Here is a 72,089-nt window from a genome sequence, read left to right as displayed (position 1 = left end):
GCCTCCACTTGTTGCTCCCCTTGGGAGCCTTGGGCTTGAGCGGAGGCATGCGCCCGCCGGAGATCTCCACCCGCTGGATGCTGCGGAGGTGCATGCCGAGCGCCAAGTGCTTGGCGCGGAAGGAGTTGGGGTTCACCGATGCGCCGACCTTGGGGTTGGTGTGGCCGATGTTCTCGGCATGCGTGAGAACGCAGTTGAAGTCGGTCGCCGAGCCTCCTAGTGCGTAAGGGGCACCCGTAGACACCCTTGGCGACGTCGAGGTAGGAGACATATCGGCCGACCTGCAGCCTCCGCAAAGACTGGCGAGTCTTGACGTCATGGTGCTCGTCGTCGTCGCCGACGTCGCCGCTGCATACCGATCCATATCAAACGGGAATTTATTAGTGAATGAGTTGCAAACATGCATGATAACAAAGTTAGGAAAACAGAGGCAGCCTCGGTTAGAGTGGACACGATTATATGTCTACAGGACGGTGTAAGCGAACCAAAGCTCATGCACAATGATTTGTACACGTAAAATGGTTCGCCGAACCCTCCTCGTAAAAATCTGTGCCCACCGATTCATCATAGGCAAAGAAACAGATTCCGGATCTGAACTTGAACACATTCCAGATTATTTGCAAAATTAAACGGTTGATATCTTTTGATTCGTGCATAAAATAACCGATTGAGATCCTATGATTACTTGCATAAATTAACCGATTGAGATCCCATTATTACTTGCATAAATTAACCGAACGGCCGAAACCCAAATCTTGAACGAAATCAAGGAGGGATCAAAGCAAAATGGAATAAAATCGGCGTAAATATTAGCCCAATACTCATCCATCCACAGATCCATCTACACCAGCACAAATAGGGTTCAAAAAGGAATGGGGAACAAAAAAGGAAGCAAACCGTAGTTACCTCGTTCCATGGGTCCTCTATGGAGGTGTCGTAGCGGTTCGGGGCGGGACGTACGGCACCGGCTCGTAGGGGTCCCATCCCGGTGGGATCTGACCGCGATCGGCGGCAGCAGCTCCTCCGATGCACCGGCGGAGGCGGCGGCGACGTCCGTTGAGGGGACGGCGTCGAAGAGGGAGGCGTCGCGCTTGGAGCCGACGGCGCCGTGGACGATGGGATTGGCATTCTCCTTGTCCATCTCGCACAGAGGAGAGGGAGAGGGAGAGGGTTTTTTGCTTTGGAGAAGATGATGGGACGTGAGAGAGGCGGCGTTGCGTAGGCGAGTGAGAGTGACAGAGATAGTGGGAGGAGGCGTCTATAAAGGCAAGTGGTGGTTAATGCGACCCGCGTCCTACGCGTCCACCGCTGCACGTCTCGCACGTCTTGGACTTCTCGCAATGCGCCACGCGTCCACGATTGCACGTCTTCGACTTCGCACCGCGACCGGCGTCTACGCGTCAAATATTGCACGTCTTTCATTTCTCGCACCGCAACACGCGTCCTCGAGTCTAACCTGAAAATTTAGATATACTCGCTATAACCTCGAGCATTATACTAGCATTTTTTGTGTGCTCGGTTTCCCCTTGAGTGCTAGTACTGGCTAGTGCAATATGATCAGTTTTACCCTCAAGTAGCTGGTCAACAGACAGTCAACAAATGGGATTAACTAGTTAAATGAGTCATTTAATGTGCAAAAAATTCCGAAAAATAGTGGCACATACTCATGGAGTCTTTACCACAAATTTCCAGTTCTCAAAACATAGATAAGTCGTAGATAAATCAAGTTTTACCACAAATTGCCACTTCTCAAAGGCCTTCTCAAATCACCTAGTAGCTATGAAGGTGCATGGTTTTCCACAATAAGCCCTTCCCAAAACAGCTTTCCCCAAAACATACTTTGTCTAAATGAGGCCACAATTCTCACACTCATGTATATTTGTATTGCAAATAGTTTGAGATAGGCCAAGATGGGTTTTATTCTACAAAACACGCATTTTTCATTTTTTAAATCTCATATTTGAATCCCTTAGTCTGTTTATTACATAGGTGCCCTTGGTTTCTTGAGACTACCTGCCTTTGCCCTCTCCCTCCACAAATTCTCTCACACGTGCAACATTGCCCCGATTGGTCTAGCCCATGTCACGCGGATCGTGCCCGCCGACCGTTGATCGTATGATCTAACGGCAGGATAACCCCTCTCTCTCTCTCGGCGGTTACCTTCCACTCTCTAAGTTTGCTAAATGGCGGTTTTCTGTATTTATTTTCACGCGCTAAAAATTATAAACTCTTTTAGGCATTACTTTTCACGCAAAAAATGATAAACCATCACCGATTTGTTGTAGCCATAAATTTTCACGCAAAAAATGATAAACCGTCACCGATTTATTGTAGCCATTAATTTTCACGAAAATCCCAAATGATAAACCATCACCGATTTGTTGTAGCCATTAATTTTCACGCAAAAAATGATAAACCATCACCGATTTGTTGTATCCATTACTTTTCACGCAAAAAATGATAGACCATCACCGATTTCTTGTAGCCATTACTATTCACGGTAAAAATGATAAACGAACCAATCTATCTATCTCTGTATTTGAAGTTTGGAAGGGTTCACCATCTAGTTATGTTAACTTTCGAGGTTTTGATCTGAAAACAAATAGGTATTATAAAGGGAAATAAAAGTTCAAAAAATGTAAAAACGAAACAATCTACCTATCTTTGTATAGAAGATCGTCTGTATGATTTTTGAGGTCATTTAGAGAAGGTAGAAAAATCCCTTTTGAGAAGGTCGAAAAACCTAACTTGTTACAAAAGCTGGTTTCAAAGAGACCTAACCAAATTTGGCATACATTATGCCATATCTATAACAACAAGGAATATCTAAAAGGGATATTTTCACAAATTTTGATATTTATTGCGATAATTTTGCAATACATTATGCTTTTTTTGGAGGTTTTGACATGAAAATCAATTGTATATTATAAAGGGAAATAAAAAGTTCAAAAAATATAAAAACGAAACAATCTATCTATCTATGTATAGAAGATCAGCTGTATGAAATTTGAGGTCATTTAGAGGAGGTAGAATAAATCACCTTGTTAGAAAAGCTGGTTTCAGTGAGACGAAACGGCATGCGTTTAAGCAAAGTGATTTTTTCGAACATCTCCGATTGATCGCTACTTTGCCATACATTATGCCATACGTGTTACTACAAGGAACCCTATCTAAAAAGTGGCAAAAAGTTTGCCCAACCGTATAGCTCTATCAAAAAGAACCTCACCATGGCGCTAGTATAATTTTGGGCTTACTTACAAACTTTCGTTACCTAACCTTCAACACGAAACTTGTTTCAAATCACTTTTGGCGTACAAGAAACAAATCCCTCCTTGATTCGAGCACCACAGCCTCCAAACTTTGCCGATGCCGATATCGGCATGGTCAGAACGGCTATGCTCGACGCCACTGCTAGGTCACCGTCGGGATGCACCCTCAATCCCGTCCCCTCATTCGATCACTGACACACCAGAGATACCACCGAGGCCAATGCCGAACGTACATGCTGATGCCAATGCCGAACATGCATCCACGCCGATGTGGGCACGGCCACGCCGCCCCGCTATGTTGGACGCCACAGACCACCGCGAGGTCTTTCCCTTCGCCACCACACTCTTCTAGCACCCATCTATACACGCCAGAAAGGAGAGACACTAGTTTTCTCTACATTGCTCGCGTTCGTGTCGGACACGGTCAGTCAAAGTTTTGAGGTAGTCGTCGATGTCGTTGACCATTTCTTCTCTTCTTTGCATGGTTAAACGCGTCTAGTTCATATCTATCTAATGCGTCTGGTCTCGCCTCATGCAGTTCTTTGTGGACGTCGATCTCATCTCGGCACTCCACAGGCCACCTCCTCCGTGCCATCGCTGTAGAGCTCCGTTTAAAAATCTAATCCTACCCGTGTATTGCCCCTTGTATCAGCGCCATGGCCCCACTTGTCATTTGATATAGCGAAGCCCCACTCGTTCGCGTTTTGGTCAGGGATACAGCGATGCTTACGGTCAAACAAAGATGGATGGTCTAACGTGTCTTTGCAGGCTCTACGTGGCCCCACTAGTCAGAAGATAACGGTCAACCGTCGGGCAACCGGGCGTTACATCACGTGTGATGGTTTCAGACAAACGCTTGGGTAAAACTGAGGAAAAACTAAGGAGCTGGGGAAAACTGAGCACAACTAAGGACCCGAGGGCACGAAAATAAAAATCCCTTGAAATTTTGAGTAGTGTTGCGGGGGTAAAAACCAACAACACTTTTTCATTCATACCAAGCATCACACATTACAAATCTAACACACCGTTGGTTTGAAGAACCATTCATTCGCTCTACGATACAAGGGGAATCCTGATACAACTCACACCTACGAAAGTGCTTTAATGATACTACTCTTCAGGGAGGGATTCTTCGTCTTCACGGGTAATGTGCTTGGCGAAAGGCGAGGGCGTTGTCCAACTCCTTGCGGGTCTGGTACAGCATGAAGTCCAGGTGTGCTACATAGTGGTTCATCTCCGGGTGCGGGGGCATGGTTATTGGTCTTCCCATGGGATCATGTCTTGGGTAGTAAGTGAAGCGGGTATTCTTGAGCTTGTTCATATTCTGTCCACACAGATGGGCAATTCCTTCTTGCATGGCTCCGACTAGTCCTTCCTTCCAAGTGTTTCCCGTTACAGAAAAACCATATGGTTTCCCATATTGGGGCTCCACGATTTCTTCGTAGATCTGCTGAAACTTCCCACCGAGGTGGTCCTCCCAACAGATTTTTGAGGGGTGTTCCGAAGAACTCGGGATACGGGCATCCTAGATATTCCACTAGTTGTTTCAAATCCTTTTCGAACATCAGTTCTCCTCCGTGACCAAGCTGATAGCACTCCCATTTGTACTCCATCTATGAACAAAGAGGAGGAGTAAGTTAGAGAAGTAGTCTAGTGTGCAAAATTTTAGGTATAATGGCAAGGAAAAGTAGGGCATGAATTTCTCATTTTGAAAAAGATCTCAAGGATAAGAGTGAGAATAAGTTTTTCGCAATTATTCACTTATTTGGTTTTGAAACTAAGTTTTGCAGACGTCCATTCTAACTAGGGTCTCCTAAGGTCAAACAATGGCTCTGATACCAACTTGTCAACACCCGGATTTTTAAGTCCAGATGCCTGTTATGCCATACATCGCAATCCCAGGAATATTGTTGTTGCGAGACATAACAGTTGAATATCATAAGTCATCATTCATTACATACCATAGTCGTCTTACAAATTGAGATCACATGATCCAATATTACACAAATAGTTGATATATTGATCAACGGACATAAAGTTCATAGTTTCATAGCGGAAGCGTAAGTAGAAGGGACTCTCTAGTCCACAGGCCAACGTCTGACGTCAGAAGATTCCCTAGTTGTCGTAGGCGTCCTGCTGGTCGTCAGCTTGATAGTTATGCTCCTCTTCATAGTCTGGCCATTTGAATAGCCAGGGACACAGCCGTGAGTACTTTAAAGTACTCGCAAACTAATACTAATGTAAGTGCTAACAATTCTAGTAAGGGGTGTGATACGTCTCCAATGTATCGATAATTTCTTATGTTCCATGCCACTTTATTGATGATACCTACATGTTTTATGCATACTTTATGTCATATTTATGCATTTTCCGGCACTAACCTATTAACAAGATGCCGAAGAGCCGATTCTTTGTTCATTGTTTTTGGTTTCAGAAATCCTAGTAAGGAAATATTCTCGGAATTGGACGAAATCAACGCCCAGGGGCCTATTTTCACACGAAGCTTCCAGAAGACCGAAGGAGTCACGAAGTGGGGCGACGAGGCGGCCAGATGCTAGGGCGGCGCGGCCCAGGCCCTGGCCGCGCCGGCCTAGTGTGTGGGCCCCTCGCGTCGCCCCTTGACCTATCTCCTCCGCCTACTTAAAGCCTTCATCGCGAAACCCCCAGTACCGAGAGCCACGATACGGAAAACCTTCCAGAGAGGCCGCCGCCGCCAATCCCATCTCGGGGGATTCAGGAGATCGCCTCCGGCACCCTGCCAGAGAGGGGAATCATCTCCCGGAGGACTCTTCACCGCCATGGTCGCCTCCGGAGTGATGAGTGAGTAGTTCACCCCTGGACTATGGGTCCATAGCAGTAGCTAGATGGTCGTCTTCTCCTAATTGTGCTTCATTGTTGGATCTTGTGAGCTGCCTAACATGATCAAGATCATCTATCTGTAATGCTACATGTTGCGTTTGTTGGGATCCGATGAATAAGTGAATGCTATGTTATGTTGATTATCAATCTATTATCTATGTGTTGTTTATGATCTTGCATGCTCTCCGTTGCTAGTAGAGGCTCTGGCCAAGTTGATACTTGTAACTCCAAGAGGGAGTATTTATGCTCGATAGTGGGTTCATGTCTCCATTAAATCTGGGGGAGTGACAGAAACCTCTAAGGTTGTGGATGTGTTGTTGCCACTAGGGATAAAACATCGATGCTATGTCTAAGGATGTAGTTGTTGATTACATTACGCACCATACTTAATGCAATTGTCTGTTGTTTGCAACTTAATACTGGAAGGGGTTCGGATGATAACCTGAAGGTGGACTTTTTAGGCATAGATGCATGCTGGATAGCGGTCTATGTACTTTGTCGTAATGCCCAATTAAATCTCATAATACTCATCATAACATGTATGTGCATGGTCATGCCCTCTTTATTTGTCAATTGCCCAACTATAATTTGTTCACCCAACATGCTTATTCTTATTGGAGAGACGCCTCTAGTGAACTGTGGACCCCGGTCCATTCTTTTAATCGAATACAATCTTCTGCAATACTTGTTCTACTGTTTTCTGCAAACAATCATCATCCACACTATACATCTAATCCTTTGTTACAGCAAGCCGGTGAGATTGACAACCTCACTGTCACGTTGGGGCAAAGTAATTTGGTTGTGTTGTGCAGGTTCCACGTTGGCGCCGGAATCCCTGGTGTTGCGCCGCACTACACTCCGCCGCCATCAACCTTCAACGTGCTTCTTGGCTCCTACTGGTTCGATAAACCTTGGTTTCTTACTGAGGGAAAACTTGCCGCTGTACGCATCACACCTTCCTCTTGGGGTTCCCAACGGATGCGTGCTGTACGCGTATCAGGGTGCTAAGCTCTAGTTTATTTTGCATAAAGCCAATTTTAGTTCATAAACATTTTAGTAAACCAACTCCTCATGTGCTAACTAACTCAAGTGGGAACATTAGTGTCATTCCCACAACTCTGTTGTGATTCAAAGTCAAAGTCACCCTTTCAAATTCAAATTCACAAGTCACCATTCATATTTTTAGAAAAGTTCTGATGACGGAACAGTATGGCCTTCCCAACTGTCCATGACCGTGGACGCGGCTATTCGAATAGGTTAAACTCTGCAGAGGTTGTACACTTGTGCCACAACAATTGCCATAGTTCGTCAGGGGTAACTGGCCCCGATTTATCGTACGCAGTACGCGAACTACCAATCCTAACCTTTCATTTACATACTCTAGTATAGGCACCTCTCCCCATGAGCTTGGCCTCCCGGTGAAAGCAAACCGCCAACCCGGGAACTGCACAGGGCTTGGGTAGGACATTCACCTCAATTCACGTCAATTCACTTTCGATGGAGGCAGCCTCGGCATAACCCCTATGACGCTTGTTCTGAGGGAACCCATACTAAAATACATAAGTTTCCAGCTAAGCCTTACCCAGATTCAGGTATTGTGGGGGTACTTGTAAAATTGGAATGGTATCGCATCCGAACCCAACCATCAGTTTTGGTAAAATTCACCAAGTCATACACAAGTCATATTCACCTTCAAAATCTTTCAATAGAATGACTCATCATTCCAAGGTTTTCAAAGTCATTTCACACACACATGTTCCCATCTAGAATAGTCATTTTTAACTTAGCACTAGCATCTAAGTATGAGGGGTACTAAGTAATTTGCTTTGCTTCTAGGCTAACCTTGATACTCATGTATTAATCCAATACTAACCAAGTGAATCATGAATCAAAAAGTACTTTGATAAAACAAAAGTAATAAAGCTTGTAAGGTAAAACTTGGAAAATAGGATCATGAACATAAAGTAAATGGGTAATGCCTTGCTCATGGTGAGCTTTGCACTTTGCAAGAGTATTATCTTGCCTTGGTTGGGGAATTGGTCAAAGTGGTCTTCTTCTCCTTGGAAGTAGACCTCCTCCTCCTCGGGATACTCCTTGGTACTAGTGTCTAAAATACGAATACGAGGTATACCATCATCATACCACACTTAAATACTAAACTAAGCACACACATGAATCACACAACTTAAGCTAGCATCACTCACTACTTATTAAGTTGGTGGATGTGTTTTTCTTATTTAAGAAAAATAATTTCCTCTCATACTAACTTAGGTGTTACTTTTAATTACTTAGAGAAATAATTTCCTCTCATTATCTTATTAAGATTTAATTTCTCTCATGAATAAAATATGACCTAGGTTGACCAAAGTCAACCTCTTCATAATTATCATTTAAGGAAATGATTTAAATGAGGTGAAGCACCTCATACAATTTAATCCTAACATGGTAAAGATCTAATATCATCAAACAATTCACATGAGACTTAAATGACCAGAGGCTCTATCTCATTTGAAAAGTTCATGACAAGATTTAAATGAGAGAAACACTCCCATGTTATTTTTAAATAGTTTTGGACAATATCTTTGACTATAAATAGCCATATAGTCCTTTAATTAAACTAGGCCATGATCATTCAAAGTAAGCATGGCATATTTCTGCATAAACAATTAGTACAAGTGAAATGTGATTTATAGGAGTTGGAATTAACTCAAAAGCATTTTTGGTTGATTTTTAATAATTATTCTAAGGCAGAAAAGTCCCTGCCTTGTTTATTTTCCTATTTTAATTCTGTAATAGATCTAGGTTTAAATCCAGTGGCATTGTGTAGATAAAATCCGAAGCTTTCCAAATATATAAAATTTGTAAAATTTGGCCATGTAGATTTGTCCCTATTAAATTTTAGAGTTGACACGAGATTGCATGATTTCTCTATTTTGAATTTTGAGTTTGAAACGTGGGCTGGCGGGAAAATGAGGTGGGCTGCACAGCGGGGGAGAGAATGGGCCGGCCCAGCTAACGTTTTAAACGCAGTGGGCCGTCTGATGAGGTAGGGCCCAGGCGTCAGCGAGTGAGAACACCGAAACGGTATGGGCTAACCTCGTCCGCGCGATCAGAGGAAGATCTGACGGTTGTGCTTCGTCGTCACCGTCGGGGGGAGGAGCTTGCTGGAGCGGCAGAGGTAGGGGGTCGGCGGCATTCCCAGGCTCCGGTGATCGACGGCGATGGGCTGCGGCGACGTTGTCGTGGAAGGGGAAGCTGATGGCGCAGACAGCGTCTCCAATGGTGGTCGCAATCGGCGGCGGTGATCTCAGCTCCGCCGCAGGCTCCGGCGGTGAATTGGAGACCTCCGGTGGATGATTGAGTGAGAGAGGGGGTCGAGGAGGCTCAGTGGTGAGAGGGGAATGCGAGGGTGTGGCGAATTCGTCCAGGGGGAGCCAGCTTTTATAGAGGCCAGGGGTGCTGCGAGGGTGCGGGCAAGGTCGTCGACGACGTCGTCGTTCCAGGGCGACGAAGGGGCAAGCGAGGGGCGCAGGGTGTTGGCGACATCAAGGCGATGCTGACGCGCTTCATGGCGAGGCCAGAGGTGGTGTAGTCGTGTCGTCCTCTTTGGCGCATCCTGGCAGTACGGTGGCGATTGATCGTCGTCCGTGACGACGGCTACAGGGCGAGCGCGTCCACATGGCGTTGTCTGGGAGGTAGAAGGGACCGTGGCGACGCGATTGGTGCCGGGGGAGAGTGAGGGGAGGCGCGAGGCGACGGGGCATGGCGGCGTCCTGTCGCGCCCAGGGACGTCGTCGTGCGCGTCCTGGTGAGCCACTGGGTGTCTCTGGGCGTGTCTGGGCGCGCCAGTCCTGGCCAGTGTCGTTGTCCTCTTGGTCAATGGCGTGTAGGGTCGTGGTCAGAGAGGTGAGGGCGAGCTCCAAGACAAGGTGGCATGGCCTGGATGGGAGAGGAGAGTGGAAGGGCATGGGGAGTGACATGAGGGCCGGCATGGTATTAGTTGTGGTCATGGTGACCAAGAGTGATGAAGATGGCGGTGGAGTCGATGGAGATGGCTTCCGGGGGCACTTCCCCGTCCCGGCGGCGTGCCGGAACAGAGACTTCTGTCCCCCGAAACTTGTCTTCGCGATGGCGGTGGCTACGGAACTCTTCGTGGAATATCGTCGATTATTTTAGGGTTTTCACATATGGGAGCATATATAGGCGAAGGGGCGATGTCGGTGGAGTCCCGAGGTGGGGTCCCCACCAGGTGGCGCGGCCAAGGGATGGCCCGCGCCCCCCTATGGTGTGGGCTCCTCGTGGCCCCCCTTCATCTCTCCTTCGGACTCCGTGAAGCCCCTGGAAAAATAAGAACATGGCCTTTTGTTTCGTCCAATTCCGATAATATTTCCTGTGTAAGATTTCTGAAACCAAAAACAGCAGAAAACAGGAACTGGCGCTTCGGCATCTTGTTAATAGGTTAGTTCCGGAAAATGCATCAAAATGATATAAAGTATGAATAAAACATGTAGGTATTGTCATAAAACTAGCATGGAACATAAGAAATTATAGATACGTTGGAGACGTATCAAGCATCCCCAAGCTTAGTTCCTACTCGCCCTCGAGTAGGTAAACGATAACAAGGATAATTTCTGAAGTGACATGCTACTATCATAATATTGATCAATACTATTGTAAAGCATATGAGATGAATGAAGTGATTCAAAGCAATGGTAAAGATAATGACTAAACAACTGAATCATATAACAAAGACTTTTCATAAATAGTACTTTTAAGACAAGCATCAATAAGTCTTGCATAGGAGTTAACTCATAAAGCAATAGATTCTTAATAGAAGGTTTTGAAGCAATACAAAGGAAGATATAAGTTTCAACAGTTGCTTTCAGCTTCAACATGTATATCTCATGGATAATTGTCAACACAGAGTAATATGATGAGTGCAAATAAGCAAGTATGTAGGAATCAATGCACACAGTTGACACAAGTGTTTGCTTCTAAGATAGAAAGAAGTAGGTAATCTGACTCAACATAAAGTAAAGGAAAGGCCCTTCGCAGAGGGAAGCAGGGATTACTATTTTTGTGCTAGAGCTTTTATTTTGAAATCATAGAAACAATTTTGTCAATGGTAGTAATAATTCATATGTGTTATGCATAAGACATCCTATAAGTTGCAAGCCTCATGCATCAAATACCAATAGTGCTCGCACCTTGTCCTAATTAGCTTGGATTTCCATGGATTATCATTGCATTACATATGTTTCAACCAAGTGTCACAAAGGGGTACCTCTATGCCACCTGTACAAAGGTCCAAGGAGATAGATCGCATTTGATTTCTCGTTTTTGATAAATCTCAACTCGAGGACATCCATACCGGGACAACATAGAAAACAGATAATGGACTCCTCTTTAATGCATAAGCATTCAACAACAGATAATATTCTCATAAGAGATTGAGGATTAATGTCCAAACTGAAACTTCCACCATGATACATGGCTTTGGTTAGCGGCCCAATGTTCTTCTCTAACAATATGCATATTCAAACCATTTAATCATGACAAATCACCCTTACTTCAGATAAGACGAACATGCATAGCAACTCACATGATATTCAACAAAAGTGTGATAGTTGATGGAGTCCCCAGAAACATGGTTACCTCTCAACAAGCAACTTATAAGAAATAAGATACATAAGCTACATATTCTTTACCACAATAGTTTTTAAGGCTATTTTCCCATGAGCTATATATTGCAAAGACAAGGAATGAAATTTTAAAGGTAGCACACAAGCAATTTACTTGGAATGGCAGAGAAATACCACATAGTAGGTAGTTATGGTGGACACAAATGGCATAGGTTTTGGCTCAAGGTTTTGGATGCACGAGAAGCATTCCCTCTCAGTACAATGCTTTGGCTAGCAAGGTTGTTTGAAGCAAACACAAGTATGAACCGGTACAACAAAACTTACATAAGAACATATTGCAAGCATTATAAGACTCTACACTGTCTTCCTTGTTGTTCAAACACTTTTACCAGAAAATATCTAGACTTTTAGAGAGACCAATCATGCAAACCAAATTTCAACAAGCTCTACGGTAGTTCTCCACTAATAGGTTCAAACTACATGATGCAAGAGCTTAAACATGATCTATTTGAGAGCTCAAAACAATTGCCAAGTATCAAATTATTCAAGACCATATACCAATTACCACATGAAGCATTTTCTGTTTCCAACCAAATAGCAATAAATGCAGCAGCTTTTAACTTTCGCCATGAACATTAAAAGTAAAACTAAGAACACAAGTGTTCATATGAAAAAGCGGAGCGTGTCTCTCTCCCACACAAGGATTGCTAGGATCCAATTTATTCAGAGAATGAAAATAACAAAACAAAAATAAAACACACAGACGCTCCAAGTAAAGCACATAAGATGTGGCAGAATAAAAATATAGTTTCACTAGAGGTGATCTGATAAGTTGTTGATGACGGAGGGGATGCCTTGGGCATCCCCAAGCTTAGATGCTTGAGTATTCTTGAAATATGCAGGGATGAACCACGGGGGCATCCCCAAGCTTAGACTTTTCACTCTTCTTGATCACATTATATCATCCTCCTTTCTTGACCCTTGAAAACTTCCTTCACACCAAACTCAAAACAATCTCATTAGAGGGTTAGTGCATAATCAAAAATTCACATGTTCAGAGATGACACAATCATTCCTAACACTTCTGGACATTACCCAAAGCTACTGAAAGTTAATGGAGCAAAGAAATCCATTCAAACACAATAAAAGAGGCAATGTGAAATAAAAGGCAGAATCTGTCAAAACAGAACAGTCCGTAAAGACGAATTTTTTAGAGGCACTTAACATGCTCAGATGTAGAAGCTCAAATTTAATGAAAGTTGCGTACATATCTGAGGATCACTCATGAATTTTCGCAGATTTTTCTGAGTTTCCTACAGAGAGACCTACTCAAATTCGTGACAGCTAGAAATCTATTTCTGCGCAGAAATCCAAATCTAGTATCAACTCTCTATCAAAGACTTTACTTGGCACAACAATGCAATAAAATAAAGATAAGGAGAGGTTGCTACAGTAGTAACAACTTCCAAGACACAACAAAACAGTAGCAAAATAAAAACATGGTTTATCTCCCAAGAAGTGCTTTCTTTATAGCCATTAAGATGGGCTCGGTAATTTTAATGATGCTCTCTCAAGAATAAGAGTTGAAGCAAAAGAGACCATCAAAAGCAAATAAGAAACACTTTTAAGTCTAACCCACTTCCTATGAAAAGGAATCTTGCAAATAAACAAGTCATGCAAGCATAATGCAACAAGCATAGAAAGGCAACACATGCGCAACTTCAAGATTCTCAACATAAAGAGGGGAAACTTAATATTATTAAGATGCATATAACCATGTTCCCCTCTCTCATAATAACTTTCAGTAGCATCGTTAATGAAATCCACAATATAACCATCACTTAAAACATTCTTATCATGGTTCATATGCATAAAAGTATCATTAATTTTGGCATAAGAAGAACTCTTCTCATTAATAGTAATTGGAGCAGGATCATTATCAAGAATTTGAACATGGTAAACAAGTTGCATACTAAGGGAATTGTTTTTGGCAATCCCATCATAACTATGACAAGTTTCATAAGGATAATTATAATCTATGTCATAGCATTCTTTATAATAATTGTCAAAGATTAGAGGCATAGTGTCATCATAAGAAATAGAATAGTTATCTTCCACAGTGTGTTCATCTGTAATCATACCATCATTGTTACTAGAAGGAGATGTATCAAACATATAGTCATCAGTAGCAAAAGGATTTTCAAACACCTCATCCCCAAGCTTAGAGCTTTCTATATCATTATGGGAAGAAGCATGGATAGTACTAATACTATTGCAATTATTAACATCATCATTTTCATAATTAGTTTCCCAGAGATTTTCAATATTAAAAGTAGTGTGCTCTTCTAAATCATGATCACTAATGTAGGTAAAGGGCATAGGAAGATCATTTTATTCAGATTCGTTATCATAATAATCATTAGGAGCAACATACTTACGGTTACCTATCGTTATCTCATACACGCGGGGATATGCCGTTACCTCTTTCTTTTTATTCCCCCCTCTTCTTCTTCTTTTTCTTCGTTTCCTTCTTCTTCTTCTTCTTCTTCTTCTTCTTCTTCTTTTCCTTCTCCTCGTTCCCTTCTTTAGGAGGAAGAGGCTTGATGGGAGGCTTCTCCACATAACCTGATTTATTTCCAGAAACAATAGAAGAAACTTGGGAGGGTTCCTCCTTTTCATTAATAAGTTCAAAACACACAGCGGTCCTATCATATTTTGGCAAAGTGTCATCTTCTAAAATATTTTGTATGTAAGTATTTGTATGGCAATTATCAATGCAATAAGAAAGACACCCATGCAGGACACTATTAATATCAAGAGCACTCATATCCACCAAAGAAGTTTTTCTCAATAACTCTTCACACTCCAAAAATAATGTAAGTTCATCATGCTGATTAGGAGTGATTTCATCATCACAATACAAATTTGTAGCACTCATGAGGTTCGAATTATCATTGGTGGAACATTGAAAATTAAAATGACCCACTTTATGGCAAAGTTCACAAATAAAAGGATAGAGGGCACAATTTTTTTCACCAAGATCATCTAGAGCCCAAGACCACTTTCTAGTTTTTTCATTCCTGTGATGGATATAATATTCTTCTTCAATTTTATTCTTTTCACAAGGTCTATGAACTCCACAAAAATTAATATGCTTATAGGAAATATCATTCTCAGGAGTTTGAGCATGTTCATTGCAATCATTAACAACAATTTCATTTTCCATGCAAGTGTCTTTAAAAGGTTCATGATACATGTACCAATTTTCTTTAGGAACACTAATATGAGAAGCAAAGGCTCTATAGCAATTGACCATAATTTGAGGATCAAGACCATATTTAGCACTAAGCTCTTGAAAATCAGCGGTTTGAGCGAAAGACTTAATGCATTCATATTCATAGTTTAGACCTGATTTTTTACCTTTGTCGTTCTCCCAATCTTCAGTATTCTCCTGAATCTGATCAAGAAGGTCCCATTTAAACTCTTCTTTGTTGCGCGTGAATGATCCAGAACAAGTAGTATCCAACAAGGTTTTATCTTGAAAAGAAAGTCTTGCATAGAAATTATCAATGATGATATTACCAGGAAGCTCATGAATGGAGCATTTGAGCGTTAAAGACTTCAATCTTCCCCATGCTTGGGCAATACTCTCTCCATCATGAGGCCAGAAATTATATATGCGGTTTCGGTCTTTGTGAATTTCACTTGGAGGATAGAATTTAGAATAAAATAGAGGCATAATATCCTTCCAATCAAGAGAATGCCTATTCTTCAGCAATTTATACCAATGCGCCGCTTTACCAGACAACGACATAGAGAATAGTTTCTTCCTAACTTCATCCATAGAAATACCTGCACACTTGAATAACCCGCATAATTCATGTAAAAACAGTAAATGATCTCCAGGATGGACAGTTCCATCCCTTTCATAGCGGTTATCCTTAATACGTTTAATAATTTTCATAGGTATTTATATGGAATACTTTCAACAGGTGGATTTGGAATATCACAAGCATCATTCGAATTACCACATATTGGAGACAAAGCATTATCAAGGCAAAATACTTCATCCAAAGTTGAGGAGCAAAAAGGATTTTTCGATAAACTAGCTTCCCCAAGCTTGGGTTTTTCCATAGCATTAAAAATAATGGTGTCCAAAGAATTTGTACTAATAACATTACTACCACTATTATGCAGACAAACTTTCATAGGTGCTTTAATTTTCTCTTCAAACACCTCATGTCCTAACTCAAGATAGATACTATAAAGATCTCTATTTTTTGTTGTTGTTTTCCATTAAGCCTAACTAGTGAAATAAAAACAAGAAACAAAAAGATGCAATTGCAGGATCTAAAGGAAATAGCTTCGAGCACTCACACACCGGCAACAGTGCTAGGAAATAGCTTAGTAGTCGGAGGATGCGAATACCTTTTACCTTACCTCCCCGGCAACGGCGGGCGCCAGAAAATAGCTTGATGTCTACACACGCTTCTATTCCTGTAGACACTGTTGGGCCTCCAAGAGCAGAGGTTTGTATAACAGCAACAAGTTTCCCTTAAGTGAATCACCCAAGGTTTATCGAACTCAGGGAGGTAGAGGTCAAAGATATCCCTCTCAAGCAACCCTGCAATTAAGATACAAGAAGTCTCTTGTGTCCCCAACACACCTAATACACTTGTCAGATGTATAGGTGCACTAGTTCGGCGAAGAGATAGTGAAATACAAGTAATATGGATGATTGTAAGTAGTAATTGCAATCTGAAATAAAAATGGCAGCAAGCAAACATGTAGCAGAACTTGTTGGAAACGGTGTTTCAATGCTTAGAAACAAGGCCTAGGGATCATACTTTCACTAGTGGACACTCTCAACAATGATCACATAACTGAATAAATAAATGCTACTCTTAAACACTCTCTTGTTGGATAACAAACACCATTCATTGTGTAGGGCTACAAAGCACACCTCAAGCCGGAGTAAACAAGCTCCACAACTTCATAAAGGAATCACACACGATGCGCACACTGTCACCATCACACCGTGGAGAGTGAATCCGGAGTTCATATTAAAGTAACCTCTAGAGTGCATAATAGACCATTGCAATTTAGACCGAGTACTAACATAGCATACACACTGTCAACAATAGCTATGAAAGGGGGAATAGATCACATCAATACTATCATAGTAATAGTTAACTTCATAATCTACAAGAGATTACAATCATAACCTACGCCAAGTACTACATGATGCACACACTGTCAACTTTACATCATGGTGGAGGAATAAACTACTTTAATAACATCACTAGAGTAGCACATAGATTAATAGTGATACAAAGCTCATGATCACATAAAGATCACACCATGGGAGAGAGAGATGAACCACATAGCTACCGGTAGAGCCCTCAGCCTCGGGGGAGAACTACTCCCTCCTCATCATGGGAGACAGCAACGGCGATGAAGATGGCGGTGGAGTCGATGGAGATGGCTTCCGGGGGCACTTCCCCGTCCCGGCGGCGTGCCGGAACAGAGACTTCTGTCCCCCGAAACTTGTCTTCGTGATGGCGGCGGCTACGGAACTCTTCGTGGAATATCGTCGATTGTTTTAAGGTTTTCACATCTGGGAGCATATATAGGCGAAGGGGCGATGTCGGTGGAGTCCCGAGGTAGGGTCCCCACCAGGTGGCGTGGCCAAGGGGTGGCCCGCGCCCCCCTATGGTGTGGGCTCCTCGTGGCCCCCCTTCGTCTCTCCTTCGGACTCTGTGAAACCCCTGGAAAATAAGAACGTGGCCTTTTGTTTCGTCCAATTCCGAGAATACTTCATGTGTAAGATTTCTGAAACCAAAAACAGCAGAAAACAGGAACTGGCGCTTCGGCATCTTGTTAATAGGTTAGTTCCGGAAAATGCATCAAAATGATATAAAGTATGAATAAAACATGTAGGTATTGTCATAAAACTAGCATGGAACATAAAAAATTATAGATACGTTGGAGACGTATCAACGCGTTAGGTACCCGATAAAACATAACTGGAATTCGACATCTGGTAAGACCTTAAGCGGCACATGTCGAATTACGCCAGTATCCAGAGATCATGTCAAGGGACGTGATCTTGAAGTAGGTTTTTGCGGGATTGCCACAAGAGTAGTTAACTGGTACCTGATCCGTCAGGTGAACCAGCCCCAATTACTGTTATCCCTATACAATATATGATCGATGTATGAAGGTTATTTACTGACTCAGAGAAATGATATGATAATTGTAAAGATGGAGATTTTCCCTGATTCTTCGATTCAAGCAAAATCTCGGGGGCTACTGACATAGGCATCCCCAATGGGCCTGCCGAAGATGGTATCCAGGGTTTACTGAAGCCACGACCCGAAGTTTATGAAGCCCGGAAGCCCTATTAAGAGATAGTTTGGAAAGATAGTTGTATTAGGAATATTCGATTTATAATTAATATTGGACGAACTCAGAGAGTCTCCCGGACTTTGTAAACTTGTACACTACGAAACCCTCGGCTCCACGTCCTATATAAAGGGGAGTCGAGGGACGGAGAGAGGATCGATTTCATTGTCAACATAACCCTAGTTTCCTAGCAGTCGAGTACTTTTCCGGCTGAACCCTCGAGATCTACTTGCCCTCTACTTCTAACTAAATCCTAGTCTACAATCCGTAGGCATTGACAAGTTGATACCTTGTCACCCGTCCCTTCGCTAAAGTCGGCCCTTTTTAGAGATTTCAATTAAAACCAGTTGACTGTTAATTAGACACTCCCGAAAAAAACACGTTTCATTAAGCCAACAAGGTTAACGGGCCTATTCAAACTAAAATAGCCCGCTCGCAAAATTTTCCAACATTTCGATTCCCCCCGCTACTGCTGGAAAGGAAAAAAAAAAATCTGTACCCCCCCCACTAGGGTTCCTTCCTCGCCGCGGCAAATAATTTTGGAGAGCCCCCGCCGAGACCAGGCGGCGCCACATTTTGCCTCCCCACTTTCTCCCTGCTCACCGGTGCCGCCGCCGGCGAGGGAGATGGCGCCGCCCATCGGGTCACGGCAGCTCACGGTGCTCAGGGAGTTCCGCCCCCACGGGCTCGCCGCCGAGGAGGCCGACGGCGGGGGCCCCGAGGCGCGCCCGCTGCAGGACTACGACTACTTCCTCTTCGACCCCTCTCTCGCTGCGTCCCCCCGTCCCGCCCCTGAAGACGAGGCCGCGTCCTCCTCCCGCGCCGACGGCGACCACGAGCTCTTCATCCGCGGCAATCAGTACCCCCCCCCCCCCCCCCCCCCCGCGTCCCGTGACCGCACTCTGGTGGAAACATTAACTTTAGAGATTCGAAGTCCCACTTGCTACTTTTGCTGCACAATCTGTCTAACTAGTCGTAGTTCCATGGCTCTTTTTTTACCTTCGAAATGTTTCTATTATGGCTTCTCCAAAGACAGCAAATCAACTTTTCCTTTAAAATCTAGGGAGCTCTGGCATTCACTAAAGGAGGAGATGTCACTCGTGTCTCCGAGAATTTGAACCTAGATAGACGCAGAGGTTAAAGAGCCTCGACATCAGTACACCAATTTCCTGTTCCCAACACGATATCAGTTCTACCCACATAGTACAAGGCTGCTATGAGCTTACGTGCATAATGGTAAATTTCGTTGAAAAGTAAAGGCGAAAAAAACCCAGTCAATCCCTTCCATACCAAAGGAATATCGTTTGCATATTTCGCAGTGAATTATACGAAAATCCAACAATGTTTTATGGAACTCTGTTGTTATTTAAGTCTATGCTAAACTTACTTGAACTTCGTTGTAGTTTTGGTCTTACATTTTGTATGTGCTGTATTTTTTAATAACCAATAGATCCTTCTTATGCCTGTCATGTCTTGTAGGATTATATGGAGTACCGGTTCTCGAGTTCACAAGCGATACACTTCTCCGAATACAGTCATAATGGTACTCCAATTTTTCTGTTTTCCTTCTTAGCAAATTACAATCTTCCTAGGACTTTTGCATATCGTTTATATATGTATATTTCTTTGAGTTAGAAAAGTGCTGAATTGAAAGACTGACACCCAAACTCTCTATTAGATGTGGTTCTCGTGAACAGTCCACTCCAATGTACTTCACCTCAGTTTCTTTTAGTTACCAGCGCACTTAATATTGACCCCTGTTAGGTTTCACGGTGTATGCACACACACGAGTGATGCTGAAGCTCTTGATTTATTTCTCTATGTAATAGCTTATCTTACAAGTGATGAGTACATGTCCTTATATAGGACTCAGGAACCGTCTATCCTAGGAACCGTCTATCCTAGAGATGGAGTTCAAATTTGATTTGAACTCTACTACCTTAGCTACTAAGCAACGGCTGAGTTCAAGTTTGTTTTGAACTCTACTACCTTAGCTACTAAGCAACGGCTGAGTTCAAGTTTGTTTTGAACTCTACTACCTTAGCTACTACTACTCTACTTGCAACATGATTAAAACAACAATTCTCCCCCTAATCTAGTTGCGGTAGAGGTTGATGACGCCAATTTTTTTCTCGCAGATTTTGAAACTGAACGCGACCAAGTGCCTTGGTCAGAATATCTGCGAGTTGGTCTTCTGTGCCGATGTACTCGATCGTGATGAGTTCCATCCTCAATGCGATCCCCGATGTAGTGGTACCGCGTGTCGATGTGCTTGCTACGGTCATGGTACACTGGATTCTTGCATAGTTGGATCGCAGACTTATTGTCCACGAGCAGATTAGCGACGAGAGGAGCAGATCCCAGCAAGTCGCCGAGCAAACGGCCGAGCCAAACACCTTGACACGCCGTCGTCGCAGCTGCGATGTACTCAGATTCGCAGGATGACAATGCCACCACCCTTTGCTTCTGGCTCTGCCATGACACTGGGCAATTTCCGAAGAAGAAGAGTGTACCTGTAGTACTCTTCCTGTCATCGATATCACCAGCATGATCTGCATCGCTGTAGCCGATCAAGTGTGCACCTTCTGGCGCGGAGGTGAACGAACGGCCGGTGTCGATTGTCCCCGCAATGTAGCGGAGCGGGTGCTTCACGGCACTCGGGTGCTCCGTGGTGGGCGCTTCCATGAAGCGGCTCACCATGCCAACGGCGAAGGCGATGTCCGGCCTCGTGTGCACGAGGTAACGCAGACGCCGACAATGCCGCGGTGCAGCGTGACGTCGACAGAGGATTCGTGCTCTTCTTCGAGAGCTTCAGCCTTGGCTCCATCGGCACATGAGCTGCGTTGCGATCGGCCATGCTCGCCTTTTCGAGCACCTTCGCTGCGAAGGCGCTCGCTTCGCCGTGATGTGGCCGGGGAGCCCGACATACCTCGATTCCCTGTGCACAGGTGAGCAAGCCTGTGTCGCTCATCTTGAACTTCTTGCACATCTCGCCGCTTGAAGCTTGAGATTGCGGTGGTGCTCCCTCCCGTGACGACGAGATCGTCGACGTAGACGCCGAGCAGAGTCGTGAGTCACCCTCTCCACGAGTGTACACGGCATGCTCCGAAGCACTCCGCACGAAACCGAGTGACACCGGCCACGACATGGAGCTTGGTGTTCCATGCGCGCCGGGCCCGACGGAGACCGTAGAGTGCCTTGTGGAGGCGCATCACCTTGCTCGAGTTGTTGCCGTCGACGAATCCTGGCGGCTGAGTCACATACACTTCCTCCCCCAAATCACCGTTGAGGAATGCCGTCTTCACGTCCATGTGGTGGACCTCCCACTTGAATTGGGCAGCGACGGCAATCAGGAGCCTTACAGAGTCCAGTCGCGCAACGGGGGCAAAGACTTCATCGAAGTCAATCCCTAGCCGCTGGACGTATCCCTTCGCGACGAGCCTGGCCTTGTGCTTGAGGACGTGACCGTCGGCGTCACGCTTGAGCTTGAAGATCCACTTCAATCCGATGGGCTTGTGACCCGGCGGCGGATCGGCAAGTGACCATGTCCGGTTTTCCTCGATTGACCGCAGCTCATCGACCATGGCGACCCGCCACGCTGCGTCGCCGTCGGCCTCGGCGAGCGTTGCAGGGTCGCCGGGGGGGGGGAGGGGGTGGCGCTCCGCGCGCCCGGGATTCTCCTCATCCGGGTTGAGGAAGTCTCTAATGTTGCGGTAGCGAGCGAGACTTGGGTCAACTCCGGCATCCGCATTCTCGATGCCTCCATCTGCCGGTGGAGAGACGAAACGCACGGCTGGTCTCGATGCCGCAGAGATGGGCCGACCCACCAATGGCGGCCCGGTCGGAGCCGATGCTACCTGTGGTGACGGCGAAGGAGAGCTTGATGCAAAGCCGCTTCACCGGTTTCTCCGACGGTGCTGTCGTTGGTTGCGACATCGTCCAACTCTCCACTGCGAGAGTGGCGGCGCCGTCATTGTGCTCTCCCCAATCCCAGCTCGCGGCCTCGTCGAAGATGACGTCGCGGGAGACATGGAGGCACTTCTTCTCCGGGTCATATAGGCGATACGCCTTGCTTCCTTCCTCATACCCAAGCATCACCATCGGGCGGCTGCGGTCCTCAAGCTTCTTCAAGCCTGGTTTCATCTCCTTCGCGTATGCCTTGCAGCCGAATACGCGAAGAAAGTGAACGCTAGGTTTTCTGCCATACCAGGCTTCAAATGGTGTCTTCCCTTCCGGGCTCCTTGTCAAGGATCCGTTTAGGACGAACACCGCTGTTGCTGCCGCTTCTCCCCGAGAACTTAGCCGGGACGGATTTCGCCTTGAGCATGCTCCGGACGGCGCCAACGATCGTCTGGTTCCGCCGTTCCACTACCCCATTCTCGTTGTGGAGAATAGGGGCGGTGAGGTGACGCTCGGACGCCATGCTCGCGCACCACTCGGCGAACTCGTTCGCCGTGAACTCGCCGCCCCGATCGGTGCGGAGCACGCGCAGAGGACGCCGCGTCTCCTTCTCCGTCTCGGCCCGGAAACGCCGAATTGCCGCAGCCTGCCTCATCCTTCGACCTGAGCAGTACGGCCACATGTACCGCCGTTGTCGTCGACGAGCAAGAGGAAGTACTTCTTCCCTCCCGGTGTTCTTTGGCGAGATTGGACCGCAGAGGTCACCGTGCACGAGCTCAAGAGGCGTCGTGGCACGGTACTTGGTTGCCGCAGAAATGGGGAGCGCCGGTGCTTCCCCGCGATGCGAGCCGCAAAGCTGCTCGGCATGGCCGATGGTGGGGAGACCGCGCACCACTCCCTTCCTCGACATCTTCTCGAGGCTATCGAAGCTACGATGGACGAAGCGTGAGTGCCGCCGCCACGCGTCGTCATTGGCGTGCGCCGCCGCACACACCGGCCGCACGATTTGGAGCTGCGCCACGTAGAGTTTGTTCGTCGTCCTTGGCACCTTGGCGATCAAGACCTTGGCACGATCGCGGACCTCCATGTAGCCGTGCTCGACGTGGGTGGGGTACCCGAGCTCGTCTAGCTGCCCAATGCTGACGATGTTCGACTTGAGCCGTGGGATCCAAGACACGCCGGCCAGCTCGTGATGTCGCTCGTTGTTGATGACGAAGAGGACGGTTCCGCGGCCACGAGATGTCGACAACCGATCCGTCGCCGAAGCGCACCTTGCCGGAGACGATCTGTCCCGGCTCGGCGAAGACGCCGTCGTCGCCGGTCATGTGGTTCGACGCTCCCGTGTCGAGGTACCATGCTGCGTCGGTGTCGTGCGACGTGCGCCGAACACGACGCGGGCGCGCTCCTCATTGAGATACACCTGCTCCCCGTAGGCGGTGCGGGTGGATCGCCGATCGATGTCGAGGAGGCTGCACCGCCGGTGCAGAGATGCGAGCTCGACGATGGTGGCCATGTGCAGCTCCGGGTCCTTTTCCGCCATTCTCGTCCTGGATCGGGTGCGCCGCAGCAGCCTTCGTCCCGCCGTTTCTTGCGGCGTCACGCTTCCAGTTGCCCCTTCTTGCCACAATAGTGGCAGGTTACGCGATCGGCGTTGCTGCTGGAGCCTTGCGATAGCGAGGACTTGGGCGGTGGCTTGCCACCCTTTTGTCCACCGCCACCGTTCTGCGCAGTCGCCTCCCCGCTGCATGCTCCTTCTGTCCTCCCACTGCTTCTCTGTCAGCAGCAAGTTGCCACCGGAGGCAGTGGTGTCCTGCTCAGGGTTCAGGCGATCCTCGACGGCCCGAAGGTGTCCGACAACCTCCTCCACGGTGAGTGTGGCCGGGTTCATCATCGTCTCCATCGAGAAAGCGATCTGCACAAACTGTTTTGGGACGACAGAGAGGAATTTCCTTACTATCTTCTCATCATCGCAGGTATCCCCGAGGGAGCGCATGGTGGCGGCGAGGTTCGTGATGCGCAACCCGAACTCATCGATGCGCTCGCCATCCTTGAAGGCGATCGTCTCGAATTCAGTACGGAGCCGCCGCATGCGTGAATCGCGGACACGATCGTTGCCCTGGTGCTGCACCTTGATCGCCTCCCACGCCGCCTTGGCGCTCCCCTTCCCGATCAGCATTGGATGCATCTCGGGTGGAGTGGAGCGGAGCAGTGCCGCCAAGGCCTGCTTGTCCTCTCGCCGAGAGACTGCGGCGTCCTCGATCGCGTCCCAGAGCGATGCCGCTTGCAGGTTCACCTCCATCACCATGGCCCAGTTGGTGTAGTCTCCGCGCTTGAGCATCGGGAAGACGAGGCTCGTACCGCCGCCTCCGCCGCTAGTCATCTCGCGGATCACCGCCCGCTGTACCACGACCTCGCCTCCGCCGTGTCGCACCCTGCTCCGTCCCCGACTTGGCGATCGCCGTCGCTCGTTTGCCGGAGGAGGGGTTGCGGACGCACGCCGCTGCTGGAGAGGTGGTGGTGCCGACATCTCCCAACTTGGCTCTGATACCAATTGTTAGGTTTCACGGTGTATGCACACACACGAGTGATGCTGAAGCTCTTGATTTATTTCTCTATGTAATAGCTTATCTTACAAGTGATGAGTACATGTCCTTATATAGGACTCAGGAACCGTCTATCCTAGGAACCGTCTATCCTAGAGATGGAGTTCAAATTTGATTTGAACTCTACTACCTTAGCTACTAAGCAACGGCTGAGTTCAAGTTTGTTTTGAACTCTACTACCTTAGCTACTAAGCAACGGCTGAGTTCAAGTTTGTTTTGAACTCTACTACCTTAGCTACTACTACTCTACTTGCAACATGATTAAAACAACAACCCCTTCTTCTGTACCTCCCTTTTTCAATGTTAATCTGTCAGCAACTAAAGAAGATTCCCCTTGAACTAAGGTCTACTCCGCACCCTTTTAATTAATTAATGAAAAATAGGCTGTTGCTGTTTCCACTGCTTTGGAGGGAAAAAAACAAGCTGATATGGAGCGGCTCTTCCTTAAAGCTTACTATGCAGTTTATTTCATTTTGGTATCATGCTTGCCATCTTCTTATAATAGGTGCTCATTTGTGCATGCTAATCTGAATTGTAGGCCTGCTGGTGTAGGATGGAGGCAATCCGTGATGCCCTTTTATGTGTGCTTCAAGTTGATACTTTATCTATGTACAATGTAACTGGTGAGACTATCTTCCTTGTTCTATTATAGCGCCAAATGACATAGCGCTGAAGTGTTGGACTCTCTCGTGCTTATATATAAACAATTTGTGTTGCAGGCGAGGTTGTTAGTATTCCACTACCATATGCTGTTTCATCAATATGGCCTCTCCCTTTTGGTCTTCTACTTCAGAAATCTGCTGATGGAGGCCGCATGGTATCATCCTCGATTCCACTGCTAAATGCACGAGATTTAAATCGGCCTAACAAGGAATTTGGATTGAATTACAATGTTTCATTCCAATCCCATACACCGGAGGCGGTCAATAAATCTGACGGTGCCATTATTTCTTCTCATCTCATTTGGAAACATCCACTTGAGGAGCCTCAGGTATATTTATATCATATTTTTTGGACGGTGACATGAGTTTTTGTAAGATAGAGATGAACTTATTTTTCCTTATACTTCATGTCCACTTGGTGGATTGTCAAGGGATTGATCTCTCTCCCATGAGAGAAGGGATGGTTGCTAATTACCATCATGCCAAACTGCAAGGGTGCATGCATTTACTCATGTGATAGCATTTTGGCAGGGAGTTGTTGCCTGTCACATCTTGTCATGTGCAGACCACGGAAAGATACTACTCCCTCCGATCCATAATAAGGGATCAGAGGGAGTACCTGATTCCAGAAATTATTAGCCAGACAGCTTTTCATATTTTGTCATATAAAGCTATAAGAGTATCATCAGTTTAACGCTAATGCTTTTTCATTATGTACTTGACCAACCACTTTCAGGCAACATATTTTGAAGAAAGGAGCAGATTGAGTATGATGAAAGATTTTGATGAAAAGACTATCTGGACAAGTGATATACTACCTCTAATGGCATCATATCATAAAGGTTCTGTTAAAGGCTTCTTAAGTTGTACTACATTTTCTATCTTTTTTGGCTGGATATGCATTTATCTTTTCTCGTGCAGGGAAATTTCAGCATTCTGTTTGGCAAGTCGATGGTGCAACTTACCAAGAAGCAATGGATGACAATGCAATGCTATCAGTTCCCTGTGATCGTTCTCTGCATAAGTTTGCATTTCGTAAGATATGGCAGGGGAAATGCTCCCAATCTGCTGCTAGTAAGGTTGGTCCATCCTAATTATATGTTTAAAAACTCCATTCATATCATTTTTCCTATGTTAAGCATACTTTCATCTTCATTCTCCTTGTATTGTTTTTTGTATGCTGACCTTGCTTTGTCTCATCAGAGGTCAGAGTCTCCCCTTTTCTTTTCTTTTCTTTTCTTTTCTTTTCTTTTCTTTTCTTTTCTTTTCTTAAATGAGTATATTTTCAGACATGTTATCTCGTTTGTTTTCTGTGTGATTAAGTATACGAGTTATGTATCTTTTTTTTTGGTGCCGTTAAGGTACTCCCCTCCGGCCCTAATTAATTGACGCACATGGTACTAGAATTAAAATGGGATATAGTAATGTCCTGTGACAATTAAATCGGGCCGGAGGGAGCAGTTGATTTAAAAGGGATACATGAGGTTATTATTTTGGCATATACCAAATTAGTACATATCATACACGTCTTGACAAGATTTTACGATTAATGAATTAAAGAGAAGATCTGGACATGAAATATGTTCTTAATTGAAAATATAGTTCTCCGTTATTTTTCGAAGGTTTCTTCATCCTAGTTTTGGATTAATTTTTTTTAATGGTTGGTGCCAATAAAATTAGGATATTACTGAATTATTTCATATTTCTCTGCTTTCTCTTGTGTTCATTATATCCTTTGTTTTGCTTTGTCTATCCTGTTTCCTACCATTCTACCTTTGTGTGTAGTTATTTATGACACCTCAGATGTATAGGCCTGTTAAGTTTCATGCACCAACCAGTAGAACCAAAAGTCCAAACTTCATGGAAAGAAGGCAGACAATCCACACGTACATGTAACACGGCCTTCCATCTTCCTTTGTGCTCGTTTCATGCTTTATAAAACTAAACTTAAAGGAAATAAGCGACATTCAAACCTGGTTAGTTGATAGTTTATTTTTGTTTCTGCATTTTGCCTTTTCTCCTTTCCTTCTTCTTTATGCTGCTTGCAGTAGTAGCATCCTTTGTTTTGTTCATACAAATTGACTCCAGTTATTCTCACCAGGTGTTCTTGGCAACTGATATTGATGGGGTACCAATAATTTGTTTTTTACTTCATGAGCAAAAGACCTTGCTCGCTGTAAGGATTCAAGTAGATGATAGTAATGGAGAAACATTTGGCGATATTAAACCTCACATGAGTTGGAACATCCCTGCATTTGCTGCTGCACCAGTTGTTGTGACTCGCCCAAGGTAAGATTGACTTAGCGCATGGTTGAATCCTCAATCGGCCAGTGTTAATATGGCTGATTTGTCTCTTGCAGGGCACGGGTTGGAACCCTTCCTTTTACGGACATCCTAGTTCTAACCCCTGAGAATGATCTCCTCCTTTATGTATGTTCTATTAAATTTCCTATGCATGTGTATTTTTTTTGCGTGTCACACTGTAAGCATTGCACTTTTGTGCATATGTGTATGATCATAATTATAAGTTATATTTTATCCTTCAATCCTGAATTATGTCCAGCTGACCTTAATTTTTATGCTGGTCTCCTGCACCTATTACTTTTGATGTCTATCATGTGGAAAACCCCTATTGTCCCTTACTTTACTTGAAGATTAAATCAGTAACATCAGTTGAGGTTTTCTGTTATGTAGATGATAGTCATAATCAATCTTGTATAGTTCTATTCGTGTTACTGTATTTATTGTGTATTTGTAAAAACCAACCCACATTTGATATTTGGAGCTTACCCTTCTGGTATGAGGTGAATGTTGAAGTTTTACTCAGCAGATAAAAGGTTTATGAAAATCACCAAGCATCATTTCTTGGTTGTTGAACTAGTAAATGTAACTTGGGCATACATAAAAGATTACCACTGTAAATGTAACTTAGGCATAAATGTAATCAAATAAAAGATTACCACTGTAAATGCAACTTAGGCGTAAACGTAATCAACTAAGGGCATCGCTAGCGCCCCTCCGCAAAGGGCTTGCATCCGCCACTCTCCTGATCCCATGGATGATATGGAAACACAGAAACTCTTGCGTCTTCGATGGAGCTCAACCTTCCCTGCAACTCTTGCTGCAAAACATCAAGGATGAGCTTAGGGCTTGGGCTAGGGCAGGGGCTCAGGGCCTACGGGTCGTGCTGCCACAAACCTGGGATGTACACTGATGTTCATGTGTTTGTACCATACTCTGCCTCCTAGGAGGATGTAAATAACTTCTACCTTTTCAATGAAATGAAACGCAAAGGTCCTTTGCGTTTTCTCGAAAAAAAAAAAGGGGCATCGCTAGGACTTCCATAGCATCAAGTCTTCTCAATCTCTTCTCAAGATGTAATATTGAACATACTTATTCTTGTTGGATTGCATTGCTTTTGAAAACTTGTTATCCAGCTGCTATTCATCTATTATAGTATCTCACCCTGTTATATGTGAAGTGCAGTCTGGAAAGCAGTGCCTCTGCAGCTACAGTCTTCCTACTGAATTTGGAAAAGGCATCTTCTCAAACTATGAGCTAAATTCCGAAGTTACAGATTTGTACTCCAATGTGAAGATCACAAGCATAGCGGATGCTGTTGAAGGTCGTGTAAATGTAACATGCAGCAATGGCCTGGTAGGTTGCCCATATACCCTGGTTTGCGGCTTTGCGCCAACCATATTAGTCTAGCACCCATAGGGGTTTCCCCTACGGTAAAGTTGTCAAAAAAATATTAGTCTAGCACTATACCAGTTCTCCTTTTCTGCTCCCAATACAATTAATATTGTTTAGAAGCTTATGGACTCTTTCTTATGTTTCTGTTGGGTTTCATCTGTAGCCTACCCCAACTTGCTTGGGAAAAAGGCTTTGATGTTGTTGTTGTAGAGCTTATCGACTCTTGGCAGTATGTTGGTTCTTTGTTTTGCAGAGCTTTTAGTTTTCTGATGTTCATACATGATACATGTGTATCTCAATACAGATTTTTTTGTTTATTTCATAAACACTTAGTTTGACAATCTTGCTTCGAACAAAAGCTTGATGAATGCTTAGTTTGTGGTTGGAACTATGCTGAGTTTATTTTTAAAATTGCCGCTGATAAGAATTTACGAAAGTCCATTTCTTTTATTTTTAAATAAATTAAAAGAGATAAATTCAGTCGAGTAATGATTGTCCTCTCTCACTTCATCGTATATGTTCGGCAATGGAAATATTGGTTTATAATTTTTTTAAAAAGCAGGTAACCAAATACTTGTTTTTTAAAGCTATTAAGTGCAGTATGATAACCATAATCAGTCTCAATGCCTCAAGAGCTCAAGTCAATAGGTGATGGCATTACCCCGTGGTTTTAAGTTTGGTGGACATCAAGTAGTGTAGTTGATTTTTTGTTTTTTCTTTGAGAAAACAGTAGAAGTGTTGTGTTCCGATGCATTGGTAAGAACACTTTAATTACAAGCCTAAACTAGGACTTAGAAACATATTGTTAACACACACACTGCCAAGCTACAGAAACATGTTATGGCAGGACAAGCTGCAAACCTGTTACCCCAGTGTAACTCAGGAGTCAGGATTAAGCTTCTGCTTTCGGGACACGTGGCGCCATAAGCTCATGCTTTACGGTGCTTGCAAAACTGCAAAGTAGTTAGAAGGACCATCCATGCCAGCCAATTGGGATGTTCTTATTAACACATGTGTTTTTATTATTTGTAATGTTCTTCACACTGTTGTCTCCAATTCTGTACGGCTTTGAATTAGTTCAGTTGATCTAATGGTTTATTTTACATATTTGCTTTCTGCAGATGCTCCGATGTTCATTACGCAAAAATCCTTCGTCTTCTTTGGTTAGTGACTGCATAACTGCTATGGCAGAGGGCCTGCAGAGCTCTTTTTACAGTCATTTTGTTTCTCTTCTCTGGGGTGATAATGATGCTGCCTCCCTGTGTTCAAGCTCTCATGTGGACTCAGAATGGGAATTTTTTAGCTATGAAGTATCAAAAGCTTGTGCAAAATATGAACAAACGTCATCAACTAAATCATCCACATCGTCTAGTACAGCTTGGGGCTTTTTGATCAACAGCAAATACCATGCCCAGTACTGTAAACAGTCTTCCATCTTGGGCACATCATTTTTGCCCATGTCATATAGTACTAACAGCACAGCCTTTCATTCCTTCCTCCAAGATGAACACAGTTCAGATGCGGCATTCTATATTCGGTTTATGAAAGAAACTTTAGACACACTGCATGCCCTCTATGAGAACCTGAAGCTGAATGTTTTGCGGAAACAGTAAGTCCTGTTTATTTTTTTTGTCTACATAAGCTGTTTCTTGATACTATTACTTATTATCTAAATGTCAACATGCTGATCCTTGCTTTGCTATACACATCTATTGAGACCGTAAGCGGTTAGCCATATCCTTAGTTCCATGTATTTATTCTCATAATATGGTTCAAATTAATGTGGAGGACAATTGCTGGTTCTTATGATCCATATTCTCTCCTGAAGCTAAAAATTTAGCCAAACACAATTATGCGGATAAATCATGGTTGAATAAAGCATGTCTAGGCGTTCGCCTAGGCTCGCGAAAGTGTTAGGTGACAGCAGAGCACGTAGCGTTGGCCCCATGTGGTGGTTTAGGCGCCCAGCGAGGTTCTCTGGCAAGATAGCGACCTCACCGGTGAGGGAACTGATAGGGAATGAGGAGGCAGTGTAGAAAGAGGGAAGACACAGTGGCTGCAGGGAGGTCAGAAATGCAGTAGCTTGCCCACGAAGGCAGTTGTCGCCGTGCTGTCGACGGCGGCTGCATGATGTGGAGGCAGATCTGAACTGTGATCTAACTAAAGCAGCAGCTTAGTTTGCCAATGGGCCTTTTTTTTTTCTTCTTCCATTTTCCTTTCTCAATGGCCGTTTTCACCTGCTGGCTTCTGAACCCTTTGAGCTCTGCAGCTTGCAGTAGCTGCTATCACTCACAACGCCTAGGCGAGCAGGGCACTAGGCAACTACAGAATGCCTGCCTAGCGCCTCTTTCAACCTCGGGAATAAAATCATCCATGGACTCCTAGATATATGCATTACTAGTTTAGTACCTTGACCTGAGCTGAGTTGATTCGTTAAAAATAGTACTAGCAGCGTCTAGGTCTGCTGCACGTTTTTCTTTTGAGCATTTTTTTTATTATAGTTGTTTTGAAAGTAGCATAGCTTCGTATTTCAATAGCTATGTGAATGAGATCTAACCGGAGTCTATTCTAGCTGAATTGCTGAAGTTTAATTATATAAACCTCTTTTCAAATATTCTCAAAACTTATGCTATTCTCTAGCGAGTTAGTTTCTTAGGTTTTTTTTTCTCTCTCGAACACACGCCTAAGCATGCGTCATTGTGTATTAGAAGAAAACCGTCGAGAATACGGGAGCATGACAGTGGTAGCTAGGCTACGAAAAAAGTTCAGAGAAAGCAAGGAAAAAAAACTGTACAAGGCTTACTTTCTTAGGCTACTGGGTACTAGTGTTTATTTGTTTAGTTTACTGTGTTGAGTTTCAGTGCACTCTTGAATGGCTTGAGACTTCTTGGCATGCATGTCAGTGCTGTGTTGTTATCATGTATATTGCAATACTCTCAGTGACCCTTTTAACTTATGTTTGCTTCTTGGTTTATCTTTTTCAGGGATCTAGGATCTCTTGCCTCCTTGTTATGTAGGGTTGCTTCATCCCTGGGTGAAAATAGTTCTGTAGATTATTATTGCCGGGACTTTCCCCACAACTTGGTTGAATTCCAGTCCCTAGCTTCTGCTGCTGCTTTAAAAACTCCACCGTGTCTCTTCCGTTGGTTTGAAAATTGTCTGAATCACGGTTGTCATTTGTCGAATTTAGATGACATTCCTGCTCTAATGTGCAAACAGAAAGGCTCTGCGGTGAGCTGGGGTAGGAAAGTGGTGTCGTTTTATAGTTTGTTATTAGGAGCAGAAAGGAAAGGGAGAAATCTCTCTTCTGGTGTATATTGTGAAGTTGCCAGTGGCTCAGCAAGAAATACCGAGGAACTCACTGTTCTGGCTATGGTTGGCGAAAACTTTGGGCGTCAACAATTGGATTTGCTTCCCATTGGTGTATCTCTCGCGCTTCGGCATGTGTGTGCACTATCTTGGCTGTTTATTATATGCTGTTACGGAATTTTATTTGATATACGGTTTCATGTTACAGGCACTGGACAAATGCCGCGAGTCTCCTCCTGATGACTGGCCTGCACCTGCTTATGTTCTTGTTGGCAGGGAAGATCTAGCTACAGCAAAGATGGGTTCATTGAGGAAAGAAAATGGGTTTTCGAACAATGATAGTTCGACATCAATTTCAGTCCCATATATGCTGCATTTGCAACCTGTAACTGTACCAACAACTGCATCCGATGCCCCTACATCAGAGGTTTTGAATTCTGAGGATACAGATGCTGTCTATAGATCTGTTGAGGATGGCATGGAACACATCTTCACCTCAACAACACAACTACGATATGGTCGTGATCTGCGTTTGAACGAGGTTTGTTCAGTTTTTTACTTTTTTTTTTTGTAACAAGGAGTTTGTTGTTTACTGTTGAGCAAATTAGTTTTAATATTTCTTGTTCTGATGTATTTAACGCTTGACATGTGAAGCAGCACAAGGTTGTAGAGGAACAACTCCACCTTGGTGCTATAATATGGGCAGCACAATTGTTGAAGGAACCACTTCAACGCGCTGCGCTAGATGTCGCTCTAGGGGCGAGGGCTATCAAGAGTTCAGTTTAAAACTCTTAACACACAAGATCTAATCCAAGATCTGAGACAAGAACATGAAGTTCTCTTTATTGATAGGTAGAGGGTACATAGTCTGGGTTACATAGGTGTAGAGGTGTGAACCTCTATTTGTAGGCCTCATGAGCCTTCACTACTTAACTCTACTTATAGCTAGAGGGTTCTAGAGAACACTACTTAAAGCTAGGAAAAGAGATACAAATATCCTAGTTACAATTTATAGCTGGAACACTCTAGAACACACTGCGACATATATGACAAAGGACAAAGTTACGTAGAATATAGTATAAGTGTGTAGAAGCCATAATAGATTAGACTTCTACTTTTTTAAATTCATTTTATCTACTGTCCCTCATCAACATGATGTATCAGATCTGTCTGTTAAACTAAAGATGTTGGTGCAAATGCAAACAATCTTTTAAAAGTGGCCAGTATCCACCATAATTATATGGCCCATGCATGAATTTTCGTGTCAATGGTATATGTCTCGGTTGCTTTATGTATAGTTCTATGGTTACCTACCTTGTGTAAGATGTATTAGCCTGCTTCAACCTTTGGTAGTGCTATAAATATCGTTGTGTGCATTTTTTTCTTATTCCGTCATATTGTTCCAACTAGGTTAGACGCCTCTTATGCTCAGCAAGACCTGTGGCCGTACAAACCTCCACTAACCCTACTGCCTCTGATCAGGACCTACAACAGGTATATCTCTTTCTTGCTGTTAGCTCATGACTAGATATGTATTGTAGTAAATTAGGAAAACTGTTCATAAATTCTTGGTGTAGTATGCGGGTAGTGTGACAAATAATCGTTTGAATATTCTTAATGTTCTAGTATAGAGATTTTTTCTTGGGGGAGGGGGAGGGACCAACTTTAAATTGCAGCATGCGGTATAATGAATTGATGACCAGGATGATCTGGATCTACCTTCCAATATATAGCTTAAATTTGAACTACTAATATTAGTATTCAACGTAGTTACACCTAACCTTAACTAGGATATTACCATATATTAAACTATTGTTCACCTAATGACAACCACACCACAGCTCAACTTCGGTGTTCTGAATCCCGCTACCATTGCCACTGCAGCTTTATTCCATTCCCTTGATGCCTCCCTGTGTACATCTTTCTTTTCATTATTACATTGTTTTATTTTTCTTAAGATATCACGAGAAAAACACAGAAACATCCATTTTCAAGGAATTGCATGTGTACTTTTCTGGATATTGCTGGTCATGATTGTCCTAGCTGTGAACTTCTTTCTTGTATTCCAGCAACAACTGTGGAATTTTGCACAAAGGACAACCGCTTTACCTTTCGGGCGTGGTGCGTTTACTTTAGCTACAACCTACACTTTGTTGACAGAGGTACAAGTTCATACTGGCATGCCATTATATCTAAGATTGTTGATACTTGTATTTTGTCCAACATTTTAGCACTCCTGGCACTCTCAATGTCTTCTCATTATCGGAACATTTTCTTTGCCTGCAGGCTCTGGTTTTCCCAAAGATTATTTTGGCTGGCCGATTACCTGCACAGCAGAATGCAACAGTAGCACTTCCTTAACTTTTTAAGTTTCAGTTTGTTCGTCTGTTGTTTTTGTAGATGCAGCTACCTGCAGGGTTGATGCCACTTTCTAGCATCATGGCACTAACACTTCCTATAAATAAACTCAATAACGCTGTTAATACCACTTAGCATTAGTAATGTGCTATAAGTCTATATGTCAACTCAACTTGTATTGTTCCTTCGATAACTTTTGTGTTAGAGAAAGAGATGAAAGCTATTCGCAACACTCATTTTTTATTCCATTAGCATCTGTGTGTCGACACTAGTTATTGACCTTTTGGGCCAAACCCTAGACTAGACGGGACGTGTGCAAAGTATATACATGACACACTTACAATTTGAAGAGATATGTTAACACATCTTGATTTATCACCAAATTTTTGATTTCGATGTACATCTGTAGAATGATGAATAGCAAGCAACTATGGTTGAGACGAGTCACATAACTTGCTTTATGGTAGCTTCCTAATTCTTACTTATGTTTTTTCTATAATATACTATTTTATATAGGTTAATCTTGATCTAAGTACCAGAAGTGTTTCTGAATTCAATTCTTGGGCTGAGTTTCACAATGGTGTGGCTGCTGGCCTGAGGCTTGCTCCGTTTCAGGTAAAAGCACCCACAGAGACTATCCAGCTGTAGAAAAAACTGCAAATTTCATCCCTGTTAAAAAATACTGCACAGTTTGCAGACTCCTTCAAATGTTTGTTGCTCATTTGCTGTCTTTTCTGTAGTTGTGAATTAATCTTGTTGCCATCGTTTTTCAGGAGAAAATGTTGAGAACTTGGATACAATACAATAGACCTTCCGAACCAAATTTTACTCATGCTGGTCTGCTTCTAGCATTTGGTCTGCACGAGCATCTACGAGTTTTAACAATGACTGATGCTTATCGATATCTCTCACAGGTTGTCCAGCCCATCAAGAAGATGATTAGCTTTACTTGTCGTTCTATTTTGGTTATCTAGCTCATCATGAAGATAATTAGCTTTACCCTTTCTCATGTTCATGTATTCATTTTCTCCCTTAAAACATTTCATACCACTTGGCACCTTCATTTACTCAATCTGCTGTCCTTTTGAGGAAGTACTTCTGTTCTTGACCTGTTAAGAGAAAAAAGGCAGATGCTATTATTTTTCGATAATTATTGAAGTCTTTATTTGTTTATTAGGAGTTATGGTAATTATTTGACCTAATATTTCATTGCAGGAGCATGATATAACTACTCTTGGATTATTACTTGGGTTGGCGGCATCTCATAGGGGAACATTGCACCCTGCAATTTCGAAGGTACTAAATTCCACCTTTTGCATTTATGCATACTTATTAGGTGAACTTAATCATTGCGGTTAGAAATAGACTTCGTGTATGCCTGACGAGGAAAATGCCATTCAGCCTTAATCTTTGCTTCTGATCTGGGTTGACGTGGGGAATTTGTTGTCCATTTCTCTGTCAAGAATGTCCTTCTGTTATGGTCCTTGTCTGCTCAGTTTGTGGTTGGAGTTACAAGGCTGTTGATTGACACACCTAGGGGTGGTAGTGTCATGTGGGGCAGAGTATATGGCCGCCACAGCAAGGATAAGGGGTGTTAGAGCAGTAAATAGTGCCGTATATTTTCCCCATTGTATAAGGTGTTTTCTGCATGTTTACTCTAAGCCATGCGTACTATACATTTGCTCCCTGGGCTATGCAATAGAGATAAGTTGCATCCATAACAAGGGAAAGGAGCTCAGGGCTTGATCCTGTTGCTTTTTGAGTCATTTCGGTTCTTGTGTTTACTTTGCTGAAAGCTCAGACGTGACCTGCTATTTCTGCATGATCATTTGAAGTCTGGATATCCTGATTTGCTGCTGTATGGTAACTTGAAATTATATGGTTTATGATAACTTTTCAGATGCTTTACTTTCATGTCCCTTCTCGCCATCCATCTTCTACGCCGGAGTTGGAACTACCAACTCTTCTGCAGGTAACACTGTAATTGCTAATGCCTTGCCGCTGTTCAACTTTTAATTTAAGAACTACTCCCTCCATCCAACAATATAATTTTTTTTTTGCGGGTAAATATAAGATGTTATTACATCCAATATATGAGCATATCAGATGTAATAACATCTCAGATTATGGGATGGAGGGTGTATGTGTTAAAAATGTTTGTTACTGGATATGTATGCTGGATATAACATATGTTTGGAAATTGCATGCAAGCTTGGTTGATTATGCAGTATACCAAGTTGACAGATGATGTGATTTAGTTTTGAATATTGTCAGCCTAATCATATTTACAGCTGTACGTTTATACCTCTGATTAAAATACCCATAGCTTGGAATCTTGAAAACCTGCTGAATAAAAGCAAATAGAGAAAGATGGTGGCAAAGATCTTAGTTCAAAAGATCATAGAGATAAGACGGTGGTAACCTCAAAAGGAAAGGATGACGGCATTGTGGTGCAAGGAAGATTTCTACGATCGACAGCAATGCAAAAGAAAAGAGAGGCCAAGAAGATCCGAAAGAACGGAACAAGACTGGGAAAGGACAGCTGACAAACAAAGGTTTTTGTGGACTTGGATGGCCTAAACGAACTAGAGAGAACAGCAGGCCTTCCTGGACTTAACAGATCTTGAACCCTGCCGAAAGAGAGGCTGGTGACAATGAGGAACCGCATGGTCTGAAAAATACCTCTATACTGAGAGAGCACAAGGTGCATATTTAATACATATATAGTACAAGGCTCAAGAGACATGCCCCCACACCCTAGGCAAGTACAAAGACACTTATACCCTTAACAGTAAGGGGAGACGACTTGTGTCAGCCTATGGTCTTGTTGAGGTTTTGCAGAGTTTCATGATACATGACTTTACTTGGATCTTTATGTAGTAATTATTTTTTTGTATTGGGTCATCCAAAATGCCTTGCTGGAGCTAATTTTACATGGTTGCTAGCAGGCAGTATTACATATCCATTTCCTTTGCTCATACCATTGTCTATTGATCCAGTCAGCAGCAGTGATGGGAATCGGCCTTCTTTACGAAGGATCAGCACATGCATTAACCATGAAGATACTTCTGGTAATTTGTCTGCATGTCCTATTCATTTAAGATTCTTTTGTGTTGTTGAATTTCCTTTCTTATAACCAGCAAAGGAGTAATTCAGTTCCATTTGTCTGTGACATTACCACGTATATACTGGTCTCTTATTGGGAAACCACCTGTGGATGAGTCAGCACAATGGTCAGCTGGGCTTGGTGCAGGAGGAACAAAATAGCTTCTAAGGGCTGGAGTTGGTCTTAAGTCCTAGTCAGAGAAGTGTTGGCTTTGTCGGATCTAGAGATGAAGCTGGCTAGCTGTTAGACCGGCTAACCCATTGAGTCAGCATAGGAGATATGTATCTGCTTAGGAGTCCAAGCTTCAGACGAGAGTTGATCCTTTATAATGGATCTAAGGTGCATTTTTTGGGGGTCAAGGAATGAATAATCTGTTCCTACCCCTTGCGTCTTCTAGACTCTAGTTTGTCCAATCTGCCCTTGATACCCTTCTACTACTATGGTGGCCAGTTGGCCACACACTGACATTTGCTGCATCCAGCAGTAAACTGTCCTTGTAACCCGCCGCAGTCAATCCGGGCTAAAACATATACATTGCACTCTGCTTAATGTTTAACCATGGTATTTTGATATTCTTTGACTTCTCGAGAGCAGGAAGCATCTAAACATACAGATCTTGTGTATCTCCAGTTGTACCTGCTCCAATTTTCAAGTAGTTTGTCATGACAGCAGTTCCATATATGTTTATTGTTATATTGCAGCATACTTGTGCTTTCGAAATTAATGAGATTCAGATTAGCTGAGAGTGTGGTGATTAAGTTTGGTGTTATTTCATGATATTTAATTATTATAACTTATAAGGTCCTACATTTCCTACGCTAGTTAGTTTTTGACGTAAGATGTACTTGTTACATGCAGGGTGAGATTGGCCGAAGAAGTGGCGGTGATAATGTGCTAGAAAGGGAAGGGTATGCTGTTGCTGCAGGCTCTGCACTAGGATTTGTTGCCTTAGGTGAACTACATTTTAAGACAATAATACATTTTGCATACTTGAACTAGTGCCCTGATAAAAATAACACACATTTTTACTTCAAGGTCGTGGAAGTGATGCATTTGGATTCATGGACACTTTTCTGGATCGGCTTTTTGAATACATTGGCAGTAAAGAAGTCTACCATGTAAGATTCTGTCATAGCTCCTTACTCTTCTGTATTTAATGTTTCAAGAACCCACTTAAAATGCTTGTTTCTTTGTGTCTTAATTCACAGTTATTGATTTCAAATTTGTTTATATCGTTGCATGATCTTATGCTAGTTGCAAGTATTTGACTAATCGAGTTTGTGATATTAGATGCCCATGTATATATGATGAATACAAATATTTTTTCATAAGCGACACCTCCTGATAACCAACCGAAGTAAAACCCCCTTCCACTACCAAACTTTCATGGTTGAATTGACCTGCTAGAGCCAGTTTTCAATGGCCTTGTACACTTCTACTGACTGAGTGAAGTTGCTTCTCTAACTTTTGCTGGCAAGAAGCTAGTTTTCAATCTGTTTTGAGCAAAGGGAAAATCAATTGTACATACAAGGGTAGGTGCTTGAGTATTTAGGTATCTTGTGCATTTTGGGAACTTCTATACAATGCATCATGTTAAAACTCGTCTGACTGCAAACCTTCATGTAAAATTATGATCAAACTTTTTATGTACAAAAAGACAGGTTGCAGTCACACCGTTAAAAAATAAGTTGAACCTTTTTGTCTTGTGCAAGGTCTATTTGATTGTACTTCTGTGTCACTTCTGGGAGGCGATCATTTTATAACATGATGCACATGTATGAACTTCTTAAGATTTTTTAAAGATGCGCATGCAGTCAAACCTTAAACTCAAGCACCAACTCCTGCATGTACAGAATACTGGTAGATATAGAGATTAAAGATCTTCATATAAACTATCCAGTTTGGCGAAGGAAGTGGCATCGAAGACTTCCATAAGGTCTTGACTACGTCTATGTGGAGCCACTAAAGGAATGTGGTCAATCCTTGTTCATGCGTTGCTGTAGATCCCATCATTGTGGTTTCTCCGATGGCTTTTACCCTTGTTTATTTCTGTGTGCAGTATGCACATTTTTCCTCCTTTTATACCTTCGATGTTACTAGATTGAAACTGAAGAAAGTTGATCATTATTATATCTCAATTTAGTTTTTCTGTGGCATACCAAAAAGCTACATCCAAGAGATACTAGCATTATATTTGCAGCCAAGTTTTATTTTGCTTGATCTTTAGTCACTTCTGTAATTCATGAACCAATTAAATTTAGCTCATGGATTGCATATACTTATAGCTGTTAATTCTCAGGAAAAATTCCTTAATGCAACAATAGCTGCCGATGATCAAAGCGGAAACACTGGACAGGTCTTCTTCCATTCATTTTGTCATGGACACATTCCATGGGTTATACCTGAACTATGCATTCATCTGTATTGTTTTCGTTACCATTTGTACAGATGATGGATGGTACACAGATAAATGTTGATGTTACTGCACCTGGCGCAGTAATTGCTCTAGCCTTAATATTTATGAAGGTTTGTTTCTTACCATAAAACCTTTGTGCTACAAGAAGAACCTACTGGATTTTATTACCATGTTCATAATTTACAGGCAGAGTCAGAGGAAATTGCAGCTAGACTCAGCATTCCCAATACTCACTTTGACTTGCAATACGTGAGGCCGGACTTTGTTATGCTTCGCGTTATAGCCCGAAATATAGTAATGTGGAGCCGGTAAGATTATTAATTTGATATGAAGTACCAGTATGGTTTTATGATATATATTAACAGACCTGCAGTAAATAGTAGCCTAAAGCTAACTAGTGATGTGGTTTGGCAGAATAGAACCTTCTATAGACTGGATTGGGTCTCAAATTCCCGAACCTATAAAGTCCGGTGTTCTCAATATGAGTGAAGGGGCTATTGACTGTGACGAGTTTGATGCTGAAGCCCTCTTTCAGGCTTATGTTAATATTGTGACTGGAGCATGCATAGCAATTGGTGAGCAATCGGTATCTGTTTTTGAATGCCTTTTTTTTTTTACCATATCCCAGCTAGTATTACTGTACTGGTCCGCACGGTCCCGATTTGACACTGCCGGGACTCACGACCCAGTTCTGTCTTCTTAGTCTAGATCCACTGGTCCCAGTTTGATTTTCTTTTTCCACATGAGATCCACCTCCGGTTCGCCCGGATCCGAGTCAATGGCCTCCATCTGAACTACATAAGGGCTGTTACTGGATCCATGACTCTTCCTTGCTAGTCTGCCTGTCTGTTGCATGCCGCAGCCACTAGCAGTGCCAACCCACCGGGAGGCAGGTGCGACCATTGTCTTCTCTGGATGCCACCAACTTGCGTCTGCTTACGAGTGACTTATCATGTTGCAGCTGTATGACACAGTGCCATCCATTGCTGCCCTTTGCTCTGCTGCCAGCTATGCTGCTGTCAAATCTCTTCTGCTCCAACTCGTTGGTGGACTGCATTACATCAATCGGCAAGTATGCTGCTCGTTTGGTGTGAGTGCTGTTTGGTTGGTAGCTGTTTTGTTGCTTGCTGTTTGGAGGAGGTGCTTTATGTTCCTGGTTTAGTCTTCATCAAGTTTCTTGGCCACTGCTAGTGACCTCTCAGCTTTTCTGGCCATTGCCGCTCTGTCAGGATCTGCTCTTCCTTGCTCAGGCTCATGAGCTCTGTTGCCACTTGACATGACCACTCATGACCTGCCTGTGTTCTGGCTGTAGTTGATAGGATTTGTTCTTGCTCATTCCTCAACCAGGCCCACGAGTTTCGTTGAGCGCCCCCAGGTTTTGTGTCTCTGTGGTCTATATTGGCTCTTTGAGCCTCAATGCATTATATCAAGTAATAGAGCGATTCCATTCATAATGAAGTTTGAATTCACTTAAAGTTGTCAGTGCATGACTTTAATCATGATCATTAGAACACCACATGAAATATCTTTATGCACTTAGCAGTCACTTACCAGCACTGTCAACGGTTCCAGGACTCAAGTATGCAGGCAGCAGAAACGGTGATGCCCAAGAACTACTCTACAATTACACTGTCCATTTTCTCAACGAGGTACATATATGGCTATTCAATCTTATTTCTCATTTGGTATTCCACTAATATAGTTAATCTTTTTTCATGTAGATTAAACAAGTATCTGTTAGAAGTCCAAGTATACTGCCAAAGGGATTGCTGCAATATGTTGATCGTGGAACTCTTGAGCTCTGCTTGCATCTTATTGTTCTCTCTCTATCTCTGGTAAGTGACAACTTTGTTGTGATTTTATATAGAAATGGTGCATCCTCGTAGTTGTTATGAAGGCTTACAACTTTGGTGGTTTGCATCTTTCCTTTTAAGGTAATGGCAGGGTCTGGTCATTTACAAACATTTCGCTTGCTGCGCTATCTTAGGGGAAGAAGTTCTGCAGAAGGACAAGTGAATTATGGGCTGCAGATGGCTGTGAGTATTGTTTACTAGGTGTTATGAACTGTAATTCCTTTAAAATGTGTCCACAAGACCAATAACTGATATGTTATTTTATTACGTACTCCCTCCATTCCTTCGTAATCGACGCGCGCCGAATGTTTTGAAAGACAAAATATATTTCATTTGATTGTGTTGATTCTGCTCAGGTCTTTTTGGTAGAATCTCCCACATCGAGTTGGATAATGTTCAAATTTGCAAACTAGAGGGATTATATCATATGGTTTGCGTGCAAACTAAATAAGAAATTCTGCTCACTGCGGAGAAATGTCATGCCCATTTTGATACGCTAATAGCTTGTTTTGTTAGTACACGTGTAAATCCATGAATTCATCAGATGATTTACTTGGTTTTTCTGGGATGTAGGTAAGCTTGGCTGTAGGATTCTTATTTCTTGGAGGTGGCACACACACATTTTCAACGTCAAACAGTGCAATTGCTGCACTATTGATCACACTTTACCCACGTTTGCCTACTGGACCAAATGACAATCGCTGTCATCTCCAGGTATCTCTCTTTTACTTTCTGGGTTCTGGGCTTCTTGCTATATGTTATCTTGTTGCAAACAAGTTAAAATTCTTGCTATGACGATGTAATAGGCCTTCAGACACCTGTATGTAATAGCAACAGAACCTCGACGGGTTCAAACAGTAGATGTCGACACAGGACTTCCGGTATATTGCCCACTTGAAGTGACAGTTGCTGAAACAGAGTATTATGATGAGACTTATTACTGTGAGGTGACACCTTGTCTTCTACCAGAACGCTCAGTGGTATGTATTTTCGGCTCCTGCAATACTTGTTTGCTCATTTGGTATGCTGAACGTAGTATACATCTTTCACACAAGTAAAACATAAGTTTAACTAACTAATAAGTTTTATTGGTATTTTGTAATATGTACTAACGAACAAGTAGGAGCCAACCTACTGGTCTGTCAACCACATGTGAGGTAATCAGAAATAACTTTCTTCTGGTATTGTTCGTCAAGAGGCTCAGTGGTATTGTTGGGCTCCTTTAAAGATGAAATCTTCTCTTGGCTAGCTTCGTTGAACCGCTGTTGGACCTGCAGATAAGCTTGCACGCCTTGGGTTGCCGCACCCGGACCTTTGCCCCTTCTGTGTTCAAGATGATAAGACTCATCTGTTGATCCAGTTCCCTTCTGCTTTGGGAAGTCTGGTTCAGGGTTTTGCACCTGTACCAAGTCGAGAAAATGGCCCCATGAGCTATGCACATAGCTAGAATTGTCTGCTGCTCAGGTGCACAACAAGATGAAGGTTGTGAGATTGCTGATTCAGTTGCCGCTGTGGCGAATTTAGCAGACGCGCAACGATCGAATGCTTGAGAACACGTGACCAGATTGTCTAGCTGTGGTTGACCAAATCTTGTGTGAGGCAGACTGATGGAAGCTGGCAGTGACTAAGGAGCAAAGCAGGTTGCTGCAGCACTGCCGCCCTCCTGACGGTTTGTATGAATTGGGACACTTTGCTGAGAGTATCTTCCCCTTGTTTGCATGTCCTGTTGATCTCAAAGTGGTTGCTATCTCATGTTTAGTCAAGCCTGAATTAACCGCTCTTCATCGAGCTCATTTTGCTGTCTGTATGTCCAATAAATAGGAGGCTAAATAAATGCTTGTAGTAACAAATAACTTGGGGATATCAGGTGCAAAGGCCTGTTAACCTGCGTGGATCTGCACAAAAGATCCTTTCTCAAAATACAACTGTGTTGTCCTGCTGGAGAAAGGCCATTTTTTATGATCCGGCAGACTTCTATAATCGGCTTTATATAAGCTTGGAGATTAAAAAAACAATCTATTAAAATTGTGATTTTATTGTTCAGAAAGCCTTTTATATTTTTATTCCATTAGGAACACAGTCGATATTGACCATGAATTCTAAATCATTAATTATGTTGCAGCTGAAGAATGTCCGAGTTTGTGGGCCTAGATATTGGCCACAGGTGATAAAACTTAAACCTGAAGGTACATAACTCGTTCTGAGTACTTCACTGTTTTGAGAAATTATTTTATATTATTACATGGAGTAATATTTTTTTATTTCATGTCTCTTAAATAGACAAGCCATGGTGGAGATCTGGAGACAAGACCGATCCATTCAATGGCGGAGTTCTATATATAAAGCGTAAAGTTGGATCATGCTCCTACTCAGATGATCCGATTGGATGCCAATCTTTGCTTTCACGGGCAATGCATGAGGTTAATGTTTTGCTACACTTCTGACATGTTTCAGGTAAAGGATATATTGACATGCAATTATATTGATTTTCAGGTTTGTGATACACCATCTACAAGCTGTGGTACTCAACTGAACCGTTCAAGTCTTAGTTCATCCAGAGTTGATCAGTTAGTAAGCACATTCTCGGCCAATCCAAGCTTGATAGCTTTTGCAAAATTGTGTTGCGAATCATGGAAGGGCAGGCAAGTGGTAGTTCTTTTGATGTTTTTCTTGTTAATTTATATATGCAGTGAATAACCTAACCCGGACATCAGATGTTAAACACTGTATGCTCAATTTGGCCAGTTTGCCCATGTGCTTTTTGTAATGTTACCTTGTCATTGCAGATGTAATGACAACTTTCAAGAGTTTTGCTCTCAAGTATTGTATGAATGCATGAGCAAAGATAGGCCAGCACTTCTACAGGTTTCTTGCATTAACTTGTCTCCAATTTTGTTGAATCTTGTTGTGCTTTATCATCTTTTGTACATCCAGTCACTGTGATGTTTCATTTCCAGGTCTATATCAGCTTTTACACAATAATTGAGTCAATGTGGGAGCATCTGAAGATTGGGCATTTTCCTTTCTTCGACTCTCTCTTCCTTTCCAGCTTGAAGGTTTGTACTGAGTGCTCTATATGTCTTGTTCCTCTTTGTCTGCATCCAGGATAATTTCCAGCCCCAGTGCCAGAAATTGCTATGTATGGTATAATTGAGCTATCGCTAACATTTGAGGTGAGGGTGCCTTTTTGCATTGTTTTCTTGAGAAACACAAAAGCTGTGTCTCTCAATGCAATATGTAGAATAAATTATTTACAAGCGTACCATGTCCAGTTATGAACTTATGACCACAATACACGTCTCACCCCTAAGCGCTCCTGCCGTTGGTGATGTTTGGAGGCTGACTGCTCCTGTTGTGGCCCACACTGCGTCTGCTTGGATCACGTGATACAGTGAGGCAATGCAAGGACTTTCCCTGTTGAAGACGGCAGTGTTTTGCCGCTTCCGGATCCAACAGGCTGGGAGCTTTATCAACAAGGATAAGCCAGCCAATGAACTTTTCTCGGACTGTCGGAGGTCATGCCATAAATTGGATCCAAGAAAGCACCTCATGGCATGGTGCCCGTGGGAAGGGCCAGCCTTCCTTAACGACCCCAAGGTGGGAGTCGACGGCAAATGGCCACCAGCCAATGAACTTTTCTCAGACTGTCGGAGGTCATGCCATAAATTGGATCCAAGAAAGCACCTCATGCCATGGTGCCCGTGGGAAGGGCCAGTCCACCAGAAGATGTCCTGCGGTCTCGGATGTTTGGTCACATAGGAGATATGCCGCATGTCTCTCCTTGCTAGGCGCTCGGCTGTCCAACTTCTGTCCTGGCATTGCCAGCCAGATGAATCACTTCACACGGGGTGTTTCACATGTCACTTTCCACGAAGCGGACCCAATTGCTCCCTGGAAGAGGGCATCGTAGCGCGATTTGGCGGTGTATTGACCGTGCGGGCATCATTTATACACTAGGTTGGCGGGCTGCTGTGAGCTGCACTGAAGGGATGACCCTTGTATTTTGTGAAGTTCCCACCTTCCCTGCATGTGAGATGGAGATATATTTCTCCTTTTGATCATAATTGCACACTGATTGCATAATCTGCTCTAGAGGTCCCTATTTATTTCAGAATTGCCAAGGACCGGCTGGTAAGGATTTGGAACCTTGGCTCTTCTCAATTCGTAGTACTGTGCTGATAACTGGCGAAGTTAAGCAGCACATAGCTATGTTATGCCATAGCTAGTAGTTTCCTATCATCTTTATTTCTGGTATCTGCTGCAGGCCTGTACCTTTTACTCGGAAAACGACTAGTTTTGGTACTGTCATCATGCTTATCCTTTCCAATATGCAGGTTGCCTTGGCCTACAATGGAGCACTAGTTGATGGTAGAATTTCAAGTGGAGGCATCATTCAGTCCACGTTCTTGGAATCCCTCACGAAACGTGTGGATAACATCTTTGCGGAACTGCCAAAGCTCAAAGCCAGCTTCGTCAGTTATTTGGGCACAGGCAAATGGCCAGATGCTCAAAACGACGCGGTGCTCCTCGCTTGGTATCTCCAGTGGTACAGCATCCCACCTCCCCATGTTGTGGCATCCGCAGTTGAAAAGATAAAGCCCAGAGCTCCCGGAGGTGTGTCCATGCTCCCGTTGCTTCGCCTCCTGCTGCCAACCACACATCTTGTGGGACTGATGGAGATTGAGAAGCTTCAGATGCCCGTGAGGCCCTAGAACCTAGCACGTAATGCAAGGGACGTTTGTACGGTGATCCTTGTTTATGCATTTTACAAACGTACTGCTATGCAAGGGTTTTGTTGTTCTGGTTTATAGCTAGGGTTGAGAAATGGCAATGCCTGCAATGTTATTAGTATTTGCATTGCTGGGAATGCTCTGGACTTTGTAAAGCCTTTGTTGCTACAAAAGAAAAGAATTCTTCTGATTCAGTGTATTTTCCCCTGCATGTCATTAAAATCATTAGCAATATTTCAATCACAACAGAAGAGAGCCTTTGTTCCTAGAAGAAAAAGGGAAATAATTATTGTGTTTTAATTTAGTATCCACCGTACTCATCATCACAATACAAACGTACTGCTATGCAACTAGTCTTCACTTGTAAAGCATTACTGATCAATGATCATAGTATAAGTCCATACTCTGAATCTACATCTACTTGAAACACCAGCTGCAGTATTTGTTTGGAGCAAGTTTGCAAACACCATATCGAATGCAACACCAGTTTGGTCAGTTTCAGCGCCGCACCCTTTCAGCAGAAGTTTTCGCCTTCATCATAGGGATCAAGCTTTCTTCCTAGTGTTTGGTCAGTGTAGCTTTGCCCCCATTTTATTTGCTGCTGCCCTCCTCCTTTGCTGTAACCGTTAGTTGGTAACCACAGTCCCTGTAAGCGTTCATGTACTGTCGATGTACTGGTGTCCGTCATGGAATTTATTAACTTAAAGTTGTAGAAGTGCTGGAATGGCTAGACGAGCCTTATGTTCAAAAGAATGCAACAGCCTTAATGGAATGGCTAGACGATTCAGAAAAACACTACCACACAAGTTGAAGAAAAAATGTCCTCAGCTCTTACAGCCAAAAGGTTAAATATTCTCATGAGAAGAGTTGGATAACAAATTATGTACATGTATCAGGTAAAATATGACTCCTTTCCAAACGAGAAGCACCGAAGCTCCACATTCAGACGGTATAATCACTGGCAGGCCATCTTGGTTGCTTTATAACTACAATTTGCTATCCTCCGATGTACCTTCCAGAACCAACACAGACAACAGCGTAGATTTCTAGACCTAGAAAAATATATTATATGGCCTCAATAACCATCTTACCTCACTAACACAAGCTACCAGATTTCAAGCAGATTATACACTGTTATCTTTGAGACTGATCCTCAGTCTGCCGGCTCAACACAATGTGGCCATAAATGAACTCATTCCATGTGTCTGGCACGCCAGGGAGGCACCAGTGGATGCAGTCTGCAAACTTTCGTGGGTTAGCCTGCTGCTCCTTTGTCAGGAGCTTACCCTGTCGCAGGGTGTGCACGGATGTGTGAGCGTCCTTGCGGATCTCTGATAATGCAGTTATGTTGATGAAGTGCACAGGCACCTTCTTCATCGCCTTAGTCACTTCATTAGATGCTGTGAACAGATCCCAGTCAGTGCCGAGCTCCAACGTTTTGTTGTAATTTATCGCTGGCTGTGTCTCGGAGAAGCATTTTATGTTGTTAGGCTTGCCCCAGCCTTCACTCCTGTAACAAGTCAACAATTGTGCATCAGTCCAGGATACTAATATGCTAAGAATTCATGCCAGAACAAATGGCACAATGTCTAGAAACTAAAACAGTATCACAACAATGTGCAATATCACCAACATCAGCACTTCCAATCTAATAACACCGTTGATCACCAGAGAACTTGATATAAGCAGATATGAGTAATACATGAGTGGGGGTGACACGCTCATGAATAAGACCATATAAGCAAAGAGAGCTTACTGCATATGTACGGGTGACACGCTCATGAATAAGACCATCTGTCTTTTGGGATCTACATTCTCTTCTACCCATCCAGACCATGTCTTCATGATCTGTCGGTATGCAACCACACGATCCAATTCATCATACTGCACCGGCTTCCTTGTGAAGTCATGCCTGTAGTCAAATTAGCATGTGTAAGACTAACATAATGTTGCACATTACTCACAGGGTGGGGTAGAACAATCTGGTTTCATGTTCATAAGGATTGGAGACTACATTATATAACAGCTACTCACACAATTTTCATCTTTGGAGTGTTCATCCACCAGATGTAAGTGTTGAATATCAAGTAGTCCACCCCTATCCAGTTTGCTGCATGCTTGGCGATCGATGTTGGCATGATCATGCGGTTGGGGATGCTATGAATGTCTGGATCATCTGAGTTTGACTCAACTAGGAAAGGAGCCCAATAGAACTCAATTGTTGCATTATACTCCTGAAAAATTCGAAGTAATTCTCCACGTCAAGAAACACCACAAAGATCTGAAAGTCAATAGTTATCACACCATGGTTGGGCAACATAAATAACACCGAAGAAAAATCGTCCATTTATTGATCATGATCTATGAAGTCAAGAGCCAGCGCATCCTCTTTAAAACACTATGGAAATCGCAATGAAACTGTTCAAACAGGGGGCAGTTTTTAATGAGCTAAACAGGATAGCTGGCCTAGTTCGAGAGCCTCGAGGGAATCTATCCTATACCAGCTGCTACACCCATAACCCCATTCATGTGACCTCCCATAATCCCATCCATTATTTTTCTCTCCTCTCGTGAACCCTTCTCGTTGTGCTAGAGCTCCCAGAAGGTGGTGGCTATGATCAGAAGAAGTGAACATCACACATCAGTGCACTATGCATCATCATCTAGTGAGTAGTCTGCCACTACCTACAGGCTGCTTCACTTGGAATGAATACCAAGTGAAGTGAAGTCCTGTACCTCCCACATGCACCAGAACATACTTCTACTAAATCCAGTTGCCTCTGATCTGCTTCTCCTTTTCTGTATCAAACTACCTCTGATCAACTTCCTTGATAACAATTAATATTTTTTTTGGATCTAATGTGCATGCTTGTGATGTTAGATGTCAGAAAAACTCGTCAGAATAAATCAAAATAACTGGTAACGAGTTCAAAGATTCTTGTCATTTTGATATAAGAAAAAGCAACCAGCTAATAAATACTAATATGCATCCCACAAAACATATTATGTGGTGATCCAGTGGCTTGGGTGGTTCGATCACTGGTCCTACTTAAAAAATTACGCTGGTTAAGAGCACCATTTGACCAAGCTATTTCTAGCCATATCATTAGCACTACAGTGTTCTCTACTGGAAGAAGAAAAAAACAAAGTCATCAGCAAGAAGCAGGTATTGAGCATATTACTTACATGAAGGCGGAACACATTTAGCGAACCATTCTTGACAAGCTTTTTCTTATCCCACGGAGCCTCAGCCTGGACCAGGCACACCATGGACTCCCACTGGTTCCGATTCAGTGAATCCCCCACAAACATCATTCTTTTGTTCCTTAGCTTCTCAAGAAGCAACTTAGCATCGAACCTGACAGCAAAGTTGAAACATGCCAATTAAGTACTACTAAGAAACCATTGATTTCTATAAATACGGAAGAAGAACCCGCTTTGATGTTTCTCTTAGCCAACGTTCATTCAACAAGATTGTACAGGTCAGACTTGGTTCAGCTAGCCACAGTTATAATTGTGTGCCTAAAACGCAGGGTCCTTGTACACTCCAAAGTCACTTACAACGAGAGAGTAACACACTCAGAAACCAGAAAGCACTACATAACTCGAAACTGCTCCAGCCATGTGCACACAATCGTTAGAAGTTTGTGAAATGCAGAAGCTGATGTGATGTCAAAGTCAAACAACAGCTTCCATTTGTTTCGAGGTCCCAAACCACTCACATCATATCCACATCGCCCTCACCCAACAAACTCTGTGTAACGAAGGGGGCTTCTGCACCGGAAATTCTGCACCAGCCATTAAAATCGCCTAACCTATTTAAAGAAAGACCCTGGTTGGTCAATGAGTGCAATCAGTTTTCTTCTTCTTCCGCTGTACTCCATCACCTAACCAATTAAAGAGCCCCCTTATACCAATCTTAGTTACCAAGCAAGGAACATAGGTAATGAATCAGGTGCACCAAACGTCCCTGCAATGATCCGGCAAAGCCACTTGCCTTGATGAAGCTGCTTTGAGGAGCTAACTGACAACGAGGACGGAACCCCCGGCATGGTGGTTCGGTGGGGAATAATGGTGGCATCGCGTGAACAGCCATCGCAAATAGAATTATTAAATAGAAAACCACCATGAGCGTATTTCGGTAGGCTTGGGTTGGAATGGAATGGAAAGATGCAAGGCGTGATCTGGCCATTTGCAGCCGCGCATACGATGGAGCACACCCCACTTTCCAGTTAGCGAAAGCACACCACACACACCCACCCAACCCACCATCGCCATATGCGCGAATACGTGTTGTGCGTATGTGAAGAAAAATCTGACAAGACGCTGGCCGGGGAAAACAAACAAAATACTACTACTGTAGTAGTACTGTTGTAAAGGAATGAAGGGTAGTACCTGGGCAGGTCGCAGCCGTCGGGCTGCCATCGCCACTTCTGGTAGTCGTCGCTGCGGCGGCCGTTGCGCATGCAGACGACCTGCTCCGTGAGGAACTCGCAGTCGTCCTCCTTGTAGAGCGGCGCGTTGGCCTCGTCGTGCACCCACCTCCCGCTGTACAGGTCGCAGCCCGGCGAGCCCCCGCCCGCCGACGCCACGTCCTTCAGGACCGCCGCGGGCGGCGACTCGTCGGCGCGGTCCCCGGGGCTGGAGCTGGAGCTGGACGCCTCCTCCGCCTGCCCGTGCCGCGGGGGCGGGTCGCTCCGATCCGTGGCCGCCCCCGACGACTCCGCTCCCTGCGCCGGTGGCGCGCGCGGGCCCGCCTCCTCCTGCACGGTTTATTGGTTTTCCCCTGGTTAATTAAGACGGAGAGAGCCGCCGGCGCGCAAGGCGTGCGTACGTACGGGAGAGGAGAGCGGCGTGTTGTTGCCTAGGTAGGAGGAGTGGTTGGATTGCTTACGGTGGCGGCGGAGGGCCTGTTGTAGCCGCTGTGGCGGCGCAGCGAGGCGGCGATGTGGGCGCTGTCGTAGAGGACGGAGACGCCGAGCAGCGCGGCGAGCGCGAAGACGGCGGCGATCTGCGCCCGCCGGCTGGGCGCGCCGAGCGTGACCGCGGCCTTCCGGCGCGGGATCCGCATCGCCGCCGCCGCCGCCAGCCTCGGGCTAGCCAGCTGCTCCGCCGGGGATTTTCCCGACCAGCCGGGCGCCCGCGGAATCAGGAGGGAGGCAGGCAGAGCAGAGCAGAGCAGAGCGGTTGAGGAATCTGCTTGAAGAGAAGGGAAGGGAATAGACGGCAGCTGCAGCAGAGGAGCAGGCAGAAAGAGAGAGAAACAAGCGGCTGGGCACGCCCTTCTATGGGGGCGGGGAGAGGGGAAGAGGACAAAGGGTGCGAAGGGCTGGGTGGGCCCGGTCCGACGCGTGGGCCCCGGCTTTGAATGCGACTACCTTTCGTATTGCAACAGGAAAGAAAGAGCATTGGAGAATGGAGATGGCCCCAAACGCACGGTAACCTCGAATCTTTTGTTCTTGTTTAGCCAGGGTAAGAGTATCTCCAGCCGCGTACTCCAAACCGTCCCCCACAGAGCGTCGGATCGAGCGTTTGGGAGACGTGTTTTGTTTATGCCGTGTTTGGGGGACGTTGCTCCCCAGCCGCGTCCTCCAAACGCCGCCCCCAAACATTAAAAATAATTTAAATAGATAGAAGAAAACTCTTTACTATAATATTTAAATCGGTTCAACTTAAAATTACATATAAAACTTCGAAAAAACATAATTAAATTACATATAAATTATTTTAAACTACTTCGTCTTCTTCTTCGATGATGGCCCCGCCTCGTCGTCGTCATCACGGTGGCGCTTTCTGCTCGTCACCTCTTCCGAAGAGGCGGTGTCGGCCGACTCGTCGGAGGAACTAGTGTCCTCCTCGCCGTCGCCGGTGCTCACCGGCTTCGTCTTGGCCTTGGCCTTGGCCTTCGCTTTCGCGTCCGCCTCCGCCTTCGCAAGGGCCGCCGCCGCCTCCTCTGACCCCAGCCATTCCTCCTCGCTGTCAAGTGTCGGCAGGGAATCATCACCGCTGCTGGACGTCTGGGTTCTGTCCCACCAATGGAGAAATCCAGCAAACTTGCCCTCGCTGGAGGTGTCGGATGGAAGCTGCGAGATGTAGCTCATCGTCGCTGAAAGCTTGGATCAATGGCGGACGGTTGAAGATCCGAAAGCGCCTACGTACGGGTCTTCTTATTGAGCGCGGATGAACGGCGGCGCAGAAGTCGAAGATAGCGGCGGTTGCTCTTCCGAGTAGTCCGCGCTCCATTCCGGCGGTTGGGGCATCGGGCGACGCGGTTGCCAATGCGACGGTTCCGCTTCGGGGCAACTGCACCGTCGCTACGTAGGCGGCGGTTGAGCATCCGAGCCGCTGACGCATCGGCCCCGCCACTCCCCGCCTCGCTTTTCGTTGTGTCCGGCGTGCCCGGTGCGTCCCCTGTGGAACGGGGACGGGCTCGGGGCGCCGGACACCGTATGGGGGCGCGCCGGACAAAAATGAGCTTTTGGGGACGCGGCTGGAACGGTTTTTTTGTCCGGCGCGCCCCAAATCGCTTTGGGGACGCTTTGGGGACGCCCCGTATGAGATGCTCTAACCTGGAATCTTTTTTCTGGTTTAACCTTGTCTGTTGAGACCGGGCGGTCTTGCCGACGGTCAAACCAACAGAAACAGGTGGTGAACTCTTCTGGATGAGCTAGCACCTTCGCTTTCCTTTTTCATAGCGTTCCAGGCTTCCAGCGAACATGTCCATCGGCCGTCAGTGGGATGCAGGTGCACCCCAATCTTCAGGAAACATAATTCATCCTCGCTTTGGCAATATTTTATTTTACAGGAGAAATTAAACCGTGTTTAATCTATGATTTTGAAGAAATACAGGTGAATATTGGACAAAGATAACTCTTTTTAATTGAAACTTAGCATAAAATGGATCGATCTGAAAAAATTCACTAAATGGCCTCTTTACACGCGATTTTAGATGGAACGCCATGCTAGATATCATGACGCCCTGACCTGGAGCTTCAAGTTAGATAGCATGTACAACTAACTCTCGGAGGAGAGCATATCCTCCTAGAACATATCTAGTTATACCATACCATGATATATTGAAATTATAAAATTAAAATGTAAAAAAAATCGTAACAAATTTGTAGGTGTTCGCAATGTGTATTTACAATCCTTGAAAATTGCAAAACCAAATTCAAATACACGAGAAGAAATAGGGGGAAAAAAGAAACCCAGCTTGAATAGTGTCGTAAAAGCCAAAAGCTCAAAATACCACTATTCACTTAGCAATTCGTCTTTTTTAGTTGTTTACCTTTGTGTATTTCAAATTTGGTTCTGAAAAATCCAAGTGAATGTAAACGCTCATCTTGTGAACACCGATGATTCTTTCCAAACTTTCTAGATTCTTAGAGCATCTCTAGCAGATACCCCATTATGTCCCGCATCAGATCCCCCTCCCCCTACCCCGTTTTAGGCTAAAATTGTGCCCGAACAGACACCGCATCCTGGCTCGAGCGAGTTCCGAGATCAGGGTACTCGATAGCGGCCCGCGCAATCCCTACATAAGATAGATGCAGGGGTTTGGATGTGGTACCACCGCATCCATTTCTCCTCCTCTGCCGCTCGCCGCCAATTTCGCGTGCGCAAATTAAATCGATGTCGTTGGTTACCTCCTATCCACTCCCTCTACCACCACCCACGATGGCGACGCCCAATTTCAACCGTGGTGAGCACCGGAGAGAGGCCGAGCGCACGACGCGCATCTCCGAGCAAGCGCGCCGCTGTGACGCGTTCTCCCCGCGTGGCACGACATCCTCCCGCCGCACCCCACACTCAGTCGCGGCGCGCATGACGGTGAGGCGGGGCTGTCCTCGGCGGCAATGCGGGTGCTCATTCCGGCATCACGCACGACTCCTCCGCTCCCGCCAATCGACGTCGCCTCGGGCAACGACGAGGACGACGCCGCGCGGGAGGCGCGCCACCTCGTCATGACCCATCGCAACTCCCTCACGACGGTCGTCGCTAGCATGTGAGAGAAGCCCAAACCGCCCTACAATGCCACTAACAAGGAGAAGCGCAATGCGGAGGGCCAAGCCGGAGTGCAACGCCACCGAGAACGAGAAGTGCAATGTGCGGAGGGCCAAGCCGGCGTGCAACGCCACCGAGAATGAGAAGCGCAGCGTGCGCAGGGCCAAGCGGGCGTTGATGACCCACAAGTATAGGGGATCGCAGCAGTCTTCGCGGCAAGTAAATCCCAATTTATTGATTCGACACAAGGGGAGACAAAGAAAACTTGGAGGCCTTAACAGCGGAGTTGTCAATTCAGCTGCACCTGGAAACAGACTTGCTCGCAAGAGTTTATCAGTAGTAACAGTTTTATAGCAGTAGCAGTAGTGAAATAACAGCAGCAGAGTAACAAAGACAGCAGTAGTGATTATAGTAAACAGCAGGATTAAAATACTGTAGGCACGGGGACGGATGACGGGCGTTGCATGGATGAGAGAAACTCATGTAACAATCATAGCAGGGCATTTGCAGATAATAATAAAACGGTGTCCAAGTACAAAGCAATCAATAGGCATGTGTTCCAATTATAGTCGTACGTGCTCGCAATGAGAAACTTGCACAACATCTTTTGTCCTACCAGCCGGTGGCAGCCGGGCCTTGATACGTCTCCGACGTATCGATAATTTCTTATGTTCCATGCCACATTATTGATGATATCTATATGTTTTATGCACACTTTATGTCATATTCGTGCATTTTCTGGAACTAACCTATTAACAAGATGCCGAAGTGCCAGTTGTTGTTTTCTGTTGTTTTTGGTTTCAGAAATCCTAGTAAGGAAATATTCTCAGAATTGGACGAAATCAACGCCCAGGGTCCTATTTTGCCACGAAGCTTCCAGAAGACCGAAGAGTCAACGGAGTGGGGCCACGAGGTGGCCAGGAGGGCAGGCGGCGCGGCCCCACCCTTGGCCGCGCCGCCCTGTCTCCTGGGCCCCTCGCGTCGCCCCCTGACCTACCCTTCCGCCTACTTAAAGCCATAGTTGCGAAACACCCAGTACCGAGAGCCACGATACGGAAAACCTTCCAGAGACGCCGCCGCCGCCAATCCAATCTAGGGGGATTCAGGAGATCGCCTCCGGCACCCTGCCGGAGAGGGGAATCATCTCCCGGAGGACTCTACGCCGCCATGGTCGCCTCCGGAGTGATGTGTGAATAGTCTACCCCTGGACTATGGGTCCATAGCAGTAGCTAGATGGTTGTCTTCTCCTCATTGTGCTTAATTGTCGGGTCTTGTGAGCTGCCGAACATGATCAAGATCATCTATCTGTAATGCTATATGTTGTGTTTGTTGGGATCCGATGAATAGAGAATACCATGTTATGTTGATTATCAATTTATATCTATGTGTTGTTTATGATCTTGCATGCTCTCCGTTATTAGTAGAGGCTCTGGCCAAGTTTTTACTCTTAACTCCAAGAGGGAGTATTTATGCTCGATAGTGGGTTCATGTCTCCGTGAATCTGGGGAAGTGACAGAAATCTCTAAGATTATGGATGTGCTGTTGCCACTAGGGATAAAACATTGATGCTATGTCCGAGGATGTAGTTATTGATTACATTACGCACAATACTTAATGCAATTGTCTGTTGCTAGCAACTTAATACTGGAGGGGGTTCGGATGATAACCTGAAGGTGGACTTTTTAGGCATAGATGCATGCTGGATAGCGGTCTATGTACTTTGTCGTAATGCCCAATTAAATCTCACTATACTCATCATAATATGTATGTGCATGGTCATGCCCTCTTTATTTGTCAATTGCCCAACTGTAATTTGTTCACCCAACATGCTGTTTATCTTATGGAAGAGACACCTCTAGTGAACTGTGGACCCCGGTCCAATTCTCTATACTGAAATACAATCTACTACAATATTGTTCTACTGTTTTCTGCAAACAATCATCTTCCACATTATACATTTAATCCTTTGTTACAGCAAGCCGGTGAGATTGACAGCCTCGCTGTTTCGTTGGGGCAAAGTACTTGGTTTGTGTTGTGCAGGTTCCACGTTGGCACCAGAATCCCTGGTGTTGCGCCGCACTACATCTCGCCGCCATCAACCTTCAACGTGCTTCTTGGCTCCTACTGGTTCGATTAAACCTTGGTTTCATACTGAGGGAAAACTTGCCGCTGTACGCATCACACCTTCCTCTTGGGGTTCCCAACGGTCGCGTGCTGTACGCGTATCAAGACTGTTTTCTGACGTCGTTGCCGGGGAGATCAAGACACGCTGCAAGGGGAGTCTCCACATCCCAATCTCTTTACTTTGTTTTTGTCTTGCTTAGTTTTATTACTACTTTGTTTGCTGCACTAAATCAAAATACAAAAAAATTAGTATCTAGTTTTACTTTATTTACTGTCTTGCACTCTATATCAAAAACACAAAAAAATTAGTTACTTGCATTTACTTTATCTAGTTTGCTTTATTTACTGTCTTGCACTCTATATTAAAAATACAAAAAAAAAATAGTTACTTTTGTTACCATGTCTAGCTCTGAACCTGTTACTTCTTCACCTGAAGAATTAGTCTTCACTTTTAAGCAAGGGGATGAGGAGAGTTTTAAAGATGCTTGGTCTAAAAATTTTACTTCTTATCGTAAAACTGAACCTCAAATGACTCTAAGTTTGCTCCTTAGTAATTTTTATTTTGGACTTATGATTCGCTATAGATATGCCTTGGATGCTTTAGTGAGAGGAGATTTCCTTCATTGCAATGGGGATCAAGCTTTTAATGCCATAAAGAAGTTGGTTGCATCACATGATTCAGATAATAACTTTGATTCAGCCCTTATTAGCATTTATAATAGATTAAACAATCTCGAGATAAGTACATCTCGCTTGGATGACAACTATCGCTATGTTCGTAATCGTCTTGAACAAGTTTTAGTGAACTCTGAACCCTCATTATGGGATCCTACTGTTAAAATTGTTATCGGTGATCAAACTCTTCATGCCAATTGTGATATTATGTCTGAATTTTGCCTTATACCTGAGAGCATTTATAAATCTTTAAAACTTTGGGGAGTTGATGAAGGAGGAGAAGAAATAACTCTTATTGATAACTCTGTTATAGTTCCTAAGGGAATAGCCGCAGGTGTGCATACAACCATTCTTGGAAGAACAATATCCATTGATTATCTTGTTATTGAATGTGTAGGGACAGGACAAATCACACTCGGAAGATCCCTGCTGAAACTATTGGGAGCAGTCATAGATATGGGAGAAGGCACCCTGAAATTCACCTCTACACCGGGGGGAAGTCATATATTTCCTAAATCAAAGAGAAAGAAAAAGAACAAGAAAGGTAAGGGTAAAGCCCAAGGTAAGGTTGATACACCATCCTTCGATAACACTTGATACACACTTTCTGCGCCTAGCTGAAAGGCGTTAAAGAAAAGCGCTTATGGGAGACAACCCATGTTTTTACTACAGTACTTTATTTTTATTTTGTGTCTTGGAAGTTGTTTGCTACTGTAGCAACCTCTCCTTATCTTAGTTTAGTGTTTTATTGTGCCAAGTAAAGTCGTTGATAGTAAGGTTCATACTAGATTTGGATTACTGCGCAGAAACAGATTTCTTTGCTGTCACGAATCTGGGCAAAATTCTCTGTAGGTAACTCAGAAAATTATGCCAATTTACGTGAGTAATCCTCAGATATGTACGCAACTTTCATTCAATTTGAGCATTTTCATTTGAGCAAGTCTGGTGCCTCGATAAAATTCGTCATTACGAACTGTTCTGTTTTGACAGATTCTGCCTTTTATTTCGCATTGCTTGTTTTGATATGTTCGATGGATATTTTGATTCCGTTGACTTTCAGTAGCTTTGTGCAATGTCCAGAAGTGTTAAGAATGATTATGTCACCTCTGAACATGTATATTTTGATTGTGCACTAACTCTCTAATGAGTTGTTTTGAGTTTGGTGTGGAGGAAGTTTTCAAGGATCAAGAGAGGGAGATGATACAACATGATCAAGGAGAGTGAAAGCTCTAAGCTTGGGGATGCCCCGTTGGTTCACCCCTGCATATATCTAGAAGACTCAAGCGTCTAAGCTTGGGGATGCCCAAGGCATCCCCTTCTTCATCGACAACATTATCAGGTTCCTCCCCTGAAACTATATTTTTATTCCATCACATCTTATGTGCTTTGCTTGGAGCGTCGGTTTGTTTTTGTTTTTTGTTTTGCTTGAATAAAATGGATCCTAGCATTCTTTGTGTGGGAGAGAGACACGCTCCGCTGTAGCATATCGACAAGTATGTCCTTAGGCTCTACTCATAATATTCATGGCGAAGTTTCTTCTTCGTTAAATTATTATATGGTTGGAATTGGAAAATGATACATGTAGTAATTGCTAAAATGTCTTGGATAATGTGATACTTGGCAATTGTTGTGCTCATATTTAAGCTCTTGCATCATATGCTTTGCACCTATTAATGAAGAAATACATAGAGCATGCTAAAATTTGGTTTGCATATTTGGTCTCTCTAAAGTCTAGATAATTTCTAGTATTGAGTTTGAACAACAAGGAAAACGGTGTAGAGTCTTATAATGTTTACAATATGTCTTTTATGTGAGTTTTGCTGCACCGGTTCATCCTTGTGTTTGTTTCAAATAGCCTTGCTAGCCTAAACCTTGTATCGAGAGGGAATACTTCTCATGCATCCAAAATACTTGAGCCAACCACTATGCCATTTGTGTCCACCATACCTACCTACTACATGGTATTTCTCCGCCATTCCAAAGTAAATTGCTTGAGTGCTACCTTTAAACAATTCAAAATTTATCACCTCTGATTTGTGTCAATGTTTTATAGCTCATGAGGAAGTATGTGGTGTTTATCTTTCAATCTTGTTGGGCAACTTTCACCAATGGACTAGTGGCTTCATCCGCTTATCCAATAAATTTGCAAAAAGAGCTGGCAATGGGATTCCCAGTCCCAAATTAATTAATAAAAATAGACACTCCTCCATGGTATGTGATTGTTGGACGGCACCCGAAGGATTCGGTTAGCCATGGCTTGAGAAAGCAAAGGTGGGGAGGAGTGTCATCATAATAAAACTAAAATAAAAAGGCACTCCTTCATGGTATGAGATTGTTGGCAGGCACCCGAAGGATTCGGTTAGCCATGGTTTGTGAAAGAAAGGTTGGAAGGAGTGCCACACAAAAATAAAATAAAATGGGAGCCGCTCTTTGAAGGTTTGTCTGGCAAGGGGGTTAGAGTGCCCACTACCATTCGTTGACAACAACAAACACCTCTCAAAATTTTACTTTTATTGCTCTTTATATGTTTTCAAAATCAAAGCTCTAGCACAAATATAGCAATCGATGCTTTCCTCTTTGAAGGACCATTCTTTTACTTTTATTGTTGAGTCAGTTCACCTATCTCTCTCCACCTCAAGAAGCAAACACTTGTGTGAACTGTGCATTGATTCCTACATACTTGCATATTGCACTTGTTATACTACTTTACGTTGACAATATCCATGAGATATACATGTTATAAGTTGAAAGCAACCGCTGAAACTTCATCTTCTTTTGTGTTGCTTCAATACCTTTACTTTAATTTATTGCTTTATGAGTTAACTCTTATGCAAGACTTATTGATGCTTGTCTTGAAGTACTATTCATGAAAAGTCTTTGCTATATGATTCACTTGTTTACTCATGTCATATACATTGTTTTGATCGCTGCATTCATTACATATGCTTTACAATAGTATGATCAAGGTTATGATGGCATGTCACTCCAGAAATTATCTTTGTTTATCGTTTACCGCTTCGGACGAGCGTAAACTAAGCTTGGGGATGCTGATACGTCTCCGACGTATCGATAATTTCTTATGTTCCATGCCACATTATTGATGATATCTACATGTTTTATGCACACTTTATGTCATATTCGTGCATTTTCTGGAACTAACCTATTAACAAGATGCCGAAGTGCCAGTTGCTATTTTCTGCTGTTTTTGGTTTCAGAAATCCTAGTAAGGAAATATTCTCGGAATTGGACGAAATCAACGCCCAGGGTCCTATTTTGCCACGAAGCTTCCAGAAGACCAAAGAGTCAACGGAGTGGGGCCACGAGGTGGCCAGGACGGCAGGCGGGGCGGCCCCACCCTTGGCCGCGCCGCCCTGTCTCCTGGGCCCCTCGCGTCGCCCCCTGACCTACCCTTCCGCCTACTTAAAGCCATCGTTGCGAAACCCCCAGTACCGAGAGCCACGATACGGAAAACCTTCCAGAGACGCCGCCGTCGCCAATCCCATCTCGGGGAATTCAGGAGATCGCCTCCGGCACCCTGCCGGAGAGGGGAATCATCTCCCGGAGGACTCTACGCCGCCATGGTCGCCTCCGGAGTGATGTGTGAATAGTCTACCCCTGGACTATGGGTCCATAGCAGTAGCTAGATGGTTGTCTTCTCCTCATTGTGCTTAATTGTCGAGTCTTGTGAGCTGCCGAACATGATCAAGATCATCTATCTGTAATGCTATATGTTGTGTTTGTTGGGATCCGATGAATAGAGAATACCATGTTATGTTGATTATCAATTTATATCTATGTGTTGTTTATGATCTTGCATGCTCTCCGTTATTAGTAGAGGCTCTGGCCAAGTTTTTACTCTTAACTCCAAGAGGGAGTATTTATGCTCGATAGTGGGTTCATGTCTCCGTGAATCTGGGGAAGTGACAGAAATCTCTAAGATTATGGATGTGCTGTTGCCACTAGGGATAAAACATTGATGCTATGTCCGAGGATGTAGTTATTGATTACATTACGCGCAATACTTAATGCAATTGTCTGTTGCTAGCAACTTAATACTGGAGGGGGTTCGGATGATAACCTGAAGGTGGACTTTTTAGGCATAGATGCATGCTGGATAGCGGTCTATGTACTTTGTCGTAATGCCCAATTAAATCTCACTATACTCATCATAATATGTATGTGCATGGTCATGCCCTCTTTATTTGTCAATTGCCCAACTGTAATTTGTTCACCCAACATGCTGTTTATCTTATGGGAGAGACACCTCTAGTGAACTGTGGACCCCGGTCCAATTCTCTATGCTGAAATACAATCTACTGCAATACTGTTCTACTGTTTTCTGCAAACAATCATCTTCCACACTATACATCTAATCATTTGTTACAGCAAGCCGGTAAGATTGACAACCTCGCTGTTTCGTTGGGGCAAAGTACTTGGTTTGTGTTGTGCAGGTTCCACGTTGGCGCCGGAATCCCTGGTGTTGCGCCGCACTACATCTCGCCGCCATCAACCTTCAACGTGCTTCTTGGCTCCTACTGGTTCGATTAAACCTTGGTTTCATACTGAGGGAAAACTTGCCGCTGTACGCATCACACCTTCCTCTTGGGGTTCCCAACGGTCGCGTGTTGTACGCGTATCAGGCCTCAAGGGAATCTACTGGATATTAAGGTACTCCTTTTAATAGAGTACCGGAGCAAAGCATTAACACTCCGTGAACACATGTGATCCTCACATCACTACCATCCCCTCCGGTTGTCCCGATTTCTGTCACTTCGGGGCCATCGGTTCCGGACAGCGACATGTGTATACAACTTGCAGGTAAGACCATAAACAATGAATATCATGATGAAATAATAACATGTTCAGATCTGAGATCATGGCACTCGGGCCCTAGTGACAAGCATTAAGCATAACAAGTTGCAACAATATCATCAAAGTACCAATTACGGACACTAGGCACTATGCCCTAACAATCTTATGCTATTACATGACCAATCTCATCCAATCCCTACCATCCCCTTCGGCCTACAGCGGGGGAATTACTCACACATGGATGGGGGAAACATGGCTGGTTGATGGAGAGGCGTCGGTGGTGATGATGGCGATGATCTCCTCCAATTCCCCGTCCCGGCGGAGTGCCAGAACGGAGACTTCTGGCTCCCGAGACGGAGTTTCGCGATGTGGCGGCATTCTGGAGGCTTTCTGGCGACTTCGACCTCTCCCCGTGCGTTTTTAGGTCGAAGGCAATATATAGTCCGAAGGAGGGCGTCGGAGGCCGGCCTAGGGGGCCACACCACATGGCCGCGCGGGCCCCCCCTGGGCCGCGCCGCCCTATGGTGTGGGACCCTCGGGCCTCCACCTGATTTGTCCTTCTGGCTCCGTCAGTATTCTGGGAAAATAGGGCCTTCTGCATAAATTCCGAGGATTTTCCTGAAAGTTGGATTTCTGCATAAAACGAGACACCAGAGCAGTTCTGCTGAAAACAGCGTTAGTCCGTGTTAGTTGCATCCAAAATACACAAATTAGAGGCAAAACAATAGCAAAAGTGTTCGGGAAAGTAGATACGTTTTGGACGTATCAACTCCCCCCAAGCTTAGCTTATTGCTTGTCCTCAAGCAATTCAGTTAACAACTGAGCGATAAAAGAACTTTCACGAACACATTTGCTCATATGATGTATATATTCTCATGCTATGGCTAATACTTAAGCAGTTCATAATGAGATACATGCAAATAAGATCATCTAACAGCTATGTCAATCATGGAGAGGTACCAACAATTAATAATAAGCATCATGAACCATGTATATAAGCAGGATTGCAATGTTCATAAGAGAGTATGATAAAGTGGTATCTCGCTTGCCCGTATTTGATCGGCAAAACATAAATGCCCAGGCACCTCTGAAGTTCATAGAAAGACTAGAAGTAGTGATTATCAAAGATAAAAGCATCAAAGTTATACCTCAATCAATCATATTTTGAGACAAGCATATTATGCTAAGAATGACAGTTGTGCTCTCAAGATAGTGCTCAAAGAAAGAATGGAGACACAACATAAAAGTAAAAGATTGACCCTTCGCAGAGGGAAGCAGGGATTAACATGCGCTAGAGCTTTTCATTTTTGAAATCAGGAGTAAAATTATTTTGAGAGGTGTTTGTCGTTGTCAACGAATGGTAATGGGTACACCAACTACCTCGCCAACCGGACTTCCAAGAGCGGCTCCCATGAATTATTTTTATGTTTATGTGGCACTCCTTCCAACCTTTCTTTCACAAACCATGGCTAACCGAATCCTCGGGTGCCTGCCAACAATCTCATACCATAAAGGAGTGCCTTTTTATTTTAGTTTTATTATGATGACACTCCCCCCAACCTTTGCTTACACAAGCCATGGCTAACCGAATCCTTCGGGTGCCGTCCAACAATCACATACCATGGAGGAGTGTCTATTTAGATTAATTAATTTTGGACTGGGAATCCCATTGCCAGCTCTTTTTGCAAAATTATTGGATAAGCGGATATGCCACTAGTCCATAATGAAAGTCCGTCAAGAGTAAATGACAAGGTTGAAAGTTAAACACCACATACTTCCTCATGAGCTATGAAACATTAACACAAATTGAGAAGCATTTTGAAGGTTTTAAAGGTAGCGCATGAGAATTTACTTGGAATGGTTTGAAATGCCATGCATAGGTATTTATGGTGGACACTTTGGAACAACTTGGTTTTCAGGTGTTTGGAAGCACGAGCAGCATTCCCGCTCAGTACAAGTGAAGGCTAGCAATAGACTAGGGAGCGACAAATCAAGAGAGCAGTAACTGTCATAATCATGCTTGCGGCAAAATAAATTAACGGAGGCATAAAAGTGATACAAGAACTCTGAAGCAATATAAATCATCGAGGCTTAATTGACTTTTGTTCAGCCATATGCATGCGTGAGCATGTGCCAAGTCGATATAAATGAATTATTCAGAGGAGGATACCACAATGCCATACTTACTTATGAATAAAGCAATGCAAGCAAACATCCATGACATGCTACTCATATTAATAAATTGGAGCTACACATGAGAGATCATAAACTACTAGACTTTATCAAATAACATATACCTCACATGACCCAACTAAGCATGCTCACATGGATGAGTATATGTACAAAAATGAAAACAAATAGAGTTCATACCAGCCTCTCACCACAATCCAATTGTCGTAGATCGTCATTATTGCCTTTCACTTGTGTAGCTTGGATAATATGAAATGGAAACCACGCTCCAGCCACCCAAGACCATTGAACTCAAAATGAACTTTACAAACCAAAGAAGAACAGCAAATATTTTTGGTGTTTTCGAATTAGAAACAAAAACAAAAGGAAACAAGCAAACAAAGCAAAATCTTTTTGGGTTTTCTTGTAGCAAACCAACGATAGCAAATAAAGCGAAACAAATGCAAGAAACCAAAACAAACAAATGATGAAGAGAAACAACAGAAATATTTTTGGTCTTTTTGTGTTTTGGGAAGGAAACAAAGCAAAAACAAGAAATGACAAACTAGAAAACTCACATAAACACAAAGCAGCAGAAATTCGTCAAACTTGATAGCAGTACAGTACTCGATTTTTAATAAATTCATCCACTGCCCAAATCGAAAAGTGTTCAACTAATGAAAGTTAGATAACAACCTGGGGAACACACACAAAAATTGGCTTCACAAAATACTGTTCTGGCTATTTTTGAGAATTTTTTCGGTAACAGTCCAGAATCTGTTTTCAGGCAGCACTTCCCCAAATATCATCTCCCTCTCATTAGAAAACCACTCAAACAAACTAAACAAGTATGTACAAGTATCCAGCAATCATAATATGCAAAGAATGAGTGATGCCGGTATACCTCCCCCCAAGCTTAGGCCTTTGGCCTAAGTGGAGTTCAACCCCAACGAGGGTCGCTGTTCCTCGCCGGTGGATAATGCATGGCGTAGTCATAGTAAGGTTCCTGTGCAGAAGAAAAGCGTGGAGGCTCCACATGCCCAAAATGTTGATGCGAGGAACTTGCTGCATCGGATGATGAGTCGAGGTGTTCCTCGGCCTCCTCCGTATTGTCTCTTGCATGATGGCCTCCTCCCTCTATGTGTGCATTCAGTGCACCTTCCGTGACCGACCAATCTTCCCTGGAATCAAGGTTAAATAGAACAGGCGCAGGCAATCTTACTAGTTTCTCAGTTTTCTTAGTTATTCTCCAGACTTTCTTATAAAATGTCATCTTGTAAAGCAGGTTACCCAAATTAGATGAAGCAGAAACAAATTCATGTTTAATCATAGAGACTATGTCAAGTTTTTCTATAGAAAGTGGAATATCAAGATGATGAGGTTCTACATTATGCAAAGCTAGTAAACGGGAGGCGATGAGACCTCCACAAATTCCACCTTTCTCACGGTTGGTAGTAAGTCTATAAGCTATCAATACCCCCAAATTATAAGTCCTACTACCTTGCAGTGCCGCAGCTAGAAAAGCTAAATCCTGGATAGATAGTTTACCACCACTCTTTCTAGCGAGAACACATTTAGTAACGAAATAGGCAAAGTAGCGGATAGTGAAGGAGATATGCCCTAGAGGCAATAATAAAGTGGTTATTATTTATATCTTTATGTTTATGATAAATGTTTATATATCATGCTATAATTGTATTAACCGAAACATTAGTACATGTGTGATATGTAGACAAACAAGAAGTCCCTAGTATGCCTCTTAAACTAGCTTGTTGATTAATGGATGATTAGTTTCATAATCATGAACATTGGATGTTATTAATAACAAGGTTATATCATTGTAAGAATGATGTAATGGACACACCCAATTAAGCGTAGCATAAGATCTTGTCATTAAGTTATTTGCTATAAGCTTTCGATACACAGTTACCTAGTCCTTATGACCATGAGATCATGTAAATCACTTATACCGGAAAGGTACTTTGATTACACCAAACGCCACTGCGTAAATGGGTGGTTATAAAGGTGGGATTAAGTATCCGGAAAGTATGAGTTGAGGCATATGGATCAACAGTGGGATTTGTCCATCCCGATGACGGATAGATATACTCTGGGCCCTCTCGGTGGAATGTCGTCTAATGTCTTGCAAGCATATGAATAAGTTCATAAGAGACCACATACCACGGTACGAGTAAAGAGTACTTGCCAGGAGACGAGGTTGAACAAGGTATAGAGTGATACCGAAGATCAAACCTCGGACAAGTAAAATATCGCGTGACAAAGGGAATTGGTATTGTATGTGAATGGTTCATTCGATCACTAAAGTCATCGTTGAATATGTGGGAGCCATTATGGATCTCCAGATCCCGCTATTGGTTATTGGTCGGAGTAAGTACTCAACCATGTCCGCATAGTTCACGAACCGTAGGGTGACACACTTAAAGTTGGATGTTGAAATGGTAGAACTTGAATATGGAATGGAGTTCGAATATTTGTTCGGAGTCCCGGATGAGATCCCGGACATCACGAGGAGTTCCGGAATGGTCCGGAGAATAAGATTCATATATAGGATGTCATTTTATGTGAATTAAAATGTCGCGGAAGGTTCTATGGAAGGTTCTAGAAGGTTCTAGAAAAGTCCGGAAGAAACCACCAAGGAAGGTGGAGTCCACTTGGGACTCCACCTCCATGGCCGGCCAACCCTAGTGGGGGTGGAGTCCCAAGTGGACTCCCCCTTAGGGGGCCGGCCACCCCCCCATATGGGAGGTGGAACTCCCACCTCTAGTGGGAGTCCTAGCTTGGGTAGGTTTCCCCACCATATGGAAGGTTTTTGGTTCCGGTCTTATTCGAAGACTTGGAGACCAACACTTGGGGTTCCACCTATATAATGAGGGGCCAAGGGGAGGGGGCCGGCCACCCAAGAACCACCAAGGTGGCCGCACCCCTATAGTGGCCGGCGCCCCCTCTCCCCAAACCCTAGCGGCCTCTCTCCTCCACCACGTCCTGCACGCTTAGAGAAGCTCCGCCGGACTTCTCCACCACCACCGACACCACGCCATTGTGCTGTCGGATTCAAGAGGAGCTACTACTTCCGCTGCCCGCTGGAACGGGGAGGTGGACATCGTCTTCATCAACAACCGAACGTGTGACCGAGTACGGAGGTGCTGCCCGTTCGTGGCACCGGAAGCGATCGTGATCAAGATCTTCTACGCGCTTTTGCAAGCGGCAAGTGAACGTCTACCGCAGCAACAAGAGCCTCCTCTTGTAGGCTTTGGAATCTCTTCAAGGGTGAGACTCGATAAACCCCTCGTTGCTACCGTCTTCTAGATTGCATCTTGGCTTGGATTGCGTGTTCGCGGTAGGAAATTTTTTGTTTTCTATGCAACGTTATCCTACAGTGGTATCAGAGCCGTGTCTATGCATAGATGGTTGCACGAGTAGAACACAATGGTTTTGTGGGCGTTGATGCTCTTGTTATCTTTAGTTTGAGTACTTTGCATCTTTGTGGCATAGTGGGATGAAGCGGCTCGGACTAACTTTACATGACCGCGTTCATGAGACTTGTTCCTCGTTCGACATGCAACTTGTATTGCATAAGAGGCTTTGCGGGTGTCTGTCTCTCCTACTATAGTGAAGATTCAATTTACTCTTCTATTGAAAACATTAGTATCAACATTGTGGTTCATGTTCGTAGGTAGATTAGATCTCTCTCGAAAACCCTAAACCACGTAAAATATGCAAACCAAATTAGAGACGTCTAACTTGTTTTTGCAGGGTTTGGTGATGTGATATGGCCATAATGTGATGATGAATATGTATGGATGATCATTATTGTATTGTGGCAACCGGCAGGAGCCTTATGGTTGTCTTTAAATTTCATGTTGAGTAGTATTTCAAAGTAGTTGTAATAGTTGCTACATGGAGGACAATCATGAAGACGGCGCCATTGACCTTGACGCTACGCCGACGATGATGGAGATCATGCCCGAAGATGATGGAGATCATGTCCGTGCTTTGGAGATGAAGATCAAAGGCGCAAAGACAAAAGGGCCATATCATATCACATATGAACTGCATGTGATGTTAATCCTTTTATGCATCTTATTTTGCTTAGATCGCGACGGTAGCATTATAAGATGATCCCTCACTAAAATCTCAAGATAATAAAGTGTTCATCCTTAGTAGCACCGTTACCAAGTCTTGTCGGTTCGAAGCATCTCGTGATGATCGGGTGTGATAGAATCAACAAGTACATACAACGGGTGCAAGACAGTTTTGCACATGCAGATACTAAGGTGGCCTTGATGAGCCTAGCATGTACAGACATGGTCTCGGAACACGTGATACCGAAAGGTAGAGCATGAATCATATGGTTGATATGATGAACACTTTGAGTGTTCGCCATTGAAATCACACCTTGTCTCGTGATGATCGGGCTTAGGTGCGGTGGATTTGGTTCGTGTGATCACTAAGACAATGCGAGGGATATTGTTTTGAGTGGGAGTTCACCTAGATTTTTAATTATGTTGAATTAAAATTTGAACTCAATTTGTCATAAACTTAGTCTAAACTTTTGCAAATATATGTTGTAGAGATGGCGTCCCCAATCAATTTTAACCAGTTCCTAGAGAAAGAGAAACTTAAGAGCAACGGTAGCAACTTCACCGACTGGTTCCGTCATGTGAGGATCTTCCTCTCTGGCGGAAATCTGCAATATGTGCTTGATGCACCGCTAGGTGACCCTCCTGCAGAAACTGAAACCGATGAAGTAAAAGCTGTTTACGAGACTCGGAAAATACGGTACTCTCAAGTTCGGTGTGCCATCCTATGCAGTCTGGAATCCGATCTTCAAAAACGTTTTGAGCACCACGATCCTCATGAGTTGATGAAAGAGCTGAAAGCTATTTTTGAGACTCATGCGGCCGTGGAATGCTATGAAGCATCGAAACAATTCTTCAGCTGCATGATGGAAGAAGGCAGCTCCGTTAGTGAGCACATGCTCGCCATGACCGGGCATGCGAAGAAACTCAGTGACTTGGGAATAGTGATTCCTAATAGACTGGGGATTAATCGTGTCCTTCAATCACTGCCACCAAGTTACAAGAACTTTGTGATGAACTACAATATGCAGAACATGAACAAGGAGTTACCTGAACTCTTTGGCATGCTAAAAGCTGCTGAGATTGAAATCAAGAAAGAGCACCAAGTGTTGATGGTCAACAAGACCACCAGTTTCAAGAAACAGGGCAAGTCTAAAGGAAAATTCAAGAAGGGTGGCAAGAAAGCCGCCACGCCTCCTATGAAACCTAAGAACGGCCCTAAGCCTGATGCTGAGTGCTATTACTGCAAGGAGAAGGGACACTGGAAGCGTAATTGCTCCAAGTATCTGGCTGATCTGAAGAGCGGCCTTGTCAAAAAGAAGAAAGAAGGTATATCTGATATACATGTTATAGATGTTCATTTCACTGGTTCTCGTTCTAGTACCTGGGTATTTGATACTGGTTCGGTTGCTCACATTTGTAACTCGAAACAGGAACTAAAGAATAAACGACAACTGCTGAAAGATGAAGTGACGATGCGCGTTGGAAACGGATCCAAGGTCAATGTGATCGCAGTCGGCACACTTCCTCTACATCTACCTTCGGGATTAGTTTTAAGCCTAAATAATTGTTATTATGTGCCTGCGTTGAGCATGAACATTATATCTGGATCTTGTTTAATGCAAGACGGTTATTCAATCAAGTCTGAGAATAATGGTTGTTCTATTTTTATGAATAATATCTTTTATGGTCGAGCACCACAAAAGAATGGCTTATTTTCGTTAGATCTCGATAGTAGTGATACGCATATACATAACGTTAATGCTAAGCGAATTAAATTGAATGATAATTCTACTTATATGTGGCACTGTCGTCTTGGTCATATTGGAGTGAAACGCATGAAGAAACTCCATACTGATGGATTACTTGAATCACTTGACTTTGAGTCACTTGATAGATGCGAAGCATGTCTAATGGGAAAAATGACTAAGACTCCATTTTCTGGTATGATGGAGCGAGCTACTGACTTATTGGAAATCATACATACCGATGTGTGCGGACCAATGAGCGTAGCATCGCGCGGTGGTTATCGTTATGTTCTAACCTTCACAGATGATCTGAGTAGATATGGGTATATCTATTTCATGAAACATAAATCTGAAACTTTCAAGAAGTTTAAGGAATTTCAAAGTGAAGTAGAAAATCAACGTAACAAGAAGATTAAATTTCTACGATCTGATCGTGGAGGTGAATATCTGAGTTATGAGTTTGGCATGCATTTAAAGAAATGCGGAATACTTTCACAATTGACACCACCGGGAACACCTCAACGAAATGGTGTGTCCGAACGTCGTAATCGAACTCTCTTATATATGGTTCGTTCTATGATGTCTCTTACTGATTTGCCGTTATCATTTTGGAGTTATGCATTAGAGACAGCCGCATTCACTTTAAATAGAGCACCATCAAAATCCGTAGAAACGACACCGTATGAATTATGGTTTAATAAGAAACCTAAGCTATCGTTCCTGAAAGTTTGGGGTTGCGAAGCCTATGTAAAGAAGTTACAACCGGACAAGCTAGAACCCAAAGCGGAGAAATGCATCTTCATAGGATACCCTAAGGAAACTATAGGGTACACTTTCTATCACAAATCCGAAGGCAAAATCTTTGTTGCTAAGAACGGAACCTTTCTTGAGAAAGAATTTCTCACTAAAGAAGTGACTGGAAGAAAAGTAGAACTCGATGAGATTGATGAATCTATACTCGTTGATCAGAGTAGCGCAGTACCGGAAATTGTACCTGTACCGCCTACACCGGCAACAGAGGAAGCTAATGATAATGATCATGAAACTTCGAACGAGGAAACTACTGAACCTCGCAGATCGACAAGGGAACGTGCCACTCCTGATTGGTATGATCCTTGTCTAAATGTCATGATTGTGGATAACAATGATGAGGACCCTGCGACGTATGAAGAAGCGATGATGAGCCCAGATTCCAACAAATGGCAAGAAGCCATGAAATCCGAAATGGGATCCATGTATGATAACAACGTATGGACTTTGGTAGACTTACCTGATAGCCGAAAGGCTGTCGAGAATAAATGGATCTTCAAGAGAAAAACAGATGCTGATGGTAATATTACGGTCTATAAAGCTCGACTTGTCGCAAAGGGTTTCCGACAAATTCAAGGAGTTGACTACGATGAGACTTTCTCACCTGTAGCGAAGCTAAAATCTGTGAGGATTTTGTTAGCAATAGCTGCATTTTTCGATTATGAGATTTGGCGTATGGATGTCAAAACAGCGTTCCTGAATGGAGACATTGAGGAAGAGTTGTATATGGTACACCCCAAAGGTTTTGTCGATCCTAAAAATGCTGACAAAGTATGCAAACTTCAGCGTTCATTCTATGGACTGAAGCAAGAATCAAGAAGTTGGAACCGACGCTTTGA

The 72,089-nt window shown here is 43.8% G+C and overlaps 2 protein-coding genes across 2 annotated transcripts; one reads left to right on the top strand and one right to left on the bottom strand.

The window, feature by feature from the left end:
- The first annotated feature begins 18,714 nt into the window (after nt 1-18,714).
- LOC127311530 (anaphase-promoting complex subunit 1) lies at nt 18,715-47,002 on the top strand. The gene is made up of 37 exons (XM_051341967.2): nt 18,715-19,034; nt 19,655-19,718; nt 25,217-25,301; nt 25,398-25,669; nt 26,077-26,182; nt 26,262-26,419; nt 27,442-27,629; nt 27,701-27,770; nt 28,827-28,997; nt 30,158-30,645; nt 32,021-32,480; nt 32,554-32,886; nt 33,756-33,839; nt 34,415-34,507; nt 34,632-34,691; nt 35,220-35,318; nt 35,477-35,617; nt 35,919-35,999; nt 36,604-36,675; nt 37,703-37,774; nt 38,668-38,761; nt 38,845-38,927; nt 40,109-40,165; nt 40,258-40,335; nt 40,412-40,533; nt 40,640-40,800; nt 41,798-41,874; nt 41,947-42,060; nt 42,160-42,261; nt 42,652-42,792; nt 42,885-43,058; nt 44,201-44,264; nt 44,359-44,498; nt 44,572-44,720; nt 44,865-44,943; nt 45,036-45,134; nt 46,413-47,002. The coding sequence occupies exons 1-37, from the start codon at nt 18,802-18,804 to the stop codon at nt 46,788-46,790; spliced, it is 5,442 nt and encodes a 1,813-aa protein (XP_051197927.1). The 5' UTR covers nt 18,715-18,801; the 3' UTR covers nt 46,791-47,002.
- A 613-nt stretch (nt 47,003-47,615) lies between these two features.
- Nucleotides 47,616-52,015, bottom strand: LOC127311546 (xylan O-acetyltransferase 5). The gene is made up of 6 exons (XM_051341983.2): nt 51,703-52,015; nt 51,204-51,571; nt 49,995-50,166; nt 48,843-49,042; nt 48,565-48,720; nt 47,616-48,318 (listed from the first exon to the last, which is right to left on the bottom strand). The coding sequence occupies exons 1-6, from the start codon at nt 51,877-51,879 to the stop codon at nt 47,943-47,945; spliced, it is 1,449 nt and encodes a 482-aa protein (XP_051197943.1). The 5' UTR covers nt 51,880-52,015; the 3' UTR covers nt 47,616-47,942.
- Nucleotides 52,016-72,089: the final 20,074 nt, after the last annotated feature.

The sequence above is a fragment of the Lolium perenne genome, chromosome 1, assembly GCF_019359855.2.
Source record: "Lolium perenne isolate Kyuss_39 chromosome 1, Kyuss_2.0, whole genome shotgun sequence".
NCBI lineage: Eukaryota > Viridiplantae > Streptophyta > Magnoliopsida > Poales > Poaceae > Lolium > Lolium perenne.
This window is presented reverse-complemented; position numbering and strand designations above follow the sequence as displayed.

Coding starts and splice junctions, on each gene's coding strand:
- LOC127311530 (XM_051341967.2), top strand. CDS start 18,802: ATGGCGCCGCCCATCGGGTCACGGCAGCTCACGGTGCTCAGGGAGTTC. Junction 30,646..32,020: donor CTGAATGTTTTGCGGAAACA/GTAAGTCCTGTT, acceptor TATCTTTTTCAG/GGATCTAGGATCTCTTGCCT. Junction 35,618..35,918: donor CTTATCGATATCTCTCACAG/GTTGTCCAGCCC, acceptor ATTTCATTGCAG/GAGCATGATATAACTACTCT.
- LOC127311546 (XM_051341983.2), bottom strand. CDS start 51,879: ATGCGGATCCCGCGCCGGAAGGCCGCGGTCACGCTCGGCGCGCCCAGC. Junction 51,572..51,702: donor ACAGGCCCTCCGCCGCCACC/GTAAGCAATCCA, acceptor TAAACCGTGCAG/GAGGAGGCGGGCCCGCGCGC. Junction 48,721..48,842: donor ACTCCAAAGATGAAAATTGT/GTGAGTAGCTGT, acceptor ATTTGACTACAG/GCATGACTTCACAAGGAAGC.